Source organism: Scleropages formosus, chromosome 22, assembly GCF_900964775.1.
Source record: "Scleropages formosus chromosome 22, fSclFor1.1, whole genome shotgun sequence".
Classification (NCBI taxonomy): Eukaryota; Metazoa; Chordata; class Actinopteri; order Osteoglossiformes; family Osteoglossidae; genus Scleropages; species Scleropages formosus.
Genome location: NC_041827.1, coordinates 7,512,915 through 7,584,756, shown reverse-complemented (window position 1 = coordinate 7,584,756; position 71,842 = coordinate 7,512,915). Strand labels below are relative to the sequence as shown.

At 40.3% G+C, this 71,842-nt stretch overlaps 4 protein-coding genes across 7 annotated transcripts in view; 2 read left to right on the top strand and 2 right to left on the bottom strand.

Annotated features, from left to right (window-relative positions):
- Nucleotides 1-1,987, top strand: part of tsfm (Ts translation elongation factor, mitochondrial) — a 4,406-nt gene extending 2,419 nt beyond the window's left edge. Inside the window, exons 4-6 of the mRNA XM_018725515.2 lie at nucleotides 240-362; nucleotides 689-770; nucleotides 1,250-1,987. Coding sequence (XP_018581031.1) covers nucleotides 240-362; nucleotides 689-770; nucleotides 1,250-1,641 — 597 coding nt within the window. The 3' untranslated portion in view covers nucleotides 1,642-1,987. The remainder of the gene's footprint in view (nucleotides 1-239; nucleotides 363-688; nucleotides 771-1,249) is intronic.
- A 2,226-nt stretch (nucleotides 1,988-4,213) lies between these two features.
- myl6 (myosin, light chain 6, alkali, smooth muscle and non-muscle) lies at nucleotides 4,214-9,826 on the top strand. The gene is made up of 6 exons (XM_018725903.2): nucleotides 4,214-4,286; nucleotides 4,779-4,806; nucleotides 7,339-7,482; nucleotides 7,643-7,816; nucleotides 8,269-8,346; nucleotides 9,331-9,826. The coding sequence occupies exons 1-6, from the start codon at nucleotides 4,284-4,286 to the stop codon at nucleotides 9,357-9,359; spliced, it is 456 nt and encodes a 151-aa protein (XP_018581419.1). The 5' UTR covers nucleotides 4,214-4,283; the 3' UTR covers nucleotides 9,360-9,826.
- Nucleotides 9,827-14,099: 4,273 nt separating this feature from the next.
- smarcc2 (SWI/SNF related BAF chromatin remodeling complex subunit C2) lies at nucleotides 14,100-32,199 on the bottom strand. Of its 4 annotated transcripts, none has more exons than XM_018725917.2 (26): nucleotides 32,039-32,199; nucleotides 28,289-28,408; nucleotides 27,566-27,651; nucleotides 26,975-27,056; nucleotides 26,793-26,885; nucleotides 26,397-26,466; nucleotides 24,569-24,638; nucleotides 23,117-23,192; nucleotides 22,780-23,024; nucleotides 22,433-22,557; nucleotides 22,198-22,257; nucleotides 21,990-22,027; nucleotides 21,546-21,676; nucleotides 20,984-21,055; nucleotides 20,787-20,900; nucleotides 20,539-20,692; nucleotides 20,150-20,266; nucleotides 19,842-19,904; nucleotides 19,392-19,650; nucleotides 18,491-18,652; nucleotides 18,327-18,388; nucleotides 17,604-17,724; nucleotides 16,659-16,822; nucleotides 16,286-16,420; nucleotides 15,688-16,075; nucleotides 14,100-14,872 (listed from the first exon to the last, which is right to left on the bottom strand). In XM_018725917.2, exons 1-26 carry the CDS (start codon nucleotides 32,147-32,149, stop codon nucleotides 14,808-14,810), a joined length of 3,183 nt encoding a protein of 1,060 aa, XP_018581433.1. In that variant the 5' UTR covers nucleotides 32,150-32,199; the 3' UTR covers nucleotides 14,100-14,807. The 4 variants fall into 4 exon arrangements, with proteins under 4 accessions (XP_018581433.1, XP_018581434.1, XP_018581431.1 ...); XM_018725918.2 differs by having other exon boundaries at nucleotides 24,569-24,635; XM_018725915.2 differs by having other exon boundaries at nucleotides 18,327-18,652.
- Nucleotides 32,200-38,970: 6,771 nt separating this feature from the next.
- c1ql4b (complement component 1, q subcomponent-like 4b) lies at nucleotides 38,971-51,927 on the bottom strand. Its single transcript, XM_018725483.2, has 2 exons — nucleotides 51,244-51,927; nucleotides 38,971-39,176 (listed from the first exon to the last, which is right to left on the bottom strand). The coding sequence occupies exons 1-2, from the start codon at nucleotides 51,781-51,783 to the stop codon at nucleotides 38,997-38,999; spliced, it is 720 nt and encodes a 239-aa protein (XP_018580999.1). The 5' UTR covers nucleotides 51,784-51,927; the 3' UTR covers nucleotides 38,971-38,996.
- Nucleotides 51,928-71,842: the final 19,915 nt, after the last annotated feature.

Genomic DNA, 71,842 nt, shown 5'->3' with positions numbered 1-71,842 from the left:
GAAAGTATGTAATCTGGTTTGTTCTCATACACTTCCCTTTTGTTTTATCCACAGTATGTATGTATTACAGTGAATTGATCTTCCCATTCTTATAATTCACCTGCCTTCTGCCCACTTTATACAGTGCTACAAATATTCCTACTATGCTTTGTAAACACTGAATGAAATTGCTTAGGGGAGGTAAACAACGGTCACATTTATGAATAAGTAAGAACACTTGTATTTACCTGCTTATTCAGGTTAACTGTGAGACTGACTTTGTTGCACGGAATGAGAAGTTCCACAGCCTGGTCAGAGATGTTGCTTTTGCTACGATGGCTCATCACCGCAGCAGAACCGGCAGTCGGTCTACGTACATAAAGGTGAGGCCCGGCGTTTTGACGGAGGAGATCGCTGGCAGTTGTTCGGAGAGATGATCAGGCTGAGGACAGTGTAGTTTTCACCTGCAGCCAGTGCGTGGTCTTTAGTAGGTGCTTCGGTGACTGATTGGAGTGGAGGTGCTATGTTTAAAAACGGAACAAAAATCTTGCAGGCATCGAGTCCAATGACTAGGAAAATAAAACCAGTTTGTTATATACTAGTGCAGGTTTGAAAGATAAATGTGAAATATTGGGAAATGTTTAAAAGTGAAACTTGTGTATGTTGCACTTTATGTGTGCGATCTCGCCGTTTTTACACGGTGTTTCAGAGTCTGCTGTCTACGGATGACCTGTCCAAGCTCACCGTGCCTGGAGGAGCCTCGCTGGCTGACCGCCTGGCCCTTGCTGTGGGTGAGTGAGTGTAGTGAGCAGGCCACTATTGCTCGCACGCATGCACGTACACGCACACTCTCACAGTCTGAAGCCGGGGGGGGGAGACACCCAGGACAAGACGCCAGTCCATCGCAAGGCACCCCAAGCAGGACTGGAACCCCAGACCCACCAGAGAGTGGGACCCAGCCAAACCCCCTGCACAACAGCAGCCACCTCCCCTTGCTTCTTATTTACATTCATACTTGTGTTCACGTTGTTTTACTCATTGTGTCTTCCTGGCAGAACATTTCATCAGTCAAAAGCAGATTTAAATGTGAAGGTCTGTTTCAGGGTTATTTACTGTGCTTTCGCAGATAAATATTCGAGGGTTGAATGCATTTTGTTTTCAGGAATTTTGTTTGCAGTGATAAACCTAGTGTTTTAGGAACATATGCCTTCATTAACAGCTTGAGGGAGCTGCAGTATGTGCCTCTTAAGAAGGCTTGTCTTCTACACAGGCCGTCTGGGTGAGAACATAGCCCTGAGGCGAGCAGTAGTGCTGGGAGTGCCTGCTGAATGGAACATCGGCTCCTACGTCCACGGAGCGCTGCCGGGACAGACTGATGTGGCCATGGGCCGCTACGGTGCCCTGGTGGTCTTTCAGAGTGTCCGGGGCGAGGCGGAAACCCTGGGCAGGAAGTTGGGCCAGCACATTGTGGGGGAGGCGCCCCTCTCTCTCGGCAACATGGACGATCTGTCATGTGGGGACACAGAAACCCGCCTACTGCCTCAGAGCTTCCTGGCAGACCCCAGTAAGACAGTGGCTCAGTACCTGAGTGAGCAAGGGGCTCGCGTGCTCGATTTTGTCCGATTCCAGCGTGGGGAAGGGGGCCATGATACAGAAGAGTGAAAGTGAGGATAAGCAATCCAAGGTTCTCTAGTTTCTTTAATGCTTTTATTTTTGTAACACCTTTGCCTGGGAAACCCAGATGTGTCCGGTCACATAGCCTGTCAAGACATTTTGTGCGAATTTAGGCTGCACCTGATTCAAATTTCCCTTTTTCAACAGAAGTTCTAAGGCTGTTCCAAGTGTGCAGCTTGATCTTGGGTTGTCCATGTAAACCTTGTGCAATGTTATGGGCTGGGACACACTGGTTAATGAACTCAACACTTAATAAATCAATTTATCAAGGGGTGTCAAGTCTGATCTCAAACTTATTCTTGCAAAGTAGTTATAATATGTAGAAAAAAGAAAACCTCTGAAATTGGTGACGAGTGGATTTACTTTAGTGGCTTCGTTTTCACTGTTGAATAGTTGATTTTCATTAATTTAGCTGACACTTTTTTGCCAAAACCACTCACAATCTTAAGCTACGTGGAAGTAATTATCTGTTTATAGTGCTGGTTAATTTTTTTTTACTGGAACAATTTGGGGTAAGTACCTTGCTCAAAGCCACAACAGCTGGGATTTGACCCTGCATCCTTCGGCTCTACAGACAGCAGCTGTAATCACTATGCTACCAGCTGTGAATTGACATGAGTATTTTATTATACAAAAGCTCATGTTTCTGATTTTAATAGCCTCAGCTTGCCAAATTCATACACCTGATACATTTGTACTTCTGTCCAAGGATGATATTAATACATAAAACTTGTGTCCTTTTTTATATTTCATGAATGATCACAAGAGATGACTTATCATGGGAACTAAGACTGAAATAGCAAGTGTCAGAAACAAAGACCTACATATAAAGGTTTTCACTTTAACATATGTATAACCTGGTTTCATGCCAAACAGTTTGATCCAGGAACATGTCTGATTTATACAGGTTAATTTTCTCACCAATTTTGCCTTCTACATTACATTTACATAGTTATCTGATGCTTTTTTCCAAAGTGGCTTACAGTGTTAAGGTTACAATTATTTACCCATTTATACAGCTGGGTAACTTCACTGGAGCAATTATGGGTAAGTACCTTGCTCAAGGGTACTACAGCCAGAGGTGGGGATTAAACCTGCAACCTTTGGATCCAAATGTTACCAGCTGTCCCCTCTCATTTATTTCCATTTTGTCTCCCACTGTGCTTTTTCACTTATTCTCTTGTGATGCCCTTTCATGTTTCTCACGTGTCTTCCCTTGTCTCTCTACTGCTGCTCCCCCCCACATGAACAAAGATGTGACATTTTTATTCCCGCTTCTGTGCTTTCACTCACTCAGTCACAGTCAGGTCATTTACTTTTCAATAAAAATTAAGGCTCCAACGCAAGAAACGTCCTTCATGAAGCGTGCCTCCGTGTCAGGGCCCTCCAGGCTCGGACCTCCTTCCGTCAAGCCCAGTGCCCATAACGCAGGTCCAAGAGCTAAGGGCCAACTGCTCTGCCCCTCCAGTTTGCCCTTTGTCCCTATCAGAGAAGAGGTTAGTAAGACAAGCATGAGGACAGCTGTACACTCCTTCTCCACCTCTGAACCATTGCTAAATTATTACTGCATACATTATTATTATTATTATTATATTATTATTATTATTGTTGCTCAAACTGTGAGGGGAAGACTGGGAGCCACATCAGACTACTTTGTAAGATCCTTTGATGCCAAGCTGCCCATGTCCATGCCTGTTGAATTTGAAGATCAAGACAAAGTAACAAGAGTGTATGCGTTCATTGTTATGAGAATTACAGTAATACACCAGTACAGTACAGCTGGCAGTGTAATAGTTAGAGCTGCTGCTTTCTGCCCCAAAGGTCGCAGGTTCGAATCTCCCCTGTGGCAGTAGTACCCTTGAACAAGGTACTTACCCTGAATTGCTCCAGTAAAATTACCCACCAGTACAAATGGCTAGATAACTATAGGAAGATTAACACTCTATGCCGTTTTGGAGAAAAGCCTCAGCTAAATGAATAAAAGTAAATGTAATGTAAAATGTACAGTACAGACGTTCTTCGCGCTTCACCCTGCAATTGACAACAATGTCCACTTGGTGGCGCCTCAGCGCATCCATTTCACTGTAGCGCAGCATCAGTACCATGGATTATACACAGACCAATGACGGGAAACCATCCAGAATGTTTGCATAATAAAAAGTAAATTTGGCTAAAAACACTACATTTTCAGCTCGCCTGAATAAGCGCGATTTACACGTGACGTTTACATTTATTCTTAACTGACGCCTGACTGACAAAAGCGACGAACATGATGAGAAAAATACGAGTGCATGTTGTATGTAATGGAATTACATTTGTTATAAATGCTTTACATACTCTGCGTTAGACATTTGGCAAACTTGCTATTAATAAGAATGCAATATACATTTACATTTAAGTTCAGGTTTCAGTGTCGCTTTTTTGTGCAGTTCTGTCGTAATTGTGAGCTTTAGCTTGTCCTTGGTTTACGGCAAAGGCCGAGAAGCCAACGCCCGTCCCATTTAATTGGCTGAAGCTGGTATGTCGTCACACGTAACAACGTCACTAGATAACGAACCTGACCGCTGTAGTCTGCGCCAGTCATCTTCCGACCGCCGACGGAGATACAGAAGAGCCGGAAAGGCGCGAACATGGTATGACTCCCTTCCTTTTCTTAATTATATTTTGTAATGGGTGGTTATTTAATCCTTTCAGGGCGAAATTACTACTATTCTTTCAGGAAATTATTTAATATTCACAGGGGTAGTTTCAGCTGTGATATTTTAAGTTGCAACGTCTGCTCTGCCAGGGGGAGAGGTATATAATTTATAATCATAATAATCACGTAAATTCTGTGTGTATGCAATACACTGTCTGAGAAGGGCTTAATTTATGGCAACAAAATGATATGGCATGGACTCAGTCAGTGTGAGGAAGCAGGTGGTTAAAAATAACAGAACTATGTTGGGCTGCTTCGTTTTGATATCGGAAAATAATAATTTTGTGATCTGGCAACACAGGTCAGGATGGTGTTTGCAATTACTTGCTGTAGGTGCCCGCTGCTGCGCTGAGTGGCGTGTATGTATGTTGCATTGGCTGCGATTGTATAAAAAACGGTTTCTCGTCTCGTGTTCCTCTTCGAACAGTCTGACTTCTCCGAAGACCAGATCATCGGTGAGTATTCGACTTTATCGAACCTTAATTACACGAAGTGATGATGGAGATGTAGACCAAGTTTTTACCTTCAGTAAATTAACTCCGCTGTGTCCGAAGCTCGTTTTCACAAAAACTGTCCTCCTTCCCTCCTCCTGTCCTGTCCTGCGTCTTGGCTCGTTCTCTCTCTGCTCCATCTGTCCATCGTGCTGTGTGTCTCCGTCCGTCCGTGGCCTCTGCTCTGCTCACCATCTCCTGCCTCCTCGGGGGGGGGGAACGAACACTCCGTTTGTAAAGCTCTGTCCTCCCGTGTCCGTGCTGCTCGGTCTCGCGCTTTCCCGATCCAGTGCAAACCGGAGCCGATGCTGCACGGGGTGAGTTCCGAACACACGTTCGCTGACGTAGAATGGCGAAAGAGCGCGCGGCCGCATCCGTTCCTGAGTCCTGTAGCGTTGTTGTGTACACACACACATTTTATATAGACACATTTCATCATGTATGTCATGACCAGCCCTACACCGTTAGCAATTTATTCATAATAATATGGACTTTATGTGTGACCCTGTACGCGCTGACAGCTGTAGCACAATCATAATGTTATGTCCGGACGCTTCACGCTTCTTCACGTGAGATGTTGTAGTTGTGTTTCGAGTGTCTGACGTGACGATAAACTTTTAAATTAAAGGCTTTTCTTTGCGTTGCCCTTGTGTTCGCGTTGCGGTGGGGACTGAAAGTGCGGTTGGGGCCGCACCTGGACGGGTAAAGACGGGTAAAGCCGTCGTCGTTTCTTGAAGAAATTCTTCGGCTGTGGAACCCGGAAGCGCGTGCGTGTTTAGATGGAGAAACTAAGTGCGCGCTCCCAAGAGTGTGTGTGTCTACTCAGTGCGCGCTCTCGGGTGGTGTGTGTGTGTGTGTGTGTGTGTGTGAACAGCTGTGCTCCGCTGAACCCCTGTCGCTCCGCTGGCTGATGTCCTTTTTAGGTCGTGTACACACAGGCCGCGCGCACATTGTGTGCTTTGATCGCGCTCCTCTCCACACTCGTTTGCGCGCGCACGGTTGATATGGCCGCTCGTGTCGCGCCCGCTCCCGCGATGCCTTTATATGGGCACGAGCCCGTGGAAGTGGGCCGGCCGCATTCCAGAGAGCAGGAACTGCCTTCCACGATGAGTGCGCGTCCCCCCCCCCTGTCCAGTGCTGCAGATCTGCCTGCATTCTTCTCCATTGTACTGGGGGGGGGGGGTCAGAGGTCAGGGGTCAGGAATCAGAACTGGGTTCAGATCCCCACTGGTGCAGTAGTATCCTTGATCAAGGGACTCTACTCCATATACCCCACTGTATGAATAGGTGACTTGGTATGTGAGTCTAACATTCCTTAAGTGGTTTGGAGCAAAGCATCAGTTACTACAGTTTTGGTTTTCTTTAGACAGTTGAAGTCACTTGAATATGTTGTAGACAAAGGTTTTCACCCCCCCACTGTTGAGCGTCAGTTGGAAAAGAGTTTGTTTTTCCTGTAAATCCTTTGGGTGGGACCCTGTTTATTGAATTGCCGAAGGAATGCGTTCGCCCTATTTGCGTGACACAATGTCAGCCGAGAGGCCGCGAATTCGTTTAAAACGGGAAGAGCGGCTCTGAGTTGCGCCGACTGCCGTCACGCCTCTGGACGGGTTGTTTAATCGCTACCTGGTGCGTGCGTGACACATCTGTACATGATACTAAAGTGCAGCTCTTCAGCTTGGCTGCATTGTTGTAAGGGAACCTGACTTGTGTTCCCAGGCATGTAAACATTGGCTGGGCTGTGACCGAAAAAGGATCGAGCCACTTGTCTTGCCATGCTTGTACAGACGTATAGAAATTGAACAAGCGCTCATGTCAAAGTGGAATCGTGGAACAGTGCCAGTGGGAGGATTTGTGGGATTCCGTTGGGAGAACGCCAGTAACAAACATACTTGCCCACTTCATTATCCACATCTGTCCCATTCATATCGTTAGTCCCTTTTATTCTTAAACCTGTTTTTGTCATGTGACTAAACATTGGGCACGGGGTATTAATTGCATTGTTAGGGTTTCTGGGTAATTATTCATAAATGCAGCCGTATTGATCTCATGTTTGGTTCAAAATATTCCCCACTGTATGAATGCTACCTTTGTCTGTTTTAATTTCTAATTAAAGATGCGTGTGCTCGGTGGATCGTAGGATTGTACCAAGGAAGTGTGAAGTATTAATGGTGCAATGAAAAAGTGTGGCATTTTATGCCTGTAGTTTAGTGTTTTGGTGGCGTTTGCAACATCTCTCATCCTCCTATGTTTCCTGATGCACATAGAGTGGTTTTCTCCATTTTTGTGCGCTCAGAATAAGCAAATACTTGTTATACATATTGTGGGGGTCATTAATCATTGTTACCGTATTCCATTGTTTCCCTTAAATTTCCATTTTCTTCAAATCTCCTGCACTTTCTTTGCAAACACTCACTTTTCCCTGTCCTTCTGCTATGAGTACAGTTAATGTTATTTTTCCATTTAGGATGTGCGTTGAGCAGATGATTCTCCTTCTAGATTTCAAGGAGGCCTTCCAGCTGTTTGACCGGACTGGCGATGGGAAGATCACCTACAATCAGTGTGGAGACGTGATGCGTGCCCTGGGGCAGAATCCCATCAACGCAGATGTACTCAAGGTCCTGGGAAACCCCAAATCTGATGGTGAGAACCAGTGCAGGCTGAAATATGTGACATCCACTTGCTAAAGTGGGAAGAGTGAGCTGAACCTTTTCATTAATCACTTTCCCCATTAGGTGCCCTGTTTAGATGGTACATAGTATTAGAATACTGCTGACCCCAGTTTTTGTCTGCTTTACACCAGACATGAACATGAAGATGCTGGACTTTGAGCAGTTCCTGCCCATGTTTCAAACTATTGCCAAGAACAAGGACCATGGCACCTTGGAGGACTACGTGGAGGGTCTGCGTGTCTTTGACAAGGAGGGGAATGGCACTGTCATGGGTGCTGAGTTGCGTCATGTCCTCACCACACTAGGTGAGCTCTCATGCGCCCCTTAGGCTTCACCAGCATGCATCTCTGTGCTGCTGTGTAGTCAGCACCTCACTCCCAAGAGTCCCTGTCTTTGGGTGACGCTGTCTATTTAAACACACAAACACACACTGGCTGAAACTGCAAACTGGAGCCTAACCCAGCAACACAGGGCACAAGGCTGGAGGGGGAGGGGACACACCCAGGATGGGACACCAGTCCGTCACAAGGCACCCCAAGCAGGGCTCGAATCCCAGACCCACTGGAGAGCAGGACCCGGCCAAACCTGCTGCGCCACCGTGCCCCGCAATTCGAACCCGTATTGATATATTTTCATGCATCGCTGAATTTTTACTAGGCCGGGTATGAAGAGGTGTAAATGCAAGGAAATTACATACTCTCGTGCTGTAATTGCTTTGCTAAGAGATGTAACATCTAACATGGTTATCCTGTTTCAGGGGAGAAGATGACTGAGGAAGAGGTGGAAGTTCTGTTGGCAGGACACGAGGATGCTAATGGATGCATCAATTATGAAGGTAAATGGTTGGTACGGTAGCTGTGTCACGTGCGTATGCCGGACTCTGTGATTGCATATCACTGTGCGTCGTTATATGTGCACCTCTGTTACTATGGCTGAATGAGTCTACTGGCGCTCGGTAGCTTATAAAATCTGCATGATTCTCACTTCCCTCTGTGAGATCACCTGCTGCTGTCCTCACAAATATGTCATTGCTCATCACAATTGCGTGCAGTTGTGTATATAAAATTGTCAGGAATTGGTTCTAGTACTTGCATGTATGTTCATGCCTATACTGCTGAAGAAACCTGTTTCAGCCACTTTATAATATTTCATACATTATAATCCCAGTCCCCTTTTTGAGTCAAATTTATTTTACAAGTCTTAGTACAACACACCTCTGCTTTCAAGAGTACAAGGTAGCAGTCACATGGTAAGACAGACTTGTCCATACAGTGTGCTTCTTAGATGTCATGTCAATGTCAGTGTAGTGCCGTGTCCCCACAATGCTGAACGTAACTGGAGAAATTAAATAGTATTCTTTCTCTAGTTATTGTCATGGTGTGTATCATTGGGCCCTTTTCCTGTGGTAGCTCAGGTCTGTGCTCCACACTGAAATGCCAAAGAGGGCTGTAAATATTAATATTCTGGAGACAGAGGCAGTGGAAAATCCTTGTTTGGTCCTTTGTCTGTGACTCCCACAGCATCTTGTATGATGTGGATCTGTAGCGTTCTAAAGACATGCTTAGTTTCTCTTTTATGGTAACAGTAGTGACCACTTATGGTTATAAACGTATCATGTGAATACTGGTTTCGTAATCAAATTTTTTTTTGCCGTGGGAACGTTTATTTCAAATTTTATAACAGTTCTTGAGCTGTTTATATAAAGTATAAATTTTTTTTAGTGCCTGTTCTTTGAATTTTTCTGTGGGGCATAAACAGATGGCACATTAAAGTCACATTGTTTTACTTTCTTCCCCATACCCTTGTCTACTTTACACAGAACTCGTCAGGATGGTCATGAGTGGCTGAAGATATCAAGAAAATTTTCTTTTAAATATGTATTTTCCTTCAACTCGCTCATGTGTTCCACTTGCTGCACTAGGTTTTGTTGCCCCTTTTTTGTTTTTTGTTTTGTTTAAAGTGCCTTTATCTGTACGTATGGACACTCCCACTGATCGATTGTAAAGGCGAGTCTGAAACGGAAGTTCGCAATAAGGCTGTAGTTACATGTATTGCACAATGTTGTATGTTGGCAATGCTGCCGCAGTCTTATCTGTCAGGCAAGTGAGACTGCAGCTCTTTAGCCTGAGTAGAAAAGGGCAACTGTTCCATCCTGCCTTTTTATGTGTAGAATTAGCTAGGAAGCTGTCAGCAAGCTGTCCAAACATGAACCTTTTTCTTTTTTTTCTTTTTTTTTTCTCTCCATCCAATATCTTTATTTTCCCTAACTTTTATTGCTTTGTTCAAACAAAATAAAATTTATCTAGTTCAGTTTTTTTCCTCTCCGTTACTTTTTATTTTTCTGGTGCCTACAGTTCCATGTACAACATTTAAATATGCTTATATCACAAAGCAGAGTGACTTTAGTACTTTTCACAGAAGTGTATTTTCTCAAGTGCTTCCTGGAGTTAAGGACCTCTATATTACATTAAGTCTGTACCCATTTACTGTTATAACAGATTAATATATTAATGCAAGTCTGACTGGGGTATATTAATTGGTGAACTTCTATAGGTAACTTAAGTGTCAACAAAATAAATATAAAGGGATTTAATACTCTGCCTTCATTAATTACTATGAAGGAACACCTCTACAGAGCAAGTTGTCCTTTTAAATCAATATTAAACATTTATGCTTTGGATCACTATCAAATGTCTTCTGTCACACATTAATTTTGACATATAAATGATCCTTATAATATGAGGGGGGGGGGGGGTAAAAAAAATCTCATTAGATCCTAACAAATTCCTGTGAATTTGTTTTAATATTTTCATAACACATTGTCTGAGACTGCTTGACTCAAGGGGGGTCGTGTTGAGCTGGAGCCTAACCCAGCAACACAGGGTGCAAGGCTGGAGGGGGAGGGGACACACCCAGGATAGGACGCCAGTCTATCACAAGGCGCCCCAAGCAGGACTCAAGCCCCAGACCTGCCAGAGAGCAGGCACAGGCCAAACCCGCTGTGCCACTGCGTCTCTCCACAGTGCTACAGCCATAGCCAAATTAGGAGACTTTCTGTTGAAAGAAAAACCCTTCTCTGAAAATAGAAATGTTTTGACATTGAAACTGTAAAGGCATTTGGATGCTTCTCTGTGGAGCTGAATGCATAAGCTGAGAAAGGTACATTATCCATTCCTGTCTTTTGAGGATTTTGAGTGTGTTTATATGGTTCAAAACATAAAGGCCCTCTGAAGCAGCAGACAGTTACCTAATCAAGCTATAAATGTAGTATCAACACCAGAAAGATATTTAAATGGTTCTGAGTTGTCTGTACTAGTTGGGTTTAGTTTAAAAGCAAAGTGCTAATGACAGAAGATTCACACACATACATCTGTGGCTAGAAAAGGTGATACATAGTTTGTATAGTTTCAGATATTAGTTGTACAAGCAAGAGTCACTTTGGATAGCGCTTGGAAAGCTCGATCTACCTCAGTGGTCATGATAACTAAGCAAATGTGACCTAGCTCTTTGCCCATGTAAATGTAGCTCAGATGGCAGACATGAATCACTGAAGAATGGTGTGTTTCTCAGGACACGGAGAGAATGCATTCTGTACAACTATGTACAACATGCAACAACTTCTCAAGGTGGTGTGATGTTTAGGAAGGGTGCTGCTTCATCTCTCCTGTGAATGTTTAAAGAGCAGTTATGCAGTCTACAGCCTCTGGTGTTCCAACAAAGGGTCTGCAGTCTTATCCAACAAGGTGCTTTAACTCAGACATACAAAAAAATGCCTTCATTGTGTAAAAGGGTGCCAAACTACCATCCTCAATCCAGGAGTAAAGTGAGAAGAGTAACAGCTAGCACACCTTGTCACAGTTACCAATCTTATTTTACACTTGAAAATGGAAAAATTCTGGAACTGTAAATATTAAAATAGCCACCCACAGGGATTGTCTCACTGAAACAGCTGAGCTAAAGAAGAGGATTTCTAAAATTAGTTTCCCACATTTATAGCCACAACTGAGTTAGAGTAACAGAACATTTAGGTCTATTTGCAAGTGGTCTTTTTATATAGTTTTCATGCATCTCTATAAGGTTACAAGTAAAGCAATAAAAAGCACAAGTGACTTAATATCATTTAATCTGCATGTTATTTTTTTCAAATTTGTAAACAGGATTTTAAATTTGTTTCCGCAATTGTCTATCATGATTAAATGACAAATTTCATGTGAAGTATTTTGATACACAGTTCTAACAGGAAGAGCTTCTGGTACATGGCATCTTTCATTACAGATACTGCTGTAACCATTATTCTTACTGTTAACCATAAAAAAACAATAAATAAAAAATAAACACAGACACAGTTTTCACTAAATCTACATATGAGACCAAAGCTTTCAGTCCTTAACATATTTTGTGTAAGGTTTTAACACTGGCAGGTTTATATTTGTGTGTATGCATGATTATGTTTAAAATAATATTAGGAGGACCAAATCTTGGTGCTTTTTTTCACAGGCAACACTTGGAAAAGTTTCACCTTCCAGTACTGATATTCAACATATTGGACTTGTGTAACGTAGCTGTAAAAGATCTAAAAGAAAGAATGGTTTAAATTGTGTTCTGAAGATGAGTAACAAAGCTTCTGAATGTGAATAATTTGTCTTCCTTCAAAAAAAAACAAAGAACGGCTTTAAACATTTTTTTCCACGTAAAGCAGGTGTGCAAAGATGCAGTGTCAAGATCACTACTCAGCAGTACAAAAGGCTTGTCAAAGAGCAGAAAAACAAACCAGAAAATGTGTTTTAAAAAAAAAAAGGTTCTTCCAGTGATGCCATGGGGGAACCATTTGGTTCTGTAATAAACCCTCCAAAAATCAAGATTGTCATCCTCCTCTCCATGTGTAAGAGCATCAGCAGGTTAGTGAAAAATCCAATTGTCAAACACTTAATTCCTGTAGAATTACCTTAATCCATCAGAAATGCATTTTGTTTTAGTTGCACCAAAAACTATGTATTTATTTATTTTTTTTTTTTTAAATTAAGATGATTTTCTGTTTCACAGACAGGCTACCCATCTTCAGGACACAAAATTATTATTAAAAGATCTGTATAACTTAACAATGGACCACAGCCAGCTACAAACACCCAAGTAACTACTGCCACCTGTTGCAAAAAGACACATCCACCCTCGCAGGGACTGAACTCAGCGGTTTCAGTAAGACACTGGCACTACGTAGACACAGCTGGTGAGGCGTAGCATGAGGAGAACCCATCCGCTGCATGCACTCACACACAGTTCACACTGTACAAATGTACGTGAACAGTGTCGGAAGGCAGCAATCGTTTGTAACCTGGGACGTAGTGCGATGGACTCAAACACAAAATGGCAATTCAGCAGCAAAAGAAACTGAACAGAACAACCATCAGAGACATAAAAAAGTAGGAATAAAGGAAAATGAAGATGTTTTCCATAGAAATTGTAAATTTAAAAAAATCTTTAGTATTCAGAGCTGCTTATGATTTTTGCTCCTGGATCTTCCAGATATATTTCATCGTAAAAAGTATGTGAGAGCTTCTCCTTCACAATGTAACAAGGATGGATAGGAACCAAACACACACTCACAAATGCGGAGATACACGGACATTCAACATCACCGAAATGAGAACAGGCTCTCCTACTTCATTTCTACCCATTTACCTGTAGAACGAACACTCGACAAAAGCAGGTTCCCTTTAGAATGTGTTTCAGATGTAAAACTTGAAACTGACGCTATGATGTAGGCCAAGCCTGGAGCATCAGCTTCAATGGACCCTGGCAGGATATAACTGGCTGACTTTAAAACACTTACATATTCACACTGATAGAGGCACATGCCATTTGACACCATCTATAGGAGACACATACACTCTCACCTCTAACTTAGTACAGCTATTTGTCTTTCAAATACTCAGCCAACCCCAGACTCTGATTAAACTCCCAAAAGCCAGGATATTGTTTTCCAGAAGAAGACTTTCCCTCCCCCCAGAATTAATTATTTCCTATGGTTGATGTGCTTGCTCTTTATCACTCTATTTTCACATGAACTGTGAAAGCTAAAGAAATGATATGCAAACAAAACCAGGTGGACCATCACAAATGTGTTTAGTGTATAGAAACGTGCCAACGGCAGGTCAGCTATTTGTCCTGGCGCTGACACAATGGGCTGTCAACTGAAAATGTTGACAGAACAGGATGACTGTCCTCCAGAAATTCTGCTCAAGACCCTATGCTACCCAGCTGGAAGCTTGCAGGTGCAGTCAGTCACCCAATGGAAAACTCACTGACAGGTCAAGGAGCCTGATGGAAACCTAGCCGTTGAACCAAGTTTTGCTAATAGAGGAAAATTTTTTCCACTGAATTCTCAGTATCCAGTCAAGCTAACAAAATGGAATATTCACTGATGTATTTAGTACCTCACTATAACAACCAACAGATGTCATTACTTTTGTCAGAATTAATTCAGATTAAGTGCTTTTAACAATACTAAACAAAAATAAAAATGATAAATGTAATAATAATAATAATAATAATAATACATTTACTGCTGTTATTATTGATATCACTAGCGTTAAGTGCGTTTTCAGGTAAATTCAGATGAAGAAATTATTCTTCAAAAGAACCAAAATAACAAAACAGATTTTTCAAGCCTCTAAAAACGGGCAGAGATAATGTAAGATTATTCAAACATGTTAATATTATCAAAGTGCTATTTACTTTTACTTCTACTCTAAACAATTTTAGGACAGCTGGACAATCCTCCACCCCCTCAATCCAATCCCTAAGGAACTGAATGGAACCCACAATCTACTATACAGCATCAAAGCTTATACTGTAAATTTGTATATATAACTCTTATGATGACCACTTGGAGTTTAAACTGTATTCTGATTTAATCTGTGTTTTTTTTCTTAGCCTCCCATTTCCAAAAAGGAAAACACAAATAGCACGGTCAATTAAAAGAGTGGTTTTAGAGCAAGAAATTTCACAAATGCTCATTTAGTGCAGGAAAACAACTGTCTGGGAACTTGACTCATACGAACATTCTTCCAGATTAAAAAGAGGAGCGGCAGTTGAAAAATTACTTCTCGGTAAATCCTTGGGTCTTTTTGTCTTGGAGATGTATGTTTGCAGTTGTTGTTAGGTTTCTTTTATAATTCTGATGCAAGCAAGTTCTGCAGAGAAAATGGATGAAAATCCATGTGCTCTGCAAACCATTCAGTTTGTTGAGGGTGTTTTTCTCTCCATCTCTCTCTCCCTTTGTTGCGTAATATGTCTTCACTGTGGGGGGAGAGCTGGGGGAGCAGAGTGAAGGGCATCATGGGGCAAAGCAGCACCTGACTCTGTTTCCAGAATACAAGACAAAAGAGACGTGTTGCAATTTAGGAAGCTCAGCACTTACATACTGTGCTACTAAAATTCGACCATTTATCATCAATATTGTTAACCATCACCGTAGCCATATTAACTGATATGTTGTTGAGGAATCACAAATGCAACGGGTCCCCTATTTCTGAACTTAATTGAGACTAAGAGTTTGTTCAATATTCAAAAAGTTCATTAGTGAAATTTGACATGGAGTGGGCAAAGGACTTGTCATTAAGTAAGTAACTCTATATGCCATTACTTGTGTATTGTGTGCCAGGAAAAATGCTTGTGTAGGACCAGTTGACTGTAATTTGAGAGTCATGCATCTCTGTCTCTGTACTGGTGAAATATACTTCTGTTTACTCTAAAAGTCTCTGGTAAATGAACAAATGTAATGTAAATATCAGTAACATGACAGCCCTGCAATTTGGACAGAGAACAGAGCAGTAGACTCTGTCTCCCACTGAGCAGCTTACAGAGATTGGGCTGGAGGACAGTTTTTCCTTCTGGTGAGCCAGGACACTTTACCTTGTAAATATGAAAGCACAATAAAGAACGCTGGCCAAAGCAAGACAACAACAAACATATGGCAGCGCTTACTATTCAGGATCCCTACCTGTCAGCAAATTGGGTGAAGCTTTGGTGCATGATACAAATTCTGTGCCATCTCCATTTATGACAAAATAAAATACTTAAACAGTTCTCAAAAAAGTTTGGAATGACAAAAAGTTCTTTACTCAAAAGCTCATAAGTAGGGGACCCACTGTAAAAGTAGAAAAGACAGTCTTACCATGGAGTGCTGATGTAGGCGTGGAAGTGGCCTGAGGCCCCGGGGGCTGACTGGGTGGGGCTGGGGGTGAAATGTGCTGAGCTGTGGTTTGCTGGGGCTCCTGTGACTGGGCAGCATGGGGTCCAGCCATAGGATTACCAACAGACGAGGGTGGCGCTGGACTGGGAGCTGGTTGAGGCCCAGGGGTGCCGGGGCCCGGCTGGGAGCCAGGTATCCCCTGCGGGGGTGCAGGTGGAACAGATGCAGGATGCTGCACTGGCGTCTGGCTGTGTTGCTGGTGCTGGATTTGCTGGAAGTGCTGCTGCCTGGCCCGCATCTCAGCGTACTTGAGCTGCTCCATGTGGAAGGACTGCCGGTCAGCCAGCAGCTGCTGACGCTGGTACTCCAGCTGGACAGAGGAACAGACAGGGAGCTAATTAAGGGACATGACAACAGACAATTCTGTTGTGTAGGTGCCTATGAAAGACATGCACAGTTCAAGAGGGACCTTATACAGCAAATCACGTATGTTCAGGAACCTCTGCATACCTAGTCCCCTGATGATTTCACGTCTCCCGTCTCTCCTAAGTCCTGAAGTTCTGTTTGTGGCCAGACTTACCGCTTCCCTTTCTCTGTCCATGATGGTCTCCAACTCCTCAAAATGTCTCAGCTTGATTTCCAACTTCTTCATTTGGGTCTCCACCAGTAGAGCCACTAGAGACTTGATCTTCCTCTCTTCCACTGCAGCCAGATGCTGGGTAGGATGAAGAGGAGTAGCAACTGTTATGCTCAAATAGATACAATAACTAGGAATTTGCAACCACACTCAGCCACACCTGTAGTTATGCACTGTACTAGTTTCATTTCCACATTAACAGCACCGAAGAGTACACAACTGTCACAGTTACACTTGGTAAGGCAAAGAAAAAACATTTCCAGGCATACATGGGAGTGTTTGAGTGTGTGGATGAGCCTGAGGAATGAGGATGGACCTTAGCTTTAACAGCAGCAGCAGCCAGAGCAGAGGCAGCAGCGGTGGCCAGGTTGCCCTCTCCAATGTCTCGCTCTACTTTGGCCTTCCTCTCTCCCTCGCTCTCGCCATCTCTTCTTCCTTCCTCTGACCCCTCCTTCCCTTCTTTCTCCTTCTCTACATCACCTGCAAGTAAAACAAAGAGGAAACCATGAAGTCCATAACCTTTAAGTCAAAAGTAACACATCTTAGCTTCGCCAGTGGTACCTCTGTAAACTGTTGCAAATCTTCTAGCAGTGAGTTGTGTTCAAATCCTTCTTGTGCCACTGGTCCTCTATGGTGATAAGGGCCCAGAAAATACAAGCTGGCTTGAGTTCCTCTGGGTGGGACAGCCTGAGATTCTCACCCTCTCATTGCTTATTACCACACCTACAGTTAGCTGGTTATCCACAGGGCAGTAGGTAGAACCAAGAGACTAGACAATTGGAGTAGCAAGTAGTGTAATGGTACGAGTAGCAGCCTTGCACTCAAAGGACCCAGGTTCTCACTTCCTACGTTACTATTTTTGAGCAAAGTACCTAACCTGAATTGTTCCGGGAGAAAGTACTTAGCTGTGGCTAAATTACTGTAAGAAGTTTAACACTAAGTTGCTCTGAAGAAAATGCCAGCTGAATGAATGTAAACACTCTGTTCCATGCTTCACCTGATGAAACTTGCAGCTCATACAGTCAAAGGAGACGTCTCACAGCATACACATCATATGAGGTGTATGTCGTGCTTGTATTCATTTCTCCTAAACTGTGATGTGTTATGTTTCAAAACCTGGCCAATGCCAAATCAAATAAAATAATACAACACGTAAATTATACTTCTCACAAATTGCTACTGCTAAAACAATTTACAAAGTTTTAGGTTTTTTTTTTTTAAATTAATTCAGCTTTGACTTATATTTGGGACTTCTCCTTACCCATTTCTGAGTCTGCCTTCTCTCCTTCTCTCTCCCCCTCTTCATCTCTTTCCCTGTCTTCTTCTTTCTTCCCATTTTCACCCTGCCTGTCTTCCTCATCAATGGCAGGCTCTTTACTCTCCTGAAAAATATTCAGTAACAGCAAGGATATCCTAAGTCCAATTCAGCATGAAAAAATAATAATCACACATACATATAGTGTCATTAAGTCTCACAGGAACATAGTGAAACACTCACATGAACACCTGGAAGTACAGGAGGCTCTCAACTTGTAAAATATGTTACCTATGAAAACCTGTACTTACAACGGCCATCCCATCAACCTTATAGAATTTTTGAGTCCCAGCATTTGTTGTAACATCTGGGCACCGTATTTTTTATTGACTTGGTAGTATGTCATGGTTGCGTTTTATTTTAAAAAAAATTTTTACAGAATGTTTTATTTATGATTCTAATCAAGTCATTTTTTAGAATGCTAGCCGATATCAACTTCCAACGAGGACGTCAGAATGGAACCCCATCATAAAACGAGGACTATCTGTATTATCTGAGTAATTTTACTTCCTAAATCTTTTTCCTCTCTCATACATTGCTCATACAAGGATGAACACAGTTTACATTCAAAAAACATTTAGCATCATACATCAACACAAACACAAGTAAACCTGCAGTTCACAGAGGAAATTCGCAAATTTTGAGAGAAAAGTAAAAGCAGAAACAGACTTTGCTCTCCCTCTTCTCTTCACTGGGCTGACTGTCACTCTTGTTCTCCTCACTTCTTTCTTCTGGAAAAAACAAACACAAAAGCATGACACAACACCACATCGGTAGAACACCTTGCTCCAGGTTCAGCAGTCTGGCTGTACCTCCCTCTCCCTCTATCTCACCAGGCCTCTCTCCCTCCTCCAGGTCAGTGCCAGCAATCCCACTCCCCTCCAGGCCAAACAATGGGTCTTGCCTCCCGCTGGTTCGAGCCGCCTCTTCCACTCTCCTGATGTGGGCCTCCACCAGGGCTGCCGGCACCTCCTCCTTCATTCGTGAGAACTCCTCTGAAGAGAAGGGTTTTCTCAGGCACACGGTCGGCATCTCACAGAATCAGTATGCAGCATGCTGTTCAATATTGCTTTTAAAAAAGAAATGAAGTTCTAGTGGTATTTGAATAAGATGTAAGAAGAAAGACAATATTTGGACTTTCTACATCTATTTATGCTGAAACTGCACAAGGAAAAAAGAATGAAGATTGACTGCTTAAAATTAAGTCACACTATGGTAGATCTGCTGACAAATAACTGACAGAATTATAAATCGTATAGATGAGAATTTGGTGCTCAGCCAGTTTGGTGGTCTTTGCTGTTTTGAATGGGTCTAAAAAGACACACACCCCAGCATGTCACAATATACGAACCGCCAGGTCTGATGTCTAAACTGATTTTCTGTAACTTCTTGTAATCCATCTGAAAAACTGAAAAGTAGCTGGAAACCTTATCAACAAGTATTTAAATTAAAAAGCCAAAACTCTAACCATAAACCAAACCTAGCCAGCCTTATCATCACACTGATCAAGACAGAAAGTTACCAATTAGATGATTTCAATGTCACAGACTAGCCAGAATTATTTAAAAAATAAAAAAAAAACTAATTTTCTTACAGAACTTACAAGAAATGGCATAATGGCCATAATACAAGCTATGAATATGCCTGTCATTGCATATGCAGAGATTGCTGCTCCATGTGTTCCTCTGAACTAATCTCATTCCCTCTTTTTTGCAAAAGAAGGATAGTTCTTACCCAGAGCAGACTTCGCTGCAGCAGAGGCCACTCGGGGGTCCACCACAGAGGCAAGGAAGGCCACGGTGCTCATGACAGGGTTGCCAGCCTGGCTAAAGGGCACAGGCTGGAAGGCCAGGGGCCCCAAAGAGCAGGAGCTGTCTTCCAAGTAGGGGTCCTCAATAGGAAGCCGCAGGAAGTGCAGGATACACTCGTCTTGCGTACGGCTACCTACGTGCTCTGATACCTTGTTCCAGTCATCCTTGTACATCTCCAGTGCCTGAAAAAGTTGTGACAAGTTTTAGAACGGACACGATGATGGTAGAAGAAGACACATTTGGGGTCATGGGAGCCAGAGCATTGGAGAGTTTCCCTTGTGAATGCGAAGGTAAGAGTTTTTCCATGAGTGAGGAGAACCTATGTAACCATTTTCTTTGAGAAAAGACAAGGTGATAGAGAGTTGTGTTTTACCTCCAGCAGTAGTAGTGTTTCTTGTTCTGTCCATTCTCGAGTGGCGCTGGCAGCGCTTTTACTCTGTAAAGAGAAGTAAATCCATGAGACAAGTCCCAAAATCACTTAACCCCACCATGTTTTACACTGAACTTTTTAGCATTATGCTATTTTTTTCTGAAATTTTTCCATCAGTCACTGTATTTCTTTTGCTCTCCGTTGATTCTTTATCCTTCTTCTCATCTATTCTCTTGCTTCCAAGACTCCCAGTCCATCTGACTTTACTTCTGTTCTGTTTCCTCTTCTGCTCCTACCCTGTTAGACTGTACCTTGGCAGGCCCACTCTTCTTGCTATACATGTCAGTCCTCAGTCCAAAGTTCTGCAGATCAGCTGGCTTTTCCTTCACCTTCTCTGGAAAGGACAGCAGCTGCTGGGAAGCTGGGGTCTGGGAGAAAAGGACAGTAAATTGTTAATTTTTTAAAAAAAAAAATTAACAAGTGTGCATATTATCTGTCAACTCCAATTCTACCTTGAGGCCTCTTCATTTTCCATGGTATGAATTCATGATATTTTAGGTTCTTTCCTACTGTAGTAAATTTCGTAGTGCTATGCAATTACAAACCCTTTAACAGTACATAACATCTTTCACTCTTTTGTCAGAAATGGCATTCCATTGTTTAAGTCTTTCTTTCTTAGCTTTATCAGCATCCTAAGTACCTGTGAAGCCTTGGGTTGCAGGGGCACTAGACTGGAGGGAGTGTCAGCAAGGACATGGAAGTGGGAGGTAGGTGGGGGCCCCATGGGAGTTGGTCGGCTTTCAGCGTCAACCTGGTAGTTGATGAGACCCCACTGCTCTAGGAAGGCATGGACTCTGAGCAAAGAGATTCAGGCTGAGGTATGAAAAGCCAGATGGGACAGGAAGAAAACACACATGCTGCTCTCTTCAACACTTTGGTCTTACTGACCTCATGATGGCACACACATCTCCTGCCAGATTACGACGACAGGCAGTGGAAGTCAAGTACTCTTGGGGGTTGAGACGGTATGTGTCGATCATAAAATTCCTGTAGGCCAGGTATCTGCAGAAAGAAAGGACGATGTCATTAAAACCCAAATTTCAGGTGTGTAACTAACAAATTCTCCATGTCAAGAGCATGCTTACATTTCAGGAGTCTTTGACTTATTCTTGCCATTGAAGAATTCTGGAAGGGCTCGCCGCTCTATAGCATGAACACTGAAAGGAACACAGATGTATTTGGGATGGGGAAGGAGAGAGAAGCTGTGCCACCATGCCACCTGTACTTGATATCTCCACTTACACCATGTCCTGCATTGACATACAGTGCCATAGGCAGGTCACTTTAATTGTTCATTTTGTAAAGGCAATGTCAGGTACGCAATACTAACAACTTGTAAGCCAAGCAAAACAAATTACTGCAGCTTCAGTTTTCAAAATGTCCGATTTAGGAAGTCTAAGGTCTTCAGGTATATTCCCTGAAGAGCTTCAATTTGGTGGCACATAACCTGTTACATATCAGTCATCTTACAAAATCTGATACATAAGCAGGAAAATAAAGAAATAAAGAAATCTGACCAAATACATTTTGCATCATACTTTAAATGACCTGAAGAAACAGTAGTGTCACCCCCAATACACACACGAAATACCTGCCATGAGGCTATACCTACTTTAGTTATCAAACATACACACAGTCCTGTTGTACCTATTGTAGTCAAACCAGGCTGCATAGCTGGGGATGATGATGTGGTGGGTCTGTTCAGTCACATTGTCTTCATGGAGGTCAGAGCTTTTCACTGGCTCGCCTTTCACACTAGGAGAACCTTCTTCCTCCTCCTGGACATACACAGCTACAAGTCAGCATCCTGGTAAGTTTCCCCCACACAGTCCTCCCTGTGACACTAAGTCGCATGAACAGGGCTGATACTCGTGCATGTAGTAACTCTCGTCTCACAGCTTTTCTGTGAAAAAGTCAGAGTTAAAGTTTTGGCCTCAATCTTCAGTTTTTTGGGTTACTTCTTTTTGCAATTTGGTGAGTAAGATGATAAAATACAAAACTGATTTAAAATTCTTGTTTAAAATGATATGATGTTGGCTGTTCTTGTAGTCATCACTACATTATCAATTTTCCAGTTTCCTCAAATGTTACCTTTCCAACTGTTTCCATGGATTCATCCTCTTGCTCATCTGTTGATAAGGAGGAGACAGAATTTCATATTTTCTATGTAATTTCTCAGATGTAGCTAATATTTTATGATTCATCATGTACTATCAGTTGTCAAGTAATTAGGGATACTGAGGTAGATTAAAGAAGACCGACACAAATACGAGTGAATGAGAGTGCATGAGAGGCTCACCAAGGTCTGTCATAGTTCCACCCTTCACTGGTGTTGATTCTGAGTCTTTTTTAGTGTTCACTGGAAAAAGAGAGAAAGAGAGCTACTTGTTTTTTTAATAACAAAAAATTTACATAGGATACAGGGTCACTGAATGTTAACACACATTGCACAAGATTCTGCATTCAGATTACTGTGCTTTTAGGGTCATCTTCTTAGGAGGTGAACGTGGAGGGTGAGAATAGGGAAGTTGTACCATTCTTTGGAAGAGTGACTTCCTCCACAGCTGGCACAGGTGAGGGTTCATCCAGTTCCTTTGTTAGGTCCTCTTGCTCCTCCTCGCGGTGGCCGCGCTTCGATTTTGTGTAAGGGGTTGTGGGCCTAGAGAGCACACAAATGCATACATACATACACACCACATAATTGAGTTATACCGCTAAGCATTTTCACCTGCACAGACATGTTGAGATGTGGCTTCCTGTCTCTCTTCACCACTCTTATGTCATACTTGGATGCATCACTGACAGACTGGCAAAACTAGCTGTAGCACAGCTTTAGCCTCTTTATGAAAGTTGTGCATGACAGTGCCTCCCGATGGCATACCCCTTCTTGGTGTTCTTCTTCTTGCTCTCCTGGGGGGCTGGGGGTGGGGATGGGGAGGGTGAGCGCTTCCTCTTCTTCGTACTTCCTGGCTTCCTGTCCCGGCGCTCATCCGGTGGGGACACTTCGTCAGTTAAGGTTTTGGCTGAAATCCTCTTCCTCCTGGGGAGCCCCTCTCCAACTTCGTAATCTTCTTCATTCATCCATTCATTGAACTGGTCCAGGTCAAGAATCCACTTGGCATGGACCTTTTAACACATGAGAGTAGAAACCTATTCCTCACATAGGTACAGAGTCTAAATTCCCTCCTCATGTATTCTGTGGACATGTGGACACTCACCTTCCTGGGCTTCTCTGGGGTGGGAGGATCCTCTACTGCTGCCTCCACCTCACTGGCAGGAATCCAGGTGTCGTAGCTGTAACACAAAATAAAGTCATTTTTAGACTAAACAGCAGGTGCAGCTCATTCACAGTAAGGCTGAAGGATTGAGAATTGTGGGTAACGAAGTTTAACACTGTCAAAATCACAAAATGTGGCACTCTGACATATGGTTCAGTGTAGATATATTATGCGATTAAGAGATATTTTCGCCTGCCGACATACAGCCCATCCTTGGCACAATGATCTATATGGGGGTAGGCAGTGCCTATTGCTCTGAAAACCTGTTGTTCCTGACATTTTGTGCACTACACACACACATTTTCTGAACCACTTGTCCCATACGGGTTACTGTGCAAAAGTCTTATGCACTTAGATGTTTCACAAAAATATGTGTTTTAGACGGTGATTTAATGTCTTCTGCATTAGTGTCAATGGGAAAGAGCATATTTTACATTTCCAAGCCTTCCTTTTGCAAAAAGTTACAGTATTACAGTAAGGGTTTTGTATGTTGTTAAAGAAAGTGTACACACACACACACACACACACACACACACACACACACACACACACACACACACACACACCACTTGTCCCAAGCGGGGTTGCACCGAACCAAAGCCTAGCCCGGCAGCAGAGTGCAAGGCTGGAGGGGACACACCCAGGACAGGACGCCAGTCTGTTGCAAGGCACCCTAGGCAGAACTCGAACCCCAGACCCATCATAAGTAGGCACAGGCCAAACCCACCACACCACCGTGCCCCCATCTACATGTGTGTACAATGTTTTATGATATGAAAACATAAATGTGCACATATGTACGCATGCTCCTCAAAAAACAATGAAAGTTAAATAAAAAAAAATTAAAATGGTAAAACAAAGTGGAAAATGAGCAACCCAAGACACATGCAAATAAGAGCCTGGGTCATGTGCTAGGCTTGCTCTGATTGGCTAATATATAATGGAAGCTCTGATAAGTCAACATGCATGAAACTTCCAAAGGAACATTTTGCCATTCATGGTGAACATACACACAGGTATGCAAACAGGTTCATTTGTGTTTATGTATTTAGAAATTTTTATTGTTTTATTGCCCATTTTTGTGTTTTTTTAATCTTTTGTTGCATTTCTCCATTGTTTGTTTTCTAACAATAAAAAAAATATGTTCAGCTGCTGTGCATTGTTCCCAAAATTGTTCCAGTGTCAGTTATTCCACATATGGACTGTATATCACAATTAAAAGTTTTAGTAATATTTTTATTCAGTGTTTTTCCCCAGCCTTATGTGGTTATTTTATGTCTTTTCTTGATGAGATGAACTCTTGGCCTGCTTAATGTAGTATTTAACCACACCTTCTCAGCTGGTCACATAAGGTCTTTAAAAAAAGGGTGTGAGAGTAATGATGATGGGTACCTGTCAGGAGAGTATCCCCAGTGAAGAAGTACCTGCTTGTCCCTTTTCATCACCGGGCGGACCCATTCTTCTAAGAAAAAACATTAAAAAGTCACTTACGAACTGAAGGTTTCCAGTACAACCCATCCTTGCAACCACAGACAACTAAGAAGGGGAAAGGGGTCCAAGATAGATTGTTTTAAAATTTGATTTTTTTAACTGATAATGCTTATACGTGTCACACACCTGGTGTTCATCGAAGGACACACTGACAATCACAGAGACTGTGAGAAAAATAAAAGGGGTGCGTAATTACAAAACCTTCAGAACTTCCAGTAGTAGTAGTTCAAACCCAACAACACAACTACGAAAAAAAAACTGCAAGGCAAAAAAAAAGTACACATCTATACTGGCAACAAAAGTTTCACGTGTAAGGTATCTCTCTCTCAAACCCAGTGCTACCTAACAAACATCAGTTAGCAATCTCTCCTCACTGTCAGCAAGTTTTATAGACATCAGAAGCAAAAAGTACATTCTTTGCTAGTATAACATAACCGCCTTTTACAAGAACTCCACTTAATGTTTCTGACCATTTCTTCACCTCCTTCCAGCCTTCCAACACCACTATTATGCCCTCCCACTTCTACACCATTTGTAAAATTTTGCTGGAACTAAAAATGTCTCACATCTTCTTACCTCTCTTCTGCCATTCTAATCTCTCCCATACACTGCAAAATTCTCCAATTTGTCACCACATGAACCAATTTGTTCTCCTTCCAAACCTATGCTCCTCTCTTGGCTCTTTGTCCTATAACTTTCACAACAACATGTCCCACCTCCAGTCCATGGTTATCAGATTTACATCCTGCCAAAAGAATGACACTCCACGCTGAACAGATATTTGAGACATCTGAAAGACAGACTTAGCAGTTTAAGAGCTCCTTGCTTTCTTTCACTCAGCTGTTTCCTCAACAAAAACTACTTTCTTCCAGAAAAAACTAGACTGCATATAATAATCCCAACAGACACTTCACTACTTTTTCTTCCCTTTCTTCCTCTTCCTTCTTCCATCCTCACTGCTGATAATTCTGCTTCGTTCTTTAGACACAAAATCAATTCCATCACTGAGTTCTCAACATCCATCTAAATAAGGAGCTATGAGAGACCCACTGGGCCATCAGGAAATCCAAATGCAACAGAATAAAAGAGCAAATTGCAAAGACAAATTAACAGCAAAATAAATGATGAGCAGGAAGGAGGAAATGAGACAGGAAGTTTTCAGAGCACTCCTGATATTTTGGATTTTGCTGTGAATTAAATGATCAGTGTCTAAAAGATAAGCCGGGAAAGCTTCATGTTTGGTGAAAAATGTCACTTAGTGGTTTAGAATGTATCATTTTCCCCAATTAATTATAATTAAAATCTAATTTTATGATAATTCACTTCATCATTCAAGCAAATTTTCAAGAACAAATTACCCTTGTTATGCAAGGTAACAGTGTATACATAGTAATCATCAGATAGACTGTTACCCAGTGTTTTTTGGGTGTGTTCTCTCCTCAATGCTTGATCACAGACAGTATACACCACAGATTTACTGTATGTATCTTTACATGTCTTTGGGCCAGCAATACTACACTGATATTTGAAAAAGACAATTCTAAAATAACAAAGATGGACTGTACCTTCATTTTCCTTCTCCTGTGCTGTGCGTAAATGATACAGTGTCACATTTGTACTGCCCAGCTGACCCAAATACCAAAACAAACATCAATTAGCAAACAAACAATTCAGTCTTCTCTGCTAGCCTAGACACAGAGCAGACTTTGATCCATTTATATTTTCTCACCTTCTTCCAAGCTGGCTGGTATAGGAACCACAACGTGGGAACTTGCGGTTTTGTCTTCTGTGACTGAGCCCTAGGGAGAACAATGCCAGGAGTAATCAATACAATAAGAGCAACCCTCAACTAAGAACTCTGTTACCGACAAACACAGGGAGCGGATATAGAACAGTCAGCAGAAAGGTTATCAACACTGACTTGTAACCCGAAGAAACTCACAACCTGAATTGTTACAAAAAAGCAGAGGTCATAATAAGCAAAGAATGAACAATAAAAAATGAGCAATGTTAAAGAGATATGGAAAATATAAATGACCAGAAAACAGACTGAATAATCAGGCACTGTGAGATCAAAAGGCTAAAAATATTCATGTGCAGCATACACAGGTAGACGTATGCATACCTGATGCCGTTTTATGATGTCCTTCAGTTTCCCCAGCAGTTTGGGTTCAATGTCTGAACTGAGAAAAATGACTGGCCGACTGAGACAGTTATTCTGACAAACAGAAGAAAGGGCTGTCTTCAGTTTCAAAGTGGAAGTAGATTTTTTATACAGTAGGTAGGCACACGAACGTACAGACTCACCTGAACCAGAGATTTCTCAATGGTCATAAACATCTCAACATTACGGTCCATTCGAGATGGGTTTTGGAAGTCAAACCTCCTCCTAAGGCAGGGAGAGAACAAAGCAGGGTAAAGGAGAGAGCAAAGCTAAATACTGTTAATTATTATTTATTATTACCCAGCTTCCCTATAGTTGATTTACTCCTATCTCTGATCACAATGAGCGATTTATCCCTGTCATAATCCCTGTAAAACAATCCTTGTACTTTCTTAATTTTAACACTGTCAATAAATTCACCTTACTGTGAACAAATGACAGTTAATTTAAAAGAAGTTAATGTTTACATTTTTCTATAAAAAGGCATAAATACAAATATTTCTTTTTAACTCATATTTTAAATATATTTATTCTACACACTGTGTGTGTTGAACTCATCATGGAGTGACATGCTCAATGTATACTTACGGATTCTGAAAGAGCTATGATCTAACACCATAGAAACCAAGTAAAAGTTTAACTGCATAATGCCATCAGAGTGTAATTCAATGTAAGGCAAAGGTCTGCCTCTTAGTCAAAGCACTGCTCAGACTCTTGGTGAGTGAGGCACTCACCACCCCTGGTCGCTCTTGAACTTGTAGGCAGCAGCCAAGATATGGCAGAGTGCTCCTCCTGACTTAAAATCCAGGAAACACTTCATCTAGAGAAGCAGTGAAAGAGAAACTATTAGATCACTGAGCATGACCAAACACAGCACTTGGACGGCATCTTTGGAATTGTAAGGTGTTATACTAAACAGAACATCTGGGTGTTGGACCTGTCAAGGTGAGCATCTTCTTATATTAGTTTTCAACATGATGACCATCACTCAAAAGAATGTCAACAGACTGCATCCACTTGAAGTCAGAGCTAGACAAATTTACAGAGTGCTTAACTTCGAGAGGACATCTTCAATATTGGGTACTTCCAGTATCAAACTCACAGATCTTATAAACTAGTGTTTCCATTCAGTGAGCTTCCAGAAATGCTCACCAAAATCTGATGTAATCTGAGGAAATGTTGCTTGCATTTTCATCTTCATTTTAACTTCATCTCACTAAGTGGCGGACTGCATTACACCAGGTTTCTCAAGAGAGTGTAAAGATGTCTGAGTCTATGCCAGGCCAGCGTTTAGATTTAAACGCTTAACTTTACTATGATCAGCCCAGTTCAGTTCAGTTCAGTCCAGAGAAACAGTCACTCAGCTAGACTGTTTCATTCAAACAACATGCAGGCTACACAAAACCCTTTCCTTTTGAACTGTATGTCACCCTTATTCATATTTCAAGCATCATTACCGGGAGTTTAGTGAGAGGGGGATTGCTGACATGTCGCCCAAACACTTCCTCCTGGAACTGCAGGAGCTGGACCACCAGGCTGGAAAGGGACTTGTTGGTGGGCGGCTCGGCCTGGATGTACTGTTGGAAATTAAAGAAAATCAGCATTAAACAGTGTAAAGGGTGTCTCTGTACACACAAAAAAAACACTTTGGGACATCAGAATTAAACAAAATGGTGTAACAGCGTGGAATAGAGACCTTCAGTGCTGAACTGTCAAGAGACAGAGGAAATATCTTTGTCTTAGGGTTTTTAAGCTTTTGATAAAACAATAATACATGGATACTTGGGGGGGAAAAATGTAACTATTGAAAAATAACCTTCTTCGCTGGCTCAAGTCTAAATCAGTTGGAGCATTTTACATGAAATTACAGGCTGTTTGCTGAATTGTAATCCTGATTTATTTTGTATTTATATCTGTTTTATTCATATTAGTTTTATTTTGTTTAATCTTTTGAATATTCAGGTCACCTTTTTTCTTACTTTTGCATAATCCAATGAAAACCATTAGTAAATCAGCCTATGGAACAGAAGTTTATACTGAAATATCAAGTGTTTTTGAGAAAAATGGCAAGTGTATTGGACTCTGGACTTCAACAGTATTATGTAATTCTACCATTTACTTCAACATAATTTTAGCATATAGGAAGTCTGTGAAACTGTAAAAAAGAGAGGGATCTAAACCTTAACACATAGACATAGACTGAATATTTTGAGTTAAATTGTGAGAATGAAGATGGTCTTCATAAAAAATTATATTTTTTGCACATATTCTCCAACGCGACTTCCAACAAACTCTATGTAGTGTTATCAGCCCATACCTTATTCATCAAGGTGACTTACAATGGGTCACTCATCCATACATCAGTGGAACACACTCTCTCTATTACTCACACACACACTATAGGTGAACTTGGAAAGCATGTCTGTGGACAGTGGGAGGAAACCCACGCAGACACGGGGGGAACATGCAAAGTCCACACAGACTAAGCAGGGATCAAACCCATGTCCTTTCACACCACCCAGGCACCATGAGACAGGAGCGCGACTTGCCATGCCACACACACACACACACACACACACTGAAACTGCTTCTCCCAAGCAGGGGTCGTGGCGAACCGGAGCCTAACCCAGCAACATAGGGCGCAAGGCTGGAGGGGGAGGGGACACACCCAGGACAAGACGCCAGGTCGTCACAAGTCAGCTCAAGCAGGACTCAAACCCCAGACCCACCAGAGAGCAGGACCCACGCCCAAATAGATCCATCAAATCGGACTGTGTTCTTACAAAAATTAAAATCTGTAAAACCTGCCTCTTCCCATTTACTATTTGTATGTGTTAACATTTGTAAGATATACATATCTGGAAAATAATGGTGAATATCCCAGGATAGCCATTTGGACAGAGGTTAAAGAGCTATTCATACTCCCACACACAACAGTGGAAACAGGTGAAATCACTCAGTCACTACTGATAACTCCTTATATTCTAAGGGACAGTCAAAGTTGTTTGGAGTCTAACCCTAGAAGTACAGGGATCTAGGCAAAGTAGGATACACCCTGGACAGGATGTTAGTCCATTGCAGGGTGGGTGGATGGACAGACAGATGCCAAGCAATTTAAAGTCACCAATTAACCTGAAGTTTGTCTTTGGACTGTTGTCCACTGCAAAGAAACCCACGCGAGTATGGGGAGAACATGGAAACTTCACAGAGATTAAGCAGAGATCAAACCCTCATCTAATGTCACAGCCCACACTACCTGCTGTGCCACTGTGCTGCCAAAATCAGGTGAAATGTACTACACAATTTCTGATTAATGTAACTAATATGCACAACATTTTACTGAGCTGTTTGTAAAGGAGACACTGCCTGCTTTAGTTCACTCCTTATATGTTTTACACTCATGTGGCCTCATTTGTAATGTATTTACATTGGTAAAATAGCTCTGTTTAACAGTATATTCACTCATGCTTGGTTGCCCTACTGTAAAAAATTTCCATTTATTCCAATAGCTGATGCTTTTCTCCAAAGTGACTTACAGCTATTTACCCATTTATACAGCTGAGTTATACTTACCAGAGCAATTTAGGATTAGTATCTTGCTCAAGGGTATTTCAGATGGAGGAGAGATTTGAACCTTTTGGTTCAAAGGCAGTAGCTTTAACCACTATAGAACCAGCTTCCCCAATCACATTAGTCTAGTTAAATAAGGCTGTTTAAAATATATTTCCTCCAGCCAGATGGACCCTTTATAATAACTTTACTCAAACTGGAGAGACCTGTTTTAATGTGAATTAGCTCTACTTAGACTGAGCATTTAACAACCAATCACTTAAAGAAGGGAAAGCTGGTAGCACAGTGGTTAGTACTGCTCTAGCTAAATCCAAAGGTTGTAAGTTCAAATCTCACCTGCAACTATAGTATCCTTCTGCAAGGTACTTACCACAAAATTATCCAGCTACAGTATGTAGAGGGGTAAAGTATCTTAATACTGTAGGTTGCTTTGAAGAAGAGTATCAGGTAAATGAAGAAATATAGATTTACTCCAGCTATCTGAACATGTTTAATAATGGTTACCTGCAGTGATGTGTTTTACAATGAATTGACTCAAGATGAATGTAAACATAGGGGGGCACGGTGGTGCAGTGGGTTGGACCGGGTCCTGCTCTCTGGTGGGTCTGGGGTTCGAGTCCCGCTTGGGGTGCCTTGCAATGGTCTGGCGTCCCGTCCTGGGTGTGTCCCCTCCCCCCCCGGCCTTGCGCCCTGTGTTGCTGGGTTAGGCTCCGGTTCCCTGCGACCCCGTATGGGACAAGCGGTTCTGAAAATGTGTATGTAAACATTTTACACTTGTTTCTCCAGCTAGTTAGAGCTGTTTAACCACGCATTTACTCCAGTTACATCACTGATGTGCAGTGTATTTCCTCCAACAGACTGGACCCGTTTCACAACTGCCTGGGACAGACTAGAAAATTATAAATGTGTTTTTTGAAGAGGCAAAGAAATGGTGGTGAGTGAGGACTGTAGCACTTGAGAAATACACCATTTTCTATGCAATAAGCAGCTACCACTTCGCCCAAGTGCTGTTTCGTGTGTGTTATAATACAAATATATATGCGTGTGCTCTCAGTGTTTCATACACATGAAGCAAGAAGAGAGCTTTTGCAGGCTAAGGACATGATCAGGGTCCTCGGTGTCACCGCAGAGAATGCAACATCTGGAGGAGCGCACTCGGGCTGCGCGCGCCCGCACACGCGCACACACACACAGCAGTACACACACACACACGTTACAGATGTTGCGGCGTGTAAATCCCGGCCGGATTACAGAACAGAAGCACAAATGGTGTGCTGAACGCAGGTTTAATGATGCCAATGAGAATCACAGGAAAACGGCTAACTTCACAGAGGGAAAGTGCTTTCGCCCCCTTCCTGAATCCTTCCTGGCCACTTTCCGAAGACGTTTCCTCGGCACCTTCTTTTGTTTCCGGCTTTTGGCGTGTGGATGTGGATGTGGATGTAACAGCTGGGCTGCCCTGCACCGCACAGCGCTGCTCGCCCACCCTCCTTCCCTCCTGCCCTCCTTCCCCTCGGCTCTCCTCCGCTCTCTGCCTCAAATTCAAACGGTTATTCTTCTTTCTTCATTTGTGAGAAGTGCCCTCACTGCAAACAGCATGGCATTGCATGAAAAGAAAACAAAACAATAAGCGGTACCTTTTTGTAATTCTTGCCCAACCAGACGCGGACATTGTCGAACTGCGAAACCGTGTCGGATGCTTCGAAATATTTTACATTCGGGCCGCCGTCTTTCTTCCGCACCGCCATCTTTGCCTGCAGATGAAGAAAAGACGCCCTCGCGCGCCACCCGCCGAGCAGTCGCGCGCACTGCAGCGCCTGGCGCCCTCCGCGTTCCTTAGAAATAGAGGATAAACCGAGAAACGGCCGCCATTTTGGCTCCGCTCGGGAAACAGATGCACAATGGAACGGCGCTACCCCAGTGCAGTGGCGTTTCACCAAATGGTATCAATGCACATTTTGAATGTCTCGGAAGAATGCAAACTAAAATGCCCCCCCCCCCGTATCTTATGGAAAAAATGGCTCTGACATTTATTTTTGACTTTTCGGCTGTTAATAGCAGAGAGGTACACAAATAACAACACAACGACGTGTAAACGTATTTCATTCTGTATTTTTTTATTTGCATGAATTAGACGCTGTCCCACACTGACTGAGCTATATGACATTTAGTCAAAATACGGAACGCTTCCATATTTTTGTAGTCCAAAATATAAAAAACAGACTTCTATTTTAGCCTAAAACAGAAGTCTGTTTTTATATTTTGAACTACACAAATATATGGGAGCGTTCCGTTAGGCATTTTTGTTTCGAACGACATTATGATACGGCGTTTATATTTAGTTGAATATTCATGTACTTAGTTCTACGATGCCCAATTCGGACTTTTCCCAATTGGTTGAATAAACTCACATTTGTTAATTTCCGAGGTTCAGTAACGGTCGGAGAACTGAAAACGGTTTCAGTATATGAATTTAAGCACCCGGCCGCGTTCGAATAGGTGGAACAGCAGCTCCCCGGGCAGTAAACGGTAGGGGTCCTCGTTGTCTAGAACATTCTCCAGGAGGTCCGACTCGCTGCGCAGCGTCGCTCTCCGGCTCGCCGCGCTGCGTATCCACAGCCTCACATACAGCGAAGAATCTGACACAGAAGTGTGGCCGCTAAAACGAAGTGGTGCTCGTGCGAAAAAATTATATGAAACGCAAACTCTACCCAAAACGAGCGAGTTAATAGAACGGTGCTGCTGTGCGTTTACCACACGAAGTAGCCCGTGTGTCACAGCAGCTGATAGAGAAGACTGTTGCAAGACGAGAAGTGTGATAAAATGATTGATTTTCATTATTTAATCCATTATTCATCCATTCATTCATTACATTCGGCTTTATGGAAATAGGTATACCTAACTTAACATTCAGGAGAAATAACTCCTGCAGAAAAGCGGCGTTACGTGTCATTTCTCCCGTGAATATGTCAAGCAAATATGTATTAAAACAACAAAACCGTAAGATATCATTCTCTCTATTTACATTTTTATCCGAATAAAATGATTCGATAACAGAAGCATTGCCGACCTTTCATATTTCCAGTTCATTACCCTTAAACGTTTAATACTAGGCCGGTTTTTGCGGAAAAGGACACAAAAAATTTAGTGCAAGATAAGATAAAACTGATACAATTTAAAAATACTGCACAAAATGATACATGTGTAAAAAGGAGCGGATGATTTGTCTTAATATGTAACATTTTAAAAATGCCTTTTCTTTTGTCAAATAAATTGCTGCATTAAATGAAACCATTTGAACTTGAATTAGATAAATCTTATTTTGTGCAATATGATTACATTAAAATGACACATCATTTAGCTTCTTTCTTGGGATTTGGGATTCTTATTATGCATATGTGTGGTAATTTCCGAAATGTGTAGAAAATGATAAACACATTAATGTTGGACAAAATATATTTAAGAGAACTTTTAAATAATGCATTTAAATACATTTTATCTGTAGTTTTTTTTCATTTAATCTACAAATGCAGTCACTTGGTTCTTATGGTATGTTCTCGTTCTAGTTTACATTTATTTAGTAGACGCTTTTGTCCAAAGCAACTTCCAGTGAACTCTATGTAGTGTTATGAGCCCACACACCTTATTTACCAAGGCGACTTACACTGCTAGATACGCTACTTACAATGGGTCACTCATATATACATCAGCGTGATGTGCAATGAATTTATTCATCTGCACACCCATGATCTGTGTCATCAGATTCGACTAGTGTGTTTGTAGACCTGCTTGCATATAAGTGTTGGAGGGTGTGCACATCCACAGTATAACGGCAAGTATTCAACATTCCTTTGACCTTTTTCTTACTCTTCTGTACAGTCATTTGTAACTATTGTCTCTCATGTAAGGGCTTGTGTTTGTGTGTGCAGATGTATGTAAAAAAGAAGGCCCATTCAGCTACGTAGGCACAATGATTGGTGACTAATTATTGTGTGTGTGTGTGTGTGTCGAGGTATGCGAAGTCTATTGATTATTTTAATCCGCCTATCTGTGAGTCTGTGATCCTCGTTGCTCACCATCCGACAGGGAATCACTAATGGGCCTCAGTGCATCCCGCCGCAGACCTCTCCCCATCCAATTAACTTTCAACTGGAATGTGCTAAGAGGGAGTGGGGAACGGGGGCTGGGGGTGCAGCGTCGAGACCTCCCACAGACTCGCACAGGCAACAAATTCAAACAAAGCCTCAAGTTCAGAATGCCATTAGTTTTGTCTTTTGATTAAAGATTTGTCATCTTTGTCATGGAATAGATAATGTTCATTGTATCCATCAGTAATTAATGAATGCTTTTTAAAGAGTATTTTATAATGTACGTTGAAATATGGTGAGCAAAGTTTTTATGATTTCTGTGCAACAGCTGTACAACATGCGAAGGTTTTGAAGAGTCCACATATAGTTTTGTTGTTCTAGGTTTAATCAAATCATTAATGACTGAAATATTTTAAAATTGCTGTTTCAGGGCCACTGTCTTCCCCTGCCCTTGAAGTACTTTGGTGTCTAACATCCCCCAGTTTTAAAGAAATTCAAAAAATTGTTACCTAATCAGTTGCTAAGAGTATCTTTGGTTAGTATAAAAGTCTGAAACCGAATTCCATTTATTCCATTATTATTAAAATATACTGCCAAACTAATAAAACCAAAAATTTACATCATACATTTTTATGAGGGTATGATTAGGTTTACAGGAAAATGTAATGAGAATGAATGTGAATTTATAGGTGATGCTCCTGTTATGCTGTGTTGTAAAACATGATATATGATTTTATGTTTTGGTCTAAGCTACATAATAGTAGCAGTAAAAATACAAAATATATTGTTTACAGGTGTTGCAGGAGAGAAAACTGATAAAATCTGTTGAACACAGAGAAAGAAAAGGAAGGCTATGGATGACAGTCCATAAGAGAAAAACATCACAGTATTTTGGTTCTTCCTAAAGGAGCAGGTAGGAGGGCCCTTTGAACATTCATTTTATTTTCAAAATGAAGAGTAGTTAACTTGTTTTATTTATTTGTTTTATAATACACACAGTTCAGCTTGCATGACACAGTGACAACAATCAGTCGATACTGTTCATAATAAACATTGCCATTATATAGTTATTGAATGCGTTGCTAGCTCTAGTAAACACTTTTGAATTGAGTATGGTATACAGGTGAACAGTCACATACATTGACAGATATGTGTGCATCCTCTGTGCAAGACACAGAAGACAGTTGTGTGTTTAAAAAAACACAATATGGACAGATTTAGGGTGTTTAGTCAGGGGTGATTGTGTCCTTAAAGCAGGCCATGACAAAATGAGTGGCAGATTACCTAACAATCTCCGATACTAATTCAGAAATCATTATTGGAATAATTATCTTTTAACTCTTTGTATTAGACTGGTATAACTGTAACTGCCATAGCAGCTTATGCATCTTACAATCAGGCTGAAATGGTATACTAGTTATAGCATGAAAATGATTGTGCCGGATACCAAAGATCGTTGCATGCATATCATTTTATTGAAGCATATTTTGCTTCATTACAACTTTTCTTTACTAGCTGTTAATATTAACACTAAAGGAAGCATAACAGAGCTCAGCAAATCTGTTGCTAACCCATTGTGTGATTCACAGATTACAGCTTTGCCACACAATTATTATTCATAATTATCCTAGTTTTCAATACAGTTGTTTGAAACGGATGTCATTTCAAGAATCCAGTCATGGTCATCCTATTCTTGATGTGTTCCTCAGTTGTGACACAAAGTCAACACCCTAAATCTTGAAGTCATTTGTCTGGAAGGGGCTGAAACATGCTTACATCTGTAAATGAAAACCTAGCAGAGTTAAACTTGTAATATAATTACAGGTTTTGGACAACTGATATGTGATACATACACTCTTTAAGGAAACACAAACTTGTGTTTAATTCACACAATAATAAAGGTGCATACTGAGTCCTCCATACTGGAGTACTTTGACCTCCATTAGACAAAAAGCTGTTAAAATATGCAAGATCCTACTTCTATAAATTTGCGATATTAAAGTTATTGAAATAATTTCAATTATGCAATTTATTACTTAAACCAATTAAACACAAATTTAATTTTTTACCTTTTCCATACTCTCATATTGCTTCCAGCAAAAAACTGTACTCCTGACTCTCATACCAGAATCAGGTATCAGATTTAATTAGGGCAAACAAGTGTTATTTTAGGTTTTATTTATGGTGATCTTGTTGGTGTTATGGCTATTCTAGATACTGCATTAAATGCCTGAAAATTTCATTTTCAGTATTTCAGTATTGCTTAAACAAGCATAGAGGCATTATTCAGTGTCATAACTATGAGGTGCTGTATGAATAACAGCTAAACTAGCTGTAGCTAACATTGTTGTAATAAGAACTACATAGCCACATGTCAAAAATCAACATTCCATAATTAAATAACAGATGAGTAAGTCTGATTGTATTTAAACAGTGACACAATTTACATTTAATTTAATTTTATATGCACAAGCAAATGCTGAACAATCTTTGATGTTAAGTGCAACTGATTTGATATCCACTCATGCCAACCACAGAGGGTGTCTCCAGAATGTTCTGTCCTCTACTTGTTTCCTTAGACTGAACACGTGTTCATTGTTATTTCTGATATTTTTCAATAAACGTTACTATACCCCCCGTCCTGGGTGTGTCCCCTCCCCCTCTGGCCTTACGCCCTGTGTTGCTGGGTAGGCTCCGGTTCCCCGCAACCCTGTATGGGACTAGCGGTTCAGAAAGTGTGTGTGTGTGTGTGTGTGTGTGTGTGTGTGTGTGTGTGTGTGTGTGCGCGCGTTACTATACTCCATATTGTGAAAGTCATGTAGTTCATCATTTTGTTTGGGCAAAATACACACACACACACACACACCTTCAGAACCGCTTGTCCCTTACGGGGTCACGGGGAACCGGAGCCTACCCGGCAACACAGGGCGTAAGGCCAGAGGGGGAAGGGGACACACCCAGGACGGGACGCCAGTCCGTCGCAAGGCACCCCAAGCGGGATGTTTGGGCAAAATATCTTGGCTCTAATTTACATTTATAATTTACAGTCACAGGTGATAAATGTTCTGAGTAGACACTGATACATTTTGCATAAAATAAATTAACAACCTTGATTCTTGGAAAAAGTTGTATATTAACAATGTAAAACTACATAAAACTACCTTTAGACTGACATACAAGCTCATACACACTCTATAATGCGGAATGTGGACACGTAACAAGCATATCAGAGTTGCAGTATTATGTCAATGAAACATACATCTGTGGTCATTGACACAAAGTACATAATTGCTTTTCTTGAAACACTTAGACAATGTACAATGCAAAGCAATTCTGAATGTCATGTTCGTTAAGGGCCTCCTGTAAAGTTACTGGATGACACAAGAACAAATTGCAATGTTGGGGAACTAACAAGAAAAAAATACATCCAACCACGCATTGCCTGTTCAGATCCATATATTCATGAAGGCTCCTCTGCTGTGTCTTCAAACATATTGGAAATCCATTTTGGACCACAGAGACCAGAAGCTGTGAAAAGCTATAGGGTTCTCCTTTACAGCCCCAGAGCATCCATACTTTCCAACCTTTTTGGCAATTTCAGGTCCACAGTAGAACTGGTCAGTTCAGGGCAAATTAAATGCACCTGAAACTTTACATTTATCAGCACGATTATGTGCTTTGTTACTGCATTTATACATATGCGCTGTAATTAATACATAGTGAATATTCTACAGCCAAGGTCAGAAACGTGAATTTGAAATATTTTATCCGTTTCTTTAAATTCATTAATTTGAAAGAATGATATTAACCAGTATTATTGTTTTAAACACTGTGGACATTCTGTTCAATAGTGGTCAAAGTACACATCTTCAGAGAAATCTTTCAAATACACAGTTCTCAAAATGTTTTTAGTGGTTACCAGAATGTCACATGTAAAAATTCACATATTATGTAAGCATAACAGTATAATAGCTGGGGTAGCTGCTAGGGTAACAGTTACAAGTGCTGCCTATAGACCCAAAGGTCACAGGTTCAAATCCCCCCTCCAGCTTTAATACCCTTGAGCAAGGTACTTAGCCTAAATTGCTCCAATACAATTACCCAGCTGTATAAATTGGTAAATAATTGTAAGATGTTCTGGAAGAAAGGGTTGGCTAAATAAATAAATAAATGTAACATAAATACCAAATTGAATTTCCTGAAAGCTACTTTAAAATCTTATAAGCTACTGAAACAGATGGTTTTTGTATTTTCTGACAGAGAACATTTATATTATGCTGCTTGGTATAATAAGAGGAAGTGACAGGTTTGGCTGCTACCCATCATACCTTACCTCTTCAGACCTTCTCTTCTGCAAAAACATATCTACAACAATCTGCAGTGTATCCAATGAAAAATACATTGACAGATCTTCTCTTTCACCAACTACAGTCTACAGAGGCTGCTGTAAGACAGTCTGTGAAGGGTTTGATGCAGGGAAAGCGTGGGGGTCAGGGGAAGGGGCACTTCAGTCTGCATAGATGAGAAACCCAGAGAAAGTGCTGTATTTGTTGGTGTTGCCCCCATGGACTTTACCCCCATCCAGCTGAACAAACACCTCATCACCAACATCGAGGTGCAGGATCACACTGTTGGAGGCATAGTCGTAGTTCTGGTCAGCATCCTGAGCAATGGCACTGGCCCTCACCTGAAACACAGAGGGGTTCAGCACGTGGTCACAGAGTCTTTCTTCTGGTGCGAGTGATTAATACTTGCTTTTTATGTGTGAGAGGGATAAGATACACACAACGTTTTCCTTTACTGTACCACACACTGCATGTATTGCGGAAAGCTTTTTCAAACTGAAGAGTTGATTATAGCGAGGTAAGAATAAAAACCCATCCTATTACATGAAATTACTGAAATTAATACAGCACACATCGTAAATTCAGAACCAAGATCTTGGGCCACTATGCATGTGAAATGTAATGTACGTGAATAATTATTGTACTTCAACTGAAAAATAAGAAAAAGACAGAAGTAGTTACAAACTGGAAACAACATTCCTCTATCTGTGTTGATTTTGTATATCTATCCAAGTGAGATTTCATTTATTTTATTTATGTTGTAAATTGGTCCTAAATTAAGCCAGATTATAGTAATAATGTTTATTATTCACAAGATTTAGCAAAGTAATTAGGGCCAGTAGGTACTGCAGTGGTTAGAGCCATTGCCCTGCACTCAAAGGACTCATGTTCAAATCCCTCTTCTTCTGTAACACCCTTAAGCAAGGTACTTACTGTAAATTGTCCCAGATGTACAAATGAGTAAATCACTAAGTACTTTGTCAGAGTAAATTGCTTTGGAGGCAAGTGTTATCTACATAAACAATGTAAATGTAAGCAATCCAAGACTTTCATGCAATAACACACACACACACACACATACATTGTCTGAAACCACTTGCCCCGAGCTTGTAGCGGCAAGCCAGAGCCTAACCTGGCAACATAGGGCACGGGGCTGGAGGGGGAGGGGACACACCCAGGACAGGATGCCAGTCCATTGCAAGGCACCCCAAGCAGGACTTGAACCCCAGATCCCCCCAGAGAACAGGACCCGGCCAAGCCTGCTGCGCCACCACACCCTCCCCCATGCAATATCAGAATTCAAGAGTTGTATTTTAGTTTTTTCCTCTTAAGATCCAATTCTGTTGAAAAATGTAATTCACAACAGCTCTCAGCCAACAGAACATGACACTGAAATTCCAAGCTGTAATGTAATGGGCATTTTGGGAATAATTTATAGGAACATTTTCATTCTAGCATTGCATGAATTTCTGTCACTAGATACAACTGTAAAAGCTTTCTGTAACCACAGAGCCCAGTCACTATTGTGTGATGTAGGTGGATCAGCAATATTGTCAATAGAGTAATTACTAAGTCATAAAGGGAAACCATTGAACCTATCATGTCTTATGTGTCATACTAGTGCATTTAAAATAATGTCCTAAACTGTCACTATAAATATATTCTGACTTCTCTATAGTCAGTCAGTTAGCAATAAGACTATAGTTAGTAATAAGGCCAGTTAGACACTTAATTTTCATTACAACCTGTAATTATTACTTTATGTAAATAAAACCATTATATAAAATTATTATATGGATTTTTATGCCTTTTTTAAACCTATTTATTTTATAGGGATGCTCAGTATTCTTGTATACATTATTAAAATAAACATAAAAAAATTCAGTCTTAAAACAACCTTATAAAACAAATAAATGATTAGTATTTACACACCTGATTCTACTTAACTTTATTTAACCGATAAAACTTGTGCTTCAATTTTTTTTTACACCTGCACTACTACCATGTTTTTTACTACACACATGATTTCCCCTAAAGCAACATGTGGAATTGGTCATTACACACCTATTATGTCACATGAGAAAGACTTATTTCCATTAAACAACCATTTTGTGGTAAAACTAAGGGACATGAGGGGTTCACATACTTTTAAGCAGCACTGTATTTACTGAGGGCTTTTGTAATGTAATATTTACAATGTGCCCAAATGCAGTAAGTTTAAAGCACTTTTACATGGTGTACAATACATTTTAATAAACTTACTGCTTAATTTCTTAGCTTGCATCTATTGCAACCAAATTTATCAGTCTCTTTATAGTCAAACTTTGAACCACTATTTACTTAGTGATTCTGGGTTTTAGACAGCTGAAGAAGACAAGTATTTTATATGACCTTAGGAAATATAATGACATGCACTTGATTTCAGTTCCCTTCCTCCTGCTCATTCTCCTCTGTTTCATTGCACGAGCTGGACTGTTTTCCCTGTTCTCTCCAGGGCCACAATGTAATGTCACTGGTATTGAAGGCTGCCGGTGTGACAGGCCTTACGCCATGTAAATGGATGAGCTGAGAGCTGACTCTGTGACCCCAGCCTCAAGTGGGAACACAACCTTATTCTCCTTTATTGATTACTTGGGACGTCTGGTGTTTTGCATGCCTTTAACTTGTTGAAAGACGGGGAGAAACAAGATGGGTGGGATTTATGGAAGTGTCGGCGGCACGTTGTGTGGTGGATTGGGGGGATATGGCTTGCACTGGGGTAAAGCAGTAAGATGATTAGATGTACACAAACACATCCTTCTGTGGAACACACCTGCTGCTATTAATCCAAATACAAAGGATTTCACATAGTATTTTGCGGCTGTGTGTGAGTACACACATTTACAAGCTATTTTCAGTGGTGCAGTATTGACCTGTGGCACCAGATCATATTTGTTTATTCATATTTTCCTTTGGTTGCACATATGCACTCAAACACAAAAACATACTAGCAGTAAAGTTGTACTATGTTATTGACATAGATTTCTAGCAAATATAAATTGTATATACACACACACACACACACACACACACACACAGTGAGTCAAGTCTTTCTAGACAGAGTAAAATGACACAGAACATAAAATTACACATTGTATAATGACTCTGTTCACTATACCTTTTACATATCTGTTCAGATATTACATAGTAATGTATGCTATCTATATTTTTAGAATTTTTGGTGGATTTAAGACCATGCAGTTCAATTGTTAAATGGAAGCACTCTGGAAATAAATTTTGTTATTTGAATATTTGTGCTTTCAATAAGATTCCAGATGCATACAGAACTCAGTCAGCTCATTTAGTGCATATGAAAATGCTGAGTTCATTACTTTTAGCATGTTATTCACTGAAAAAACTGCTGTACTATTATATCTCAAAAAATTAAACACACATTAAAAAGACACCTTTACACACTAATTCAGATACATATAACACAAATCATAAACAACTAGCACCTTCTTCAGTTGAGGCTCCAGAAGAATTTGCCAGTGTCAGAAACCTAAGGCATTCCATGGGCCACCATCTCCAGCTAACCAAATCAGAACAATGACAACATGCTGTGCAGAAAAAAGCAGTGGTGATAAGTTTTCTCTCCAGGTTTTCCTCTTATTTGTATCTGTAGGTATTAATTCTTTGCATACCTAGCTGTACACTTCGAAGGAGCTCATCTCACACACCATCAGTTATGCAGGTTGCAATTCACAGGTGTGTGGTATGTCTGCAAGAGGTGAGTGCCTTAGCAAAGATATTCTGGCCAGCAAAGGCCAGACTTAATCAGCAGTTAAAATAGCTCAAAACTGGATGACGGTCTAAGTTATATGACTCTGACTACACTTTGGAAGAGAGTATTAGTCATCACTCGTGGGAGTGTCTCACAATAATTTACATTTTCATACAGTTCCAGTTCATATCATGAATTAGAATGACTGTTCTGTATTTTTGTTTTTTACTAAGAGGCCAAAAATATTTGCAACAATTAATGATTTAATAATGAATAATTCAATAAGAGATCACTAAAAGTAGAAAAAGCCCACAGGAGCAACAGTTTAACTCTACAAACAAAGGAAACAATTTAAATTATTTTCCATAACCACTGGAAAAGACTGCCATCAGTTTCATCTTCCAACTGTATCAATTTCTTCTAAATGCATTTGTTTTAACTAGTCCTTTCTGCCAATAACTTGTTCATTATATTCCACACAGTTCCTCTATTAATCTGTGTGAATATTTGTCTGCCAATATTATCCCCTTTGCAGGCCATGCACCTAGTCTGAAGCAATATATCCATCTTTCCACTGCATTAGATGCAGGTCACGGTTCTGTGTGAGCTTTGAAGCATGTCAGCAGACCGCAGTTAAGCATGTCCCTGGTCGGTCTGATTCGCATTGATTAACAGCGCATGGTGGCTTCTCCCTAGGGACTCTCCTCCCCAAGTCTTACAACAAGGAAAGGCCCCACTGCTATCCATACCATTTTGGCAGGTCACCTAATAGTTACCACCTCTCTGTAACTTCTGCAACTCTCCCTGCAATGAGGAAAGGGCTCAGTAACCGCTAACCACACCAGCGTAGCAGGTCAATTGATATCACAAACCTCAAAAACTTGTACAACTTCCTATAACAAGGAAAGACTCAGTAACTAAACCACACCATTACAGAAAGTATTCTAATAGCTCCCGCATCTCATTACACTCTACACCGGCTACATATGGAAACAACAGTGACATGACAAAAAAAAGAGAGCATGAACATGGCAGCTTTGTTGCTTGTAATTCAGTGCTGCATGCCTCGACACCAGTCTGTTTTAATAAAACTCACAGTTTAATGAAATTACCAATTAGATAATGTCTGATTTACATGAAAAAATTCGTAGCTATACTTACAAAAAGTAGTTCTGTTTGAAAGGTAAGGAAAGAAAGTGATTACTTTCAGTCACTGTTGAATAATGTAGACAAATACACATTTACATATACATATACGCAGATGCCAAACATTGCTGTCAGAGCAGTTTATCACACATAAAATATTGAACCGGATTTACAAATAGGCTGCCAGATGGGATTCAGCAAGGGACTAGATATAAATATAGAACAGTGCCTCCTTTCTTTTATTGTATTCAATTAAAATGAGTGAAACAAAGCCCCTAGTTTTCTTTTAAGAGTGAAGGTAAAGCCAAATCAGGATTGTTGTCAACTGTATGCAAGATTGATATCGACACAGGCCGTCCGTGGTAAAATGCCATGTCGAGTTGATGTCCTGCTCGTGGCAAGGGAAGCCCCATGAGACTGCCAGTAGGCTTGTTCTGCCTCTGCTTTTCATTTGGGGCAGGGGGTGGGGGTTTAAACTGGGGGGAAGGAGCAGCTGCAGAGATGTGTGTAAAGTGGCAAAAGGGAGGAGGGATTGGTAGAAGGGGGTGTAGAATAACAAACTGATCAAGCACATCTTTTTAGTAAGACCAGCGAGATGCAAGGGTATATGTAATCTTTTTTCTTTACGGGCTGTCCTTCTCCCCTGGTAGTAAAACTGACAAGATTCATTCACTGTGATATACAGTACTGACCTCTCAGAACAAAGACGATTGAAAAGCAGATCTTAAACTTACCTATGGGACTTAGTAGTGGCAAGGGAGGGTGAGGAGAAAGAGTACTGGAAATTGCACATTTAGAAAACAGTTTTTCCTTTTCTAAGAACAATAGGATGGATAATAAGTGTACAGAAGGGACATTTTGAATGAGAGCTGACAAAGGAGATGTATGTGAGCTGCATAGGCTTTGCGGGGGTATGACCGTTATGTTGTCCTTAATATGGGTTTCTGTTGATCAAGTATTGTGTGATGCCTTCTACCCAGATAAAGAGAATTTACAAATAATGGGTCATCCTAAAATGAGTAACCTCACTGAAAAAAACCATACTAGATATATATATATAATATTTGACCAAACTGAGCAAGTGATCATTAACGCCAAAAATGTCATATTAGTTTAGATATTTACTAACATATTATTATAAATAAAAAATCTTCACAGCAATGTAGATATTGTACAGCGTCCATATGATAAGTAAATAAGATTTCTTTCATTTTGATTAGATTCAAAATACAGCCTTTATTCCAGCACAGCTAGTAAATCCTATGCACTAGTAGGGTACGTGCAACTGTACAAAAATCAGAAAACAAAGTAAAATCAACTGAATGCTGGTTTATATCAAACTCATTCTGACATTTCCAATACTTTTTCACAAAAATAACCCAGTCTTTCCAAGATCTACTTACAAGTTATGTATGATATGTTGAAAAAAATAAGAAGAGAAAGAAGAAAGAAAGTTTCCATTACTCCACTACACAAGTCACTTGACAGAGTAGAACGGAAAGGCTCTGATTTTTGGATTAGCTAAAAATATCAATGGAAGAAGGCATTACTACTTTATCCACAGTAAAAAAATTCTTTGCTAGATAGCTTAAATAATTCAACATTTCATTTCTCACAGTTGTTTTTAGTTCTCAGTATTTCCTAAAGGCTTAAATGAAAGCATAAATAGTTCTTGATCTGTTTTTGGAAATATAAATACAGGAAATTCAATAAGACAAACTTGCAGATGTTTGTTGCTCAGCAGAAGACAAGTAGCCACAGAATCAATGGCAATTATAAATGCAAGCTGATTTAAATAAAAAGAAAATGAGGAAATATCAATTTACAAATAGCATCTAAATAGCATCTCATGGGCCACACAAAAACCCTCCCTGCAAAAAGTTCAGTAATTGATTCTTTTTAAATCTAAACATCGTACTAGAGATGATATTGAAGCATTTGTCTCTTAAAATGTGTTCACTGTTTATTTAATAAATAGTCATTAAACTGCAGCTGCCTAACACCGAATAGACCATGAAGACAATGTTTGTGTATAAGAGCCCAACAACATAACTCATTCAATGCAAGTGTACAAAACTCTTCTGTTTACATTGTTGTGAAACTAACAGTGTCTAAAGCCTGTGTTTTCTGCAGTATTGCTTAGCTCCGGCTAAGTCGGAGAACCCCTTTTAAATTGTGTAACTGCAGATTATTCACTAATAGTATTTCTCAATGAATATATACAGCTATGCTTTTGAGACTAATGTAATCAGTTTTTTATCCACCAACAGTCTTGGCGCCATCTCTGAACATTATTTTACTGGCTCCTTTTGTTTCCAACTTGCAAATATGCACTCTGCAATGGAATATGATACACACCTTTTTCATGGTGATCCTGCAGTATCAAAGGCCAACATGTGGATGCATATTCATTCATTCAGGAAAGAACTTATTTAACATGTTCAACTGAAAACAGCACAAGCTATAATCATCCTTGTCCTGCATAATTAAAAATACCTTTTCCTTGAACAGATAATACAGAATGAGAATTTGTAGAAATATGCAAAAATAATTTAACTAAATATTAAATATCTCTAAATAGTGTCTGCTTTAGAAGGGGCCAAAGTAAATATTGTGAAAGACCAGACATCTGCATCATACGTACAGGTGCAGAGGTTAGAGGTGAAACAAGGTTAATAACATTTTTTTAAAATTCTTTAATAACAATTGTATTAGTTGAAATTAAAACAGGTCAAATTAAATTAAAGCCTCATTCTCAAAAAAAGTGTTTATAATTGCAAATACATATAACTCTCATTTGTACCGCATCACAGCAGATAACACCAGTGCCTCACAGCTCCTGAGCTGCTCATTTAGGCATAGATTTGACTCCAGCTCAAAATGTGCTGAGTCTGCATCTTTGCCTACATTTCCAACCCATACATATACACTAAAGAAGGCAATGGAAACCCGCTTCCTTTACCAAGGAATCACCTGAATCATCAAATTTGAACGGACAGGACTTACCCTTAATTGCAATTATGAATGGCTACTCCTGTTTGCATATTCTGAAAAGTATTTGTAGACTAAGGGGGGTGCAGTGGCACAGTGGGTTGGACCAGGTCCTGCTCTCTGGTGGGTCTGGGGTTTGAGTCCCGCTTGGGGTGCCTTGCGGCGGACTGGCGTCCCGTCCTGGGTGTGTCCCCTTCCCCCTCTGGCCTTACGCCCTGTGTTACTGGGTAGGCTCCGGTTCCCCGCGACCCTGTATGGGACAAGCGGTTCTGAAAGTGTGTGTGTGTATTTGTAGACTATACTAGATCACATAATTTGTTACATTTTTTTAAAGACTCATTATATTCTCAGCTAGCATTATCAATCTTCCTAAACAGAGAACATGGATGGATATGCCATCAAGTCATATCCAATTCATAGCAATCCAATCCGGTTTCCAAGGCAAAGCAGAGAATAGAAGTAGTTTGTCATTGCCTTCTTTATGTCTGTGAGGTACAAACACAAGAAGAACATGCAAGCGCCACAGACCCTGAACTGGATTTAAACTCTACATCCACCAAGTAGCTCAAGAACTGCCAGACACTGGCTTTATCCATTTGTCACAGAGAAAATACGTATACCTTTTTTCCAGAACTTCTTTGTTTCAAGCGGCAGTGTCAGAAAAACGCAACATTAGCTCCCGCAAAATGTAATCAAGGCTACCTGAATGAATAACTCAAAATTAATTAACTTCTCTTTTATACAGACTTGTCTCTCCAGAATAATAAACAGATAAATTGATAAACCACATATGTCAGCACCTACTATGCACTGTTAAAATTTATTGGCAACAGCTGCAATATGACAAGCTGATATTTGGCAAACAGCCCATAATCTATATTTTTAAATCTGAACATATCCATTCATTTTTCAACAACCAGTAAAGGACCACAATGATCCAGAGCCAATTACAGGAATCACAGAGTGCATACTGTGGACAGAACACAAGGCAATCAGTCACGCAGGCACACACTAAGAGCAAGTTTAGATTCACATGACACATGTTTTTGAATCGTGAGAGAACTCAAAGGAGATTTCTGTGAACATGTGAAGAATAAATCAACTCCACACGGAGTTGAGCCTGGATTCAAACTGATGGTCCAGGAGTTGTGCATCACCTTGAATCTTATGTATTTATTAATGCTTTCAAATGAAGAAAATTATCTATTTAATTACTTAACCCCTAATTTTTATTGCTGCAAGCCATGAAATGAAGTAGAAAAACACTTTCAAATTTTAAACCAGTGTAACTATAACATGTATCCCCTCATCCACTGAGCCTCTGGAATTCTTGAACTGAATTCATGACTAGTCAGAATCAGTACTTGGACGAGGCATCGGAAGTGAAGTTGTCATGCTGAAATGGGTGTGTGGAACATGAGTGGCCACCAGTAGTTACTGAAGCCCATTAATAAAATGAATCAAGAGTAAAACTGTACCTATCAAGCCAACCCCTGAAAGGTAAAGAACAATGTTTGAAAGTAATTAGAAGATCAAATGTTAAAAAAACGGCTTTCTTCGCTGCTTCCCCATATTGTTTAGTCCACTCATGTCTTTGTCATTTGTCATCTCATTCAGCCATTTGTGTCATTCTCCCAGTTGCTCCATCTCTCAACCCTGTCTTCTTTCCTCTATTAAGTCATCCATCTCCCACCCCGTGCCTCATCTCTTCATCCACCCACGTGTCTGTACTTGCCATCCCCTCACTGTCATTTTCACCTATCCCTACCTTTGACCTTTTTTCTTATGCTTCTGTAGCACCTCCACTGTACTTAATGCTCTGATCCTGTCTTGTCTGCTGTTAGGGAAGATAAAGTTGCTTTTGGTTGTCATTAAGTGTAAAATAACTGCATCAATGTACACAAAGAGAATGAAGTTAGGTTTTGGAAGCGGGGGAGCAGCTGATTCATGCACTATTCTCAAGAGACTGTTTCACTAAATCACTAAGCTGCAATTAAAAGTCCTTTTCAACCAACCAGTGAGTGCACACAGAACACAAAATTCAAGCACCATTAAAACTTTTGGCCGACCTAATTATATTTACGCCACAGTCAGACACTGTAACATACTAATGACAGTGCACAGTGAAAGAGGTGGAACTATACACATTTCAACAATGGTTAATTCTATCTCAATACTAGAGACAGAAGTTCAAGTTACTTTGAATAGCATATGGAACTTTCCAAAAAATTTAAAAAAAACACGTGTCCAAACTCTGAAATCAGTGCTGTAGCTAACCCATGGATTTAGCTTTTCCACCAAGAACTTGTACATGCCAGTAGTGTTTGTTAGTAAGCCTCCAGAGTCAAAGTGCACTTTCTGTCAATGTTGTTTTTTCAATTGATGCTGGTGAAATCCAAGCTGGAGCAACTGTGAGTTCATCGATGGGTTTGCTGTTTAATTTTACCCCATTGGATTTGTGCAGTGAGCACATACAATGGGTCTCAAGGGTGTAAAAACTGGGTTAAATAATTTAGGCGATGGAAAAAGATAATTAACAAGGGAATCAATGCACAAGCAAAGAGTGTTGGGATAAGCGGGGCACAGGTGGAATCTCATCAAGGAAGTATGAATGATTTAAAAGGAAGACCAAGCTGGAATGACAATACATGCCTATACAGATCAGACCTAAAGCCCTTCAAAATATTTTGAACAAATTTTTGTTTTTATCTATGCCATACAATATATACCATTAAAATGAAGAGCGACTTAACTTGTCTGTTCTGAGTTTTTTTTTCAATTACGACAAAAGGAAAACATAAAAACACAAGAAAAAAAAATGTAAAACTTCACATCAAATTGTTAAATGTAGTATTCCATTTGAAATAATTACTCATGATTCATTACATTATTTATTTTAATTGCTCAATTTTAATTGCTTATTTTAATTGACAGTTTGTGAAGGTTTTTAAATTTGCGAATATACTTTTTTCAGTGACACTTGATAGCACATTTTAGCATCTACTTTTTTGGCTGACACTTTTCTACAAAGCAACTAGCAATGTTAAGCTATATACAATGATTTATCCATTTACATAGCTTTACATTTTTACTCAAGCAACTTGAGGTAAGTACCTTGTTCAGGAGAACTACAGAAGGAGGATTCTAATGTGGTAATTCAAGTGCAAGCAGCAACTCTACACTCCCTGCTGCTCACTTCTTTATATCTCACTTTTTGTGATAGATCTAGCTTTCTTATCTCACTCACCATGCCACTAAACAGGTTAATTGCATTTAGTTTCATAGTGAAACCACTCAGTTCTCTCAATGAGCCACAAAATCAGTTATGTAAAGTCTTATGTTGTGCCACAGTGAGCAATTGTAAGCGGTTTACTTTTGGTCAATGTCATCTGGAGAGACCCTCAGCTATTTTTGAAAGACTGTTACTACACATCTTCAAATCCCAAAAACACTGCACCTGAGCTAAGTCAGGTAAAACTCCCATTGTCATACATTGCCAGATGACCACTTATGAATCTTATTAATTCACTTCAAAACTAGGAAACCCAACTATTTGATATTTTAACTTAGTTAGACTTTAGTTTACCTCACCCTAGATCACGGTCACAGCAATATCTCCTACTCTTATTACAGGGACATTGATAACAATACTGTAATTTGAGACTGCTGCCAGTGACAAAAGTAAATATCAGCCAATAAATCTCTTTGTTAAAAGATTAAATGTGAAATGACATTATTTTCATTTCTGTACATAATTCAATGTTATATGCCTTAAGTGTAAAATAAACAGACTTCCATTCTGTCAGGTATTCAAAATTTTGTGTTTTTGTCCAGTGGTAAAGCGTTTTGTAGCCTGACAGCTGTTCATTAAATATGAAATCTATATTATCTACGGGCAAGTGGGTGGTACAGCAGTTATAGCTACAGCCTTTCAACCCAAAATCTGCAGAATTAAATCCCACTTTCTGCTGTAGTACCCCTGAGCGAGGTAATTATCCTAAATTGTTCCAATAAAAAAAGATGTATAAATGGGTAAATCACCATAATAAGCTTAACATTATGATTGAAGATGTCTGCTAAATAAATAAATGTAAACGTATAGAAATAAACCACTTCAGCACAATGCTAGGTACTTTTACAAGTTCCTATGAATTTTTTAAAAAATAAATTTGGCAGTGAACAATGAAAAGAATTCAGAAATGCTGTTTTTAAATATATTGAGAATAGATTCTTTGAGAAAGATTTTCAAACATACTTCAAAATGTATAATATAAAACAGTATTTACACATATACTCTTTGTAGAAAGAGAGACATAGAAAGAGCAAACAGAAAAGAGACAAACAAATGCCATACATTCACAAATATGCCAAACACAACACACTTGAGACACAAAAGACAGGCAACCTAAAAGAAATGAAGATGACACACAATTATAACCTGAAGCTTAGAGTAATAAAATACACAAAAGTGATTTGCACAAATACAAACATAAAGGTCTCATCCTGACCTGTCCATTCTTCTTCAGATCTGCCCACATGCTGGTTCCATCCCCTCCTCTCATGAGCACATGGTAGGTGAAGTAATAGATGCCAGGCAGAGGGCAGGTGAACTTGCCAGTACTAGGCTCATAGTAGTTGCCCACATTGGTTACCACGTCATCAAACTTGAGCACCTCACTGCCCTCATGCTGTTTACGGAGACCTGCATAGAAAGCAATCTTTGGACTGTAGGAGGGCACATAGCCACCTGGACCAGGGCCTGGGGGTCCTGGGGGGCCAGGCTTGCCTGGCTCTCCAGGTGGCCCTCGGGGACCAGGTGGACCAGGGAGACCAGGGGCACCGCGGAATCCTGACTTGCCTCTTCGTGCTGTAAAATCTGGAGGTGGTGGAGAAACGGCCAGTTCATGGCCACTTTGAGGTGGGGTAAAGGGGTCACAAACCATCCTGCAGCTGCCCAGCATTTCATAATGGGTTCCCCCACCTCCAGTGTTGCCTCCCTTAGTGCTGTGGACCAATAGTGGGATGGCAACCAATAGCAGAAGCACCATAGCCACGCCCACAGCTGCTCCAATGACGCGCTTCCTGCGGCTGAGCCGAGTGGTGGCCAGCGCAAGGAAGTCCTCCTCCCCTTTGGATGTAATGGTGCCGGCCAGGCTGAACCAGGAGGGGGCAGATGTCAGGAAACGGTATGTAAAGTGCTATACAAAGACCTTGTAGCAAAGGCTGTTGAGTACAGTCAGAAATGTAAAACTTTTGCTGGAATCTTTCCAGAAATCCTAATAGGTAAGATGGAGGGATGGTGAGTGTAATGCTGTGGTACAAAAAGGCACTAGAGATCAAAAGATGACTAAAATGAAAAAAACTATTTGGATACCAAATTGAGCAATTCTGCTAGAAAAATAATAATTCAGTGGGTTGTAATGCATAAATGCTGGAGTTTGCCTGTTTTGTACAGGAGGCAGAGGTATCAGTTCAGAAGCGCTCAGGTAATTCTGCTGCAAAATTCTGGACATTCAATGTCATCCATTCATTTTTTTGCCGCCCAGGGTTCTTTGTCTAAGGTTAGAATCACTGGTCCTCCTCTACAAAAAAAAATGGCGTGACCACTTTCTTCTTTTTTCTCACATTTGTCAGATTCAGTCAGTATTTTCGCTGTGTTGTGCCACAACAAACGTTTGTGTAACAAAAGGAATCTTGGGCTTCTATAGTGAAGTGCTTTTTAAGTCAATGAAATAATGCGGAAAGTGTCATCAGAACACCATACCGAGAAATGAAAGCTATTGGAACAAAACAGACTCGGGATCAGGAAAAAATGTTTCTTTGAGATCACACTGGAATAAAGGATTAATCTTTTTGTCCATTATGAAGATCAAGACAGAAGGGTTTGTGACTTTCAGTTCTCCAAAGCAATGGTCAGAGCACACCTTGAAAAACAATTCAGGCCTGTTAGGAAGCTGGGTGGTTCTGCAGTCTATTCCCACCGGAATCAGTTTCATCCCCTGCATTCAGAGTTTGTCCAGTCCTCCAAGAATGAATGAGGGGAGAGTTTAATTTTCCAATCTTGCAAAATCTCTGTTTTTTCTTGCTTTTTTCTTTTTGTTGTTCTTATCCTCTTTAATCCTGTGTGCCTCTCTTCCTGTGGAAGCTTACACTTTTTTCCAGGGGGTATATTTTGAAGAATGGGAAAAATATCGTCAAATTAAATCGCATTTAGTATGTATGACTTGTATATCCTCAGATCAGAAATGGCTGGTCTGATACACACTTAAGAGTTTTTGGCATCTTTTATGACATACACTGAAGATATTTACATTTACTTTACTGGAGGGAATAAAAGAGAAAAATATTTAATATGACATGTTTGTATAAATGTATGATACATGAATCTAGATTTTTTTAGTATAATTTTTGAGACTCAATATTGGCATTTTGATCATGTAAGACATACTGGAATGGTAATTTTTCTAATTTCTAAGAAATATCAGACTGAAAAGGCAATGTGTCAGCTTTCTGACTCAATCTGTTTATTATGTATATTAAATAATATTGTTGATGGAAAATATTTACTATTTAATGTATATAATATATATCTTTTAAGACAAAGCTTTAAAAGTTAAACAAAACAGTATTCTTAGTAGTAGCTAAAGTAAGCAGCATACACAAATTTTATTACTGTCAAATACACAAATAAAAGTATAATACTTCGTATCATCTATGATCTTACGAGTTTTATTATTACTGATGTATTTTTTGTTTTTTTTCTGATATAGTCATAATCCATAAAATCACAAGTTATGTCAAAAGACTAAAGAAATATAAAATACAACTGACTCGTTTGACTAGTGATGAGACTCAACGTTGCGGTCCATCAGAGCAAATGGTGAAAAACACTCCAGGATCATGATGTCATGTTTTGTATAAAATGATGGAGAAGTAGTTTTATATATATTGTGGTTGCATAATAATTTGTTTGTCCTGTCCGCTAATAGGAGGCTGGGTAATACTATTAACGGCGCGTGCCCGCAAGTGTATGAAATAATTACTGACTAACTGACAGACCCCTGAGGGGAGCGCACACTCCTTAAGCGGATCCGATGTGTAATAAAACCAGTAAACTAAGCTGTTTTAAATCAATGCACTTGAGCACATGTGTAGTGTAATTAAGCAGAGACATGACAGAGAGGAGGGCGCAGAAAAAGAACACACATTTTCAAGGTTCACGACACTTCTCCTACCGTTTCTCCCTCTGGATTCTGGCGGAGGAACATGTGGTTGTACAGCGATTCCCGGCCCGCTATACGACGTGAAGACGGCCGTTGATGATACTCAGGTGCACAGGTTTTAATACAGTAGTGAGGCTGGCTGAGGAAGCGGTGGATGCAGTTCGGCTCTCTTCACACCCCCCCCCCCCCACTTCAACTCTCCGCGGCAGGAGATTGGGCTGCTCCTTCACATTATTCTGACCAAATCAACAGCCCCTTTAACTGACAAAAAACTGCTCTCAGTATTTTGCTTCCTTTTCAAAGTATGCGACTTTCTTAATTTTAATCTACAGGAAAAAAAAGCATGTAATAAATGAATATTAGTTCAGTTCATAGTTGTTTTACGACTAATAAGTTGTAATAACGACTAACAATAATAATGACTTTGCAAAAACGAGCTCCTCGAAAGATTAGTAGTAGCCGCGTCAAACAGATAAAAACGTATGAATGAAATCGGGGTTTCAGCGTTGTATTTCGTCTCAATTTTTTCTCTCCGTTGCTCAAGTCCTTCGCCTGCGCGCAACAGTTTTCAGACTCTTCCGACACTTGTGAGATACGCGCTCGCGCTCCTTCTCCGCGAGCTCCCCGCGCGCCCCTCCCTCTCGCCAACCGTCACTCCCTCGCGCACTCGGAGGGCTCTTTTATGAACGAATAAAGTCTTTTGAAGTCTTAACGTATACAGTATATACGGCATATGTTTTGCCATCTCCTTAAATTGCTTACGGATGAACATAGTTAAAGTCTGTTCTAAGAGCAATTCAATTCAAAGCGAAAATGATCTTTAGATCGTGCTAAGTTAGTGCCAGCCTAGTGTAAAACAGGAAGGAACGCGCTGGTTGGCGGAAAGAGGAGTCAAAGACGGGAGAGTTTTTAGGACATTTGTATTATTAATCTCAGAGAAAGAAAAACACCATCATACTGCCATGCTGAAAATATTTTAAGTAAACCAGCTTCCTGGCTGGAAGATACATTAACCTGCAGAGTTTGACTGCATCTAGTTTATCTCCCTGTTTTTTGATCATCCCTCTCATATTGTACAACAGCTAGTCACCAGCATCTAATTAGGCAACTGGTGTATTCTTTTTCACCCCAGCAAATGCTTAATGCCATTCATGCAATAACCAAATTTATGTTTTTTTCTTAAATCTTGTCAATTTTGTCAGTTTAAAATGTATAAGTAAACAGAATTCCTGATTAACCTCACTTAACTTTATCCTCAACATATGTTTTGGGTCCCCTTTCTCTAGTAATTTTGAGGTAATTAATGTGATTCCTCCGCAATTCCTCTGTTTATCTGCAAGTAAATTTCGCTTAAATGCAAAAGTGGCTTTTAATAATACTGTTTCTTGTCTTAAAGAATGCTTTGTGTGTGAAGACATTGACCACAATTTTATTCTCTCAAGCTGGCCCTGTAGAGGTTTCCAAACTGACAGTGTTTGATTCCTTTACAAAAAGAGAGTCAATAAGAAATCCAGAGGAGGTCTGTTATAAGAGAAAAGTACATTTTTTGTCCGAGTTTTCCCCCGAGACTCCCTGAACTGTGCGTGCACTGGAGAATTAAAGAAAGTCTGGATCAACACACAGCAATGGACCCGAGCTGATGCGGCACTCATGGAGACCTGTTGAAACGCGGCAACCTTGTTCACCCCCTCTTCTTTCCATTTCCGTTTTGAGAGCTCAAGTTTAATAAATGCCCCCCCAGAAAAAACACGATTTTTCTGATATTACCATGACGTCATTGCAAATGCTGTATTGTGCATTATACGCTTAGAAAAGTTAGCATAGGAGAATTTGAGAAAGTTTTTTTTTTTTCAAAGTAGATGGGAGAAAGGAGAAATAAAATATCTGTGAGGTGGAGGTGGAAGAGAAAACAGCAAATGTCTCTAGGTTGCTGTCTGTGTGTCAGTGTCTCTGTTTCTCCAGCTTTCAGACCTCATTAGCAGTGAAAGACACATTGCTACTGACAACCCTGCCCTCCCTCCCCTCTCTTTCTCTCCCCCTCTTTCTTTTGCTTGCAGCTACTCTTGCTTACCATGTTTTCCATCCCACGCAGTCCTTACACATTTATTTTACCATGTTTTATCCCTCTTATGCATTTTAACTTCTTCTCACACCCTTTTTCACGATGTCTGCATACAGATTTTCTATGCATGAATTTCAGCGGTTTCGAGATGTAAAAAAATTGTATTTTGATGTCTGTCTATGTTCATACATAAACAGACATATATTGCATAATATTCTCTTTGCATCTGAATATTTCCAAAAGAATTCCATGCTCTTATTCATAAATATTTTCAAATGTGAGAAAAATGCTGTGATTTGGGAGAGACTGAAGCAAAATGTTTATCTCAGTTGAGCATTCTACTTGCAATATCAGTTTCACATAATTGCAGTATACTCTTATTAATAAAAATATTGATTGTATGTGCAGTTATAAGATGAATACACCAGCAAATCACATTTGTCTTGTGTGTGTGTGTGTGTGTGTGTGTGTGTGTGTGTGTGTGTGTGTGTTGAAGCACAGCTTATATTACGAGAAAAAACCGAGATATATAATCTCCCTCACCAGCATATTTAATTGCTTATGAGCATATTTAAAGTTTAATGGGCAAGGTGGGAATTGTGGGAATAAATATTTCTGGATATCTTCATTTACTGACCCCCAATTCTCTGTACCTCTACTATTGAGGAGAGGGTAGGGTTGAGATATCATCCAAGCATAAAATTAGAACAAATAAATTTAGTAACTGGGAGAAATATGGGTATATATGGTGTGACTAGACAATATCATTTAGGAATGTTTATAGAGTTTGTAAGTTTTATTTGGCATATAAATGTTTTAAATGTTTTATCACTCCCTCGCAGAGCCATTGAAGCTCAACCATAAACATGATATACAGTTCCATGGTCCCCAGTCGTGTGACTGCTTAGGAGGGTCTATCGTTGCCCCAAGTCAGAGACAATTTACAGAAAATTGGATTTTTAGTGCCTGTTAAAATATTACTGAGCTGATTAATATTGAAATAGGCATTCATCTCTCTGCACTGGACTTCTTTCTCTTTATGCCTCTCCCAGTCCATCTGTGTTGGCATCTCCATTTGCAGTGGCCAGTTGCGCTTCCTCTGTTTGATCACGTATTGATGTGTTTTGCAAAGCTGTGAGCTTTGCAGCATCGCTCAGCCATTTTAGATGGTTAATGGTCTTCCACACCTCCCAGTTTATTGGCACTGATGTCAGGTTTTCACAATTCTGTTGCTCATCTGTTTCATGAATTGTGCTAAGCAAGATGTAAAACATTACTTTTCAGGGTTGATGTCAGGCATATTCTTTCTTTATCCATGCAAAGACAGAAGTGTGCAGGAAAAAGCATCAGTTATGAAGTCTTAATCATAATTAAAAATAATATTTTTTGTGTTGTTGATGTTGATGTTTTTTTTAAAACTAGACAGCTTCTGTTTTGCTTTAAATTGTCCTCTGTCAACATAGGTTGGATTTAGGCCTAAATAGCTGCACCTCTAGATTGCTTCTCCTTAAAAAGCCTTCACCCAGGTGTAGCTGTTAGTGTGGGAGAGGAAGGTGTGGTTTGGGGTACCTCTTGACACAGTGTGAGTATGGTTGGTTGGAGAGCAAAATTAAGGTTTTTGAGTGGGTGGAGTTCCACCACAGGGACACATGTGACAAAAAAAGGGTCATTGTGGTCAATGCCTTCAGACCCATATAAAGGACATCTGTCTGATGAAAAGTGACTGGGAGTAATGTAGGTGGGTTGCTGATCGGCCTCCTACACTCAAGTATTTATGCAAACCACACATTTATTTATCTGTCCTGTCCCATTAATGTAATGGGGAATGTCACCTAAAGTGGATGTTATTGTATTGTGTCCAAAGAACTGGTCAAAGATGTCCGAAGTAATTTCAATCACTGTGGGTAATTTGCTCAGTTTGTGTGACCACTTTCTCATGTTTTTTAACACAAAGTGTTTCGAGTGTGTTTGTTTGAAAACTGTCTGAAAAGTGAAATGATGAGAGTCTTTTAAACTGACTTGGAATAAAATACAGGAGTTCAAGTGACAGACCTGGAGGAGAAAGACAGATGTGAGACTGCACGGAGTTGAGTGCTAACTGAGAGGTCGTGTGTGAACCAATCTGAAGGCCAATAAGGATGAAGAGGGTTATTACAAGGTGGGCAGGAGGCAAGCTGTGCTCCGTGGAAGGTCACAGCTTTATCAGGCGGGAGTGAGCCAGGGACGGCTAGGGACGAGAAATATCCCCAGGCTAAATTACCAGTAACAGAGAAACATGACCTGACTCCCCCCATGCCACTGAGGACTAGGAGCAAAAGAGTTGTACAGTAAAAACATGGTGTCAGACACTGACTGAGTTTTTGTCGATCTGTTTTTGGCACTGCGGAAAAAATGAAGCGGCAAAATGGCAAGGTGGAGGGGAATGAAGGGTATTCAAGATTACAGTAGGGGCTGTAGAGAGACAGATGATCAGTGAAGCAGAGATCACATTTTTTTCAGGCTGGTTTTTAAGATGCGTTTTTCAGCAAGGAGTTGAATTTGTATAAATAGCATCTATGAGTATCACAAAATGCCCTAAAATGTCTTAATTCTGCTGTTTTCTGTCTCTAGCCAAAATTGTAGTACTGCAATTTAGCTGGTTTCACACAAATGCTCCTTATGAATTTTCTCAGTTTTTAAGAAAACATTCACTGCATATTTCAGTGCAATAATTTTTTTTGGAATAGATCAGTTCTGTAGCTGTTAAAAACAAATGTAAATTATATAGATTATTCTACAGATACTACATTGTGCTAATGGGGTCCCTAAAATGTTGATCATATACACTATCTCAGCACAATTTCTCATAAGTAATGAATTTTATATTTGACAGTATAAATTGTACTATGATTTTCTAATATTTTTGAAGCTTTCTTATTTAACATTTTTTTATTTGTTCTTAAAAAATATTGCATATGTAAAGCAGTTATTTTTACTGAGATCATATTGTCACAATAATTCAGCTGGATTTCATTGGTTGTATGAAAATGAAAAAAATAAATTCAATACTTTGTATAGTAACTGCATATTCATATCCTGTGAAACACAAGATCAGCTTCTGAATACAAACACAAATACAAACACAACTACACACAGTGACTGTCTCAGACAGATTTCACTAAGAATGTACTGTCTTACAGTATATTTCAGTTATAGTCTTCAATGTAAAATTCTGTCTAATTTTTTCTATTAAGAGTGCTGTTGATTTTGAGTGCAGCATGTGGCTTTGTTAAACGTTCACCTTGTTTTCATTGGGTTTTTTTGTGGAAAAGGAACTCTAATAATGCCAGGGTCTCATATTAAAATGAATGAGTCCAGAGTCTCATTCTATAACACCTCTTCATCATGTTGTGTAGCCCTAGAAAAAAGATATCAGGGCCTTACTTCACCCAGCCTCACTGTAAATATGTCCAGGACAATCCTTGGACATAAAATGACAGAACTGTATGAAAATCCCATCAATAATGTTGATTTACTACATGGTGACAACACAATTTCCATAAATTTACATTTTACCATATTGAGATGTGGGTGGTCAGAGTGGCATGATTGTGTGGGATCATCAAACTTCAGCTCTGCTGTGTTTTTATACTGCAATACACCAAGGGTCTGTTATTTGGTACTTGGGAGCGGGACTGTCTGCGTAGCTTCCTTCAGTGTGGCGCTATTGCAATAAACTCTGATTATGGGGCTTGATGCAGAGTGACAGGGCGCAGATTGAGCTGCACGGCCACTGTAATTCTCTCTATTAATAACCCCAGCTCCACATGGTCGCCCCGGACCACATTTATTAATCACAATTTGTCATCTGCCCAGCATTATTCCCTCTTTTCCACCCCTCTCTATCCTTCTATCCACCCATCCCTTTTTTTTCCTCCTTGCCTCAGAGATGGGGTCAAACATACTGAGGGAGATGTCTCTTTCTCTCCTGCACACTCTCAGACTTCGATTTCATTCAGATTTCAATGAGTCAACCACGTTAAGGCATTTCTGGCATTATCAGTATTTTCTTCTAAATAGTCATTATTTATTGTTCCTAAAATATGTACCCATTCCATCAATTATCAATAACTTCTTCTCCAGTACAGGTAGCTGAAGAGCCATCTTTACTGCCTAAAACAACTGAAATACCAGGTGAAATCACTCACTATCAGTAACTGCTTTTATCCTATGACAGGGTTGCGGTGGTCCGGAGCCTATCTCTGAGGCATAGGGCATGAAGTAGAGTAGACCCTGGTAAGCAAGTTTGTCGCAGGGTAACTACGCACACATTCACCCATAATACAGGCGATTTAGAAAGACTGAGTGGAAACATATCTTTGGACTGTGTGCAGAAACTGGAGCACCTAGAGGAAATCCATGCTAACATAAGGGGAACATAGAAATTATTCACAGACTGAGCCAGATTTGGTTCTACAGCCAAACCTATAGCGCAGGTGTTGGAAGCCAGTGGTACCCATGGTGCTACCTCTTATATCCATTTAAAAAATTTCTATTTGTGACTGGGTGTGTGTGGTGGTGCAGTGGCTTGGCTGGGTCCTGCTCTGTGGTGGGTCGGGGGTTCGAGTCCCGGTTGAGGTGCCCTGCAACGGACTGGCGTCCCGTCCTGGGTGCATCCCCTTCCCCTCCAGCCTTGCGCCCTGTGTTGCTGGGTTAGGCTCCGGCTTGCTGCACCCCCCGCCCCCCCCCCCCCCTTAGGACAAGAGGCTTCAGCCAGCATGTGTGTATTTGTTACTGGATGAGTTGTTGGCGTAGTTGTATTATTCACTATTAGGAAAGAAGAAGTTTAGGCATTTGGTATACTTTTCTGAATAAATTAGCTATACCATATACTGAAAAAGATTTACTTCTGCCGTTCATTTTACTTTTATTTACTGAATGCAGGTTTACTAAAGCTTGTGCTGTGAGTACAGTTTGTCTCTGTTTTCACTTTATTCATTTGGCTTTGTTGTTTGCTCTTTCCTCTTTCTGCTCCCCTGAATTAATTAATTCACATTCTAATACCTTTCCACAGCTTGAGTAAAATTGTGTATGTAAAACCCACAATATGTGAAGACGCGTATGATGAGTTCTATTAAAGTCTTTATTAGAGATACAAATCTTAGTACTGTATTCACAGGATCCTGGCTATAAAAATAAGACGTGAAAACTAAATGCCATGGATTTCATTCCTTGAATTGCTCCATACCCTGGAGTTTTTTGATCCAATGAGAATGCGATAGATTGAAGTATTAGGCCATGATAGTGGCTGTAGGAGAATAGTTGGTGTGCTTTGATTTTAGACTTGAAGTCCTCTGAAGGGTTTGCACTTGCTGTTGGACACGATTGCTAAGCCCCCATTGCGAAATCTGCGGCTCAAGGTAGGAGGTGACGGGATGCTGGCAGGGTGCCGTGAGCACCATTCACAGAAACTGTGGATTTTTTTGGTGCTTTAACTACTTTATTTGTGATGTACATGATGTTTCTGTGTGTGGGGGTGGTCTAATAGTTCTATGGTCAAGCTATTCGTAAACTGAGGTATTTAAAAAACAAATCAAGCTCTTCAGAAAAAAAAAAACCTTTGTGCTTATATTTATTAGCATTTTTGTCCATGTCATGCTTTTATATATAACGTAAAAATAGTCTGACTAGTAGTAAATGGTAGTAGTTTACAATGTAAGTTTTTAGTCTGTTCATCTGAGTGACTTTGCTCCAATAATTGACTGCAAGAATTCATTGCTGAACATGTTTGTTACAACCATGGATTCAAAGAGAATAGACAGTTAAAGCATAAAAGGGGTTAATATATTCAACCTGCAGAACAAACTACTAAAAATCTATAGTGTACTTTTATTGTGTAGAATAGAAACCGATTTTATCCTGTAACAAATTCTCTGACAATTCCTGTTTTGAAAGAAATAAGAAAATTATAGGACAATTATACTCATTTCCCAGCTTGTTTATTAAGAGTCCAGACAAGGTAAGATGATTCGGACAGGACCTAGCTGTACTTTAGGGGAATACTTCCGATGCTTGTATGACTGCGTTTGTGTATATGGGTGTGACAAAAGGTGGCAAGTAGCGAGTGATGATGCATAGTTCATTAGCTCATTGATCGAAAGTGTCCAGCAAATCCCGCTTGTACACTATGTACCAGACAGCGCCATGTCCCCCTCCCCCACTGTGAACTTTAATTAGGACTCTTGTCTCACCAGATGCAGTTTCCTACCTTTCTGCATTCTTAAGAAAAAAATTCAATATATGAGAGAGAAGTAGGGAGAGAGAGCGGGAGAGAGACGGAGAGATCGAGGTGGAGACGAGGAGATAAAGGTCACTTCTCCTTTTTCAGGCATTCTGAAAATCAGGACCAGTCTTTCTCGTGAAAATGTTAGAACAAGGAGCGGTCACGGCGGACTCGGGGTCCTGTGCCGTCACTTAGCATGCTGTGGGGTGAAAACAGCCCACTGTGGCAGATCCCACTTCACAGTCACGGCCCAGCTCCAGGACTGGGTCAAGCACAGCACACTGCTAGAGTGTACTTAAGGCATGAATTCACATTCAAGCCCTTATTTGAGCCTTAGACTAAATCTAGTTTTAAAAAATATCTGGTTTTACATGTTTGACCTACTAAGTAACCTGCAGGGTGTTGCCTATGATCAGAAAAACAGGTAGGTGAGAATCCTTGGAGTAAAAAACTGAATTTTTAACATTACAGTGAATATGGAGGAAAGTATTTTACTTCACAACTGAAGGTGTTTATCGGCTGATCACACTTAGAAGGTAAAAGTAAAACGTCAGTCTGTGACGAACTGCAACATAATGGATCACGGGCTTCAAAGGTGCTTGCCTCTATAGAGATGACTCAACAAATAGGATGTTACTGTAGTTACACAACCTGTAAATAAGAGAGTAAAAGAAAAAATTATGATCTGTATTCAGTTTTTTACCGACTGCCCTGTGTGGTAGTCATTCTGTGATTAATTCATATTGTCTTACACTAAGGCTGACATGTGCCCCTTTGTTTTTACTATTTTGTTTTCAGATTTCTTGTCATTGTATTGTACACATGTACACATGGGTATTTTTATTTTTATAATGGTCCAAAGCAAACTACTAATTTCTCACCCTATTATGCAGAGGGGTATTTTCTGTGGGAGCAATTCAAATTAAGTACCTAGCTCAAGGGTACTACAGGGGTAGTTGGAGTGGGACTTGAAGTGTCAGCTTGCCCCCACTCAATAATGATTGGTTTATTCTGTGGAATTACCTCACAATAGCATGTTTGCAAAAAAAAAAAAAAAAAAATTAATTCACTGAAGTGTGACTCATTGGAGAAAAATAATTATTAAATAACAAGCTTGTTATCGTGAATCTACATAAAGCAAAGCAGGTACTACAATGTTTAATTGTACACATTCATTCATTGCATTGAAAAGATAATAAATGACTAATCATGGACCCAGATCAGGTTTGTCTATCGCTTTGTATGTCACAGCAAAAACAAGCACTCTGTCATTACCATGGCAGCCCAGCCCTCCGCTTGCTATGCTTCCCTTCCCCGAGGTCTGTAAACTTCCCTCCACTGTTTCTGTTAAACAGTGCTGGTGTTTTGGGGGATCGCAAGTGGATTTTCATGTGCAAATGTCAGTCAGTCGGCTCCAAGCAATCACAGCTCTGCCCTCTCTGGAGAACACCGGCAGACACACAGGCTGAATAATTTAGCAGCTCAGCTCCACTCCTCTCTGTGGGTCAAGGCCTTCCGAAAGTGATGACAGCAAATAGCCCCCAAAACCCCAGTCCCTTCCCGTTCACCCCCATTACATCTTATTTACTGTGCCTAATTCCAGATCATCAAATCTTCAGAAAATCAAGTCTTGTTTTAGGCAAAAGAGGAGCAGCATTCTGTTTAATTTACACACAGGAGGAGGCAAATGAACAGCAGAGGAAAGAAGTAAAAATGCTCAGAGAAGAACACAAATGTGGCCTCCCAGGTTCACGGAAAGGATACGCAAGAAAATCGGATCATCAGTGTCCTATCAAAAAAAAATTGGCAGGCGGGATTTTCTTTTCCATTTTCTCCAGTAAAAGTTATTTAAGACACATTTTAAAAGTGGTTGCGAGCACAAAAATCCTGAGGTGGAAGGGAAAGCAAGAGAAACTGGAGACCAAAACCATGACATCAGTGGGTAGAAGTTGGGAATGTGGGATCAAGTCCTCCCCCTCAAAGCACGGTGTCTGAAACACTGCATCATTCCCCCAGACAAGGACTCTTTCTTCCAAACGCCAGAAGACAATTTAATTGGGATGCCTTAAATCTGACATACATACAAACAAAGTCACCCTCTAAGAAAGTCCAGCAAAGAGCAACAACATCTTGCATTTATGTCAATCCAGTCCTCTGTCTGGAAAGTATAGAAGATTCAAGGAATAATTCTGAAATGCCATTCTGAAGTATGCAGATGTCTCAACATTTCCATATTGCAGTTGTGGCAGGGCGACAATGGAAATTATTCACTGTCAATATACAGTATGTACATGACAGTACCTCTTGCTCTTGCAAATGTCATGTCTGATATTTTGTAATGTGCCAACCATTTCCCACGAAATAATTAAGTCTGAAAATGATTACTTTCTTGGAGACAACGCTAATTTCCACAGATACTTAACAGTTAAGTCATTTTTCTGCACACGTAATATAAACAAGCACGTCTAATAAATTTGCAATGTTTAGAAGACCACAGGATTTCAGTGATATGTATACTTGTCTTACTCACTGCTCTTGTGCACTTACTATTCTGAGGCCATCTTTAGATACCTCTGGAGCCCTGGCGGTTTCTGAGCAGGTAACTGAAAACCTCAGTTCTGGTCATATTGCAAAAAAAAAAAAAAAAAATTGCCATTCCAGTGTATAACACTCTATACACCACTAGAACACTTATTGCATTTTCTTCAGATTGTAACTGATGTGAGACAAGTGAATATGTAATGATTTGTTTATGCATCCATGCACACCAAATGTCGATTGATTTTGATTCATTTACATATCTGTGTATGGTGATTAATAAGGCTTTTATAACACATGTCCATCTATTTCAGTTAATCAGTTTACATGTGCACTGTGCATGAAAAAGTGTCCATTTTGGTATCTATCCATGTCCTTGCAAGGTACGCACGTTCATTTTTCATAAATGTCACTTGATGTGTCCATAAATGAGAGCTCTAAATGGTGCATCTCTCCTTCTCTTTCCCTCGCTCGTTCCCTCCCTTTCTTTCTACCTCTGTCTGTCTATACATCTGTAATTTTTGCATTGAACAGAGACAGTTGTGAGGTGGTTTTTGTTTGACTAGCAAACACTCCTCTAACCTCTGTCGCAAAGAGTGTGTGTGTGTGTGTGCTGGGGGAAGGGGTCGGGGATGCACAAGAGGAAAAGCACTGAACATGGAAAAAAAACAAGCCCCGGTGACTGTGGGCTTTAGCAGTGCTCCCAAAACTGGTCCTTGGGGACCCCGTCCTTCCCGCATGTCTGTTCTACTCCAGATGCAGCCCACTCACTTGGATTTATCAAGGCTGGGCTTCTTCATTAGCTGACTGTTTGAGTTCACTTTCATTATGGTATGAATGTGGTTCAGCTTAGGGGCCAGTTTGTAAACCACTCTGTCTGAGCTCTGTGATTTTATACCATATATCATTTAGGGTAAAAAATGTCAGTTTTGCATTTTTCTGTATGATCCTCGTAAGATAAACATAGAAATTTCTTAAGCGTAACTGTGATAATCAATAGCAAGAGAAACAAGTTAATCGATAGAAACAGAAATGATTTATGCTGGGTGTTTGAGGCACACAAGATTGGTACAACACTGGAATTTTAGTTGATCAAAACCTAAAGTACACTAAGTAGTGGAGTAAAGTTTTGTAATTCTGTTCTACATAAGTGAGTGAACCTATGGTAATTTGATCATATGCAGAAGCAGTGAGATCAGAATCGGACTATGTACTATAATCTCACTAGTTTTCAAAGTTGATCTGTTCAAAAAATTGGAAAATGTTTCTGAGATATAACACAACGCTATGATAGAATTCACGTGATGTGTATTGCTCTTGTTTGTGACTCTAGCATAAATGGTGGGGGGACAGTGAAGGGAGAGCACTATGCATATGGTCGCGTTTACGCCACGGGTGTTTTCTCCGTCAGAAAGGTTGGGCAGTTCAGTCACATTCAAGAGTCAAAGCTAAACATCAGTTTAATGCATTTTTCATTTGACGTTAAACCTCTGTTCCCTGAGATAAATTAATTATGTCAATAAATAGGCAGCATAATGATTCTGCAAAAAAACTTTTGTTTGTACATGGAATTATTAAAAACAAGATACAGGCTTCCCTCACATTACAAATGCTCATATTAGGAGAATTCAGACCTAGGAGCACATGTAATATGTAGCCTGAAATTTACATAACAAACGATCCACTGACACTTCCAAAAATGGTCTCACTAGAATGGAAATTTAAATTCAGCGCACAAGCCTTGGTGACACTGAGTACCACACAAGGCGTGCAACCTTCCTTCACCCATGGTGAGGCATTTCCTGCACACCTTAATTGTCTCTTAGATCTGTCTCATCTCATAAGGATGGTTCATTGAAAAGCCAGTCTTTGAAATCTTCTAACTTTTGTCACATCATATATTATTATATTTAATGTAAAGCCTACTATTCCATCACAATAGAGTCGTAAAGCAAAAAGTGCTAAACGAAGCTGAAGGATAGCCTTACTTATCCTTTGAAAATTTGAAATTAAAAAATCCATCAAATTCTCTTGAAAAGCAATATCATCACAAATGACTGTGTCATTTCAGTTTCTGTTCTTTTGTTTCAAATGGCGCTTTACAATTAACTCGGCAGAGAAGGGGAAGCACATGGTGCTAGGGTGGCAGGGAACACCTTGGATGGGATGTCAGTCCATTTCTTCGCAAACACAGATGGTACCTCACTATAGAAAAAGTAGAGTCAACAGTCTACCAAAAAAAAAAACATGTCTTTTGGTTGGGGGGGGCGCAGTGGTAGAGTGGGTTTGAGCATGTCTTGCTCTCTGATGGGTCTGGGGTTCGAGTCCAGCTTGGGGTGCCTTGTGAAGGACTGGCGTCCCATCCTGGGTGTGTCCCTCGTGCCCTGTGTTGCCAGGTTAGGCTCCAGCTCCCCGCGACCCCGCACAGGACAAGCGGCCTCAGTGTGTGTGAGAAAGCCAAAGCAGCTGGAGGACACCCAAATGAACACAACATCACACCAACGGAAAAGAGATCAAACCGATGCCCAATCACACAATTCAGGCTCTGTGAGTAACTACACCCACTGTGTCACACTCCTGTTAATAATAATAATAATAATAAGAAGAAGAAGAAGAAGAATCTTAATTTTTACATAGCTCATTGAAAATGGTCTTTCCAAAGTGCTTTAAAGTAGAAGAGAAGTCTTAAGGAAAGAGATTTACAATAAATTTCAGCATTTTAAAAACACACAGTAAGCTAAGAATTGTGAGCACTAATGCTGTCTACTATGTCGCCAACTGCCAAAAAAATCAAACCACGAAACAAAAAGAGAAAATAATGGATAATTGATGAGCGGGAAAGCAGAAAAGGGAATCGGAAAAGAGAAGCAGACAAATGTGTTCTGTACTAGCAAATTGGAGCATATAGATCTTCAGTTTGGATTTAAAGGTGTCCAGAGCAATCTGATATTCTGGACATGGTTTTGAATGAGATTTTCTTGGAAGATTTTTAAAAACATGAATTCACCTTACTGACAGATTTTTCAAGAATGAATTATGTTTGTTATGTAAGCGGAGCCTCTAGTTAAGCACTACAATTATCTACACTGAGTATTTATTTATATTTGAATGGGATAAAATGGGAAACGTCAATGCAAAGAGTAAAAACCTTGAGAGCCCTTAAATAAGTACTGTATACAGTATTCTGACTCTTTTTGTCTTGCTGGGAGATTTTTTTTCACATAAGCAATGAGTGTTAAGAGTAAAATTAAAGAAAGGCTGAGGAAACACAGAGACTTCAAGGGTTACATTCAGTAAGAAAGAAAATACTCATCCTTACATCTGTTGGTAGATGTGATTTTAGGGACAGGTCTGTGAGGGTTTCTGCTGTACCTCCGTGTCACTTTGCTTGCATTTTTCCAACTAACAAGTCCAAAAAGTGATGGCTAAATGAATGAATCAGTCTCTCCCTTCCTCTCTGTCTCTCTCCATCAGGCAGAGGGCAGTGTCTGACCTCTCTCCCCTCCCTCTGGATGCTGTCTTTATTCCATTTGATCCACCTGTCACCTTCCTACCGAGACACGGCTCCTCCTTTGTCAAGCTCACACATTCTCGTTTTCATGCTGTTCTTATTTTTCAAAGAAGGTCTAAAATGTTATGTTTATGAGGTCAAAAAATAAAGATTTTGCAGCGTGTATTATTATTATTATTATTATTATTATTATTATGAAATTATATCATTATTGTACATATCAGATTTTCTATAAAGACATGATTGTGAAAGCAAACAAATGCCTCTTAAACACCTTAATTTGCACCATTTTTGGGACTTCATTTTTTGCTGAGCTCTTTCTGTTGTTCTATAATGAGTTTCCTACTTAAATTACTGCCTGGAGGACCTCTGACGTTGTGCTTATGTCTGGTTTTCCGTTTATGCTTTGAATCAAAATGTTAGTCTCAGTGTACCTGTCATATATTTCTTTCTTTAGCTCTAGACAGCTCCCTTTGTTCTTGAGAACAAGAGACAGATATCTTAACTCAATTCCTTCATGTGAGAAAAAGTCTGATCGGTTTTTAAAAAAAAATAGCATCAGTATAAAACAGCCTAAAAATGTTGAACTTACATCTTTATGAATGACTCTTTACATTCTCACATTTTTACATTCTTTTTTTGAATAATGCCATACTATCTTATGAGTTACTGCCCATCGGATGTCTCTGTGACTAAAAACATAACAGGAATTTAACTAAGAGGTCATTTAAAACATATCTGCTAAAGATAAAAATACCACATTAGCTCATCAGCTCAGAAGTCAAGGACTTCATCAAGATCATCTTTAAACAAATGTGCAGTCTTGCTCGAAAGTATGCTAACCCTATAGGGATGATCATAATCCTTGTACAAAACATTACACACACACACACACACACACACACACACACACACACACACACATTTTCAGAACCGCTTGTCCCATACGGGGTCACGGGGAACCGGAGCCTAACCCGGTAACACAGGGCGTAAGGCCGGAGGGGGAGGGGACACACCCAGGACGGGACGCCAGTCCGCCGCAAGGCACCCCAAGCGGGATTCGAACCCCAGACCCACTGGAGAGCAGGACTGTGGTCCAACCCACTGCGCCACCGCACCCCCTTCCAAAACATTACAATAAACTTCTAAAATTGAAATGTTAGATCTTAAACTTATAAAATGAATAAATGACTATGACTTACACACATGATTTTACTCACCTGCTTGGTTTAACCAATTCAGCTTGGGGTTCATTTAATTTTGCATCTGCATTACTTCCATTTTTCTGCTACACACATGATTTCCTCTAAAGAAACATATGGAATTGGTGATTACACACCTATTATGTCACATGAGAAAGACTGCTTCTCATTAAATAACCATTTCGTGGTAAAACTAAGGGACACGGGGGGTTTGCACACTTTCAAGAAGCATGTGTAGGGATATAATTTAAAGTAATAACCACATACTGAAGAAAAAACGTCAGATATGATCCACATCATAATTAATTTATTTAATGTCCTCAGCTGCATCTATACTGCAATGGAAAAATTCACAGTACATAAGTGATCAGCACCAGGGAAACAGGTGGTCTGGGGGACTGACTCAGGCAGCGGGGTTACGGTGATGAATTCTGTAGCTGCAATTTCATCTATCAACATCAGTTTTTTTCACAGTTTTATTAACTGACATGGGTTTTACCTTTAACTTGTGACGTCTTCACAAAACATCATGAGGGGCAGGAAGGCGCCCTCTTTCTGTTCTTTTCTCTTCGCGCCTCTTCTCTCCTTTCTCAACCCACGGCGTCACATTTAAGCAGCACTGTACATATATCTGTGCAAAATGTCTGTGTAAGTCATAAATGTGAATTATTTGCACGTATATCGCAGGATATTTTGTTGAAAAATTTCCTCATTCGGGTGTTTACACGACACAGTAACACTGTGTGTAACATTTGCTGATTTCTCGCTCAGTATTACCAGTGCAATTTCATTTCAAGTGTAAAGAGATTTCATCCACTTCCTGATTTTTCATTTCTTCACAATAAAAATGTGCCCAGTAACGCCGCCATTGCAGGAAAATGCTGTTTTTAACTTTAGTCTGTACACAAACCATATGTTTTCATTGTAAATACAGTTTTAAAAGGTGAATAGGGGGAAATTAATTCTTTGAATGATGCAGTGGGTTGGACCGGGTCCTGTTCTCTGGTGGGTCTGGGGTTCAAGTCCCGCTTCGGGTGCCTTGCGATGGACTGGTGTCCCGTCCTGGGTGTGTCCCCTCCCCCTCCAGCCTTTCGCCCTGTTTTGCCGGGTTAGGTTCCAGCAAAAGCAGCCTCACATGAGGTGTGTGTGCGCTGTTAAGCTTGCCGTCTCTCAAATTCATACAATTTTTCAGCAAAGCACCAGCCACAATCTACCAACGGAAGTGAATTCCCTTAAATATCTGCGCGCTTTTAAATTAATCTACCCCTGACAGGTTCCGGAACCTGAAATGATACAGAAATATTATATTCTACAAGTAAAAGCAAAATGAATAATTAATCTTTGGGTGTCCGTGTGTGGGCATTTTAAAATATCCCCTCAATTGGCCTCAGGCCATGAATTATTAATTCCATCTGATTAAACTTTACTGTTAATTAACCCTCAACTTGCAGGTAATAAAGACAGCTCGGAACTAGTCACCAGTGAGCTGTGCTTTCTGTCTCTTCTTCTTTGCTTAAAACCGGGCAACGAAGCTTTTGCGTAACGGCAGTGCAGTACCGTCATCTTAAAGCCTTGAAATCCTCCAGTGCGTTAAAGTGTCTCTTCCAATGTGTGTAAACATGAACTTGTGACAAAATCAGGATGAGAGCCCCTTAACAGATGGAAACAGCAGACATAAACATACCACAGGGACATCGCTACTCTAAAAATGACTTGCGGGGAGGGGGGATATAGTTGGCACTGTGCTTCGGGAACCCGTGCCAATCGGATACCGTGTTTCTCCTTTGTCCGCCGTTGTGTTATGTCTAATGATGGGGTTGCGCTGTTTTTTTGTTTGTGTCTCCGTGTGTCCCATCGTAAGTTCATGCAAGCGTGCGTGCTCGCGTACGTGTACGTGTGTAATTGGCGTGACGAGGAAAGATGTTGAGGATTCGTTAGTGCGGAGAGCCTGATCGCTTGAATGCATCAGCAGGGGCCCAGGGAGAGACGAAGCGGAGGAGCGAGAGGGAGTAGTGAGGCAAGCGCATAAATGAGGCTGATGCATAAAAGGAAAAAAAAACAGAGGAAACACATTTCTTTTTTAAAGAATGGAAAGCAGTAAAGGAAAGTCACATTTAAGGTTAGTTAATATATGAGAATTCTCAATGAAGAAATTTTATTGTTTTATCATCACAGATGAACTGCGTTGCATGGTGGTAAAATACCCAAAAAGCTAAGTAAAATGTGCCAGATCTATTTTCTTCTTTGTAAATGTCCATCTATCCACCATCAACAACCACTTGTCCCGAGCAAGGTCACAGCAAGCCGGA

What these genes read in the sequence shown, in the direction of transcription:
- smarcc2 (XM_018725915.2), bottom strand. Translation starts at nt 32,149, where the DNA reads ATGGCGGTGCGGAAGAAAGACGGCGGCCCGAATGTAAAATATTTCGAA. An exon ending in CCCCAGAGAAGCCCAGGAAG is followed by an intron (nt 23,025 to 23,116) that starts GTGAGTGTCCAC and finishes ATGTGTTAAAAG; the next exon opens with GTCCATGCCAAGTGGATTCT. An exon ending in AGTCACTCTTCCAAAGAATG is followed by an intron (nt 22,258 to 22,432) that starts GTACAACTTCCC and finishes CTCTTTTTCCAG; the next exon opens with TGAACACTAAAAAAGACTCA.
- myl6 (XM_018725903.2), top strand. An exon ending in CTCCGAAGACCAGATCATCG is followed by an intron (nt 4,807 to 7,338) that starts GTGAGTATTCGA and finishes TTCTCCTTCTAG; the next exon opens with ATTTCAAGGAGGCCTTCCAG. An exon ending in TGGATGCATCAATTATGAAG is followed by an intron (nt 8,347 to 9,330) that starts GTAAATGGTTGG and finishes TACTTTACACAG; the next exon opens with AACTCGTCAGGATGGTCATG.
- c1ql4b (XM_018725483.2), bottom strand. Translation starts at nt 51,783, where the DNA reads ATGGTGCTTCTGCTATTGGTTGCCATCCCACTATTGGTCCACAGCACT. An exon ending in ATCTGAAGAAGAATGGACAG is followed by an intron (nt 39,177 to 51,243) that starts GTCAGGATGAGA and finishes TCTGTGTTTCAG; the next exon opens with GTGAGGGCCAGTGCCATTGC.